At 39.0% G+C, this 53,250-nt stretch overlaps 6 protein-coding genes across 17 annotated transcripts; 3 read left to right on the top strand and 3 right to left on the bottom strand.

The window, feature by feature from the left end:
• Positions 1-687: 687 nt before the first annotated feature.
• On the bottom strand, positions 688-7,499 carry LOC128744575 (repressor of RNA polymerase III transcription MAF1 homolog). Its single transcript, XM_053841689.1, has 3 exons — positions 6,184-7,499; positions 4,230-4,507; positions 688-3,871 (listed from the first exon to the last, which is right to left on the bottom strand). The coding sequence occupies exons 1-3, from the start codon at positions 6,526-6,528 to the stop codon at positions 3,808-3,810; spliced, it is 687 nt and encodes a 228-aa protein (XP_053697664.1). The 5' UTR covers positions 6,529-7,499; the 3' UTR covers positions 688-3,807.
• A 9,836-nt stretch (positions 7,500-17,335) lies between these two features.
• On the top strand, positions 17,336-35,410 carry LOC128742408 (uncharacterized). Of its 7 annotated transcripts, none has more exons than XM_053838763.1 (8): positions 17,336-17,477; positions 28,128-28,286; positions 28,339-31,805; positions 32,196-32,605; positions 32,666-33,555; positions 33,675-33,872; positions 34,979-35,122; positions 35,194-35,410. In XM_053838763.1, the coding sequence occupies exons 2-8, from the start codon at positions 28,212-28,214 to the stop codon at positions 35,371-35,373; spliced, it is 5,364 nt and encodes a 1,787-aa protein (XP_053694738.1). In that variant the 5' UTR covers positions 17,336-17,477; positions 28,128-28,211; the 3' UTR covers positions 35,374-35,410. The 7 variants fall into 7 exon arrangements, with proteins under 7 accessions (XP_053694738.1, XP_053694737.1, XP_053694736.1 ...); XM_053838762.1 differs by having other exon boundaries at positions 28,122-28,286; XM_053838761.1 differs by lacking the exon at positions 17,336-17,477 and adding an exon at positions 19,148-19,483 and having other exon boundaries at positions 28,122-28,286.
• A 2,840-nt stretch (positions 35,411-38,250) lies between these two features.
• LOC128740760 (ranBP-type and C3HC4-type zinc finger-containing protein 1-like) lies at positions 38,251-39,481 on the top strand. The gene is made up of 3 exons (XM_053836325.1): positions 38,251-38,259; positions 38,316-39,092; positions 39,179-39,481. Exons 1-3 carry the CDS (start codon positions 38,251-38,253, stop codon positions 39,479-39,481), a joined length of 1,089 nt encoding a protein of 362 aa, XP_053692300.1.
• Positions 39,482-39,568: 87 nt separating this feature from the next.
• Positions 39,569-43,934, bottom strand: LOC128741182 (apoptotic chromatin condensation inducer in the nucleus). 4 transcript variants are annotated; one of them, XR_008412199.1, is made up of 8 exons: positions 43,783-43,934; positions 42,172-43,626; positions 41,847-42,054; positions 41,506-41,770; positions 41,326-41,438; positions 41,031-41,265; positions 40,010-40,959; positions 39,569-39,922 (listed from the first exon to the last, which is right to left on the bottom strand). XR_008412199.1 is itself a non-coding variant. In XM_053836800.1 (7 exons), the coding sequence occupies exons 2-6, from the start codon at positions 43,623-43,625 to the stop codon at positions 41,065-41,067; spliced, it is 2,241 nt and encodes a 746-aa protein (XP_053692775.1). In that variant the 5' UTR covers position 43,626; positions 43,783-43,934; the 3' UTR covers positions 39,569-40,959; positions 41,031-41,064. The 4 variants fall into 4 exon arrangements, 1 of the variants encoding a protein (XP_053692775.1); XR_008412200.1 differs by having other exon boundaries at positions 39,569-39,914; XR_008412198.1 differs by having other exon boundaries at positions 39,569-40,220; positions 40,819-40,959.
• A 1,417-nt stretch (positions 43,935-45,351) lies between these two features.
• LOC128741183 (FAD-dependent oxidoreductase domain-containing protein 1) lies at positions 45,352-47,582 on the top strand. 2 transcript variants are annotated; one of them, XM_053836802.1, is made up of 4 exons: positions 45,352-45,497; positions 45,633-47,078; positions 47,135-47,299; positions 47,361-47,582. In XM_053836802.1, the coding sequence occupies exons 2-3, from the start codon at positions 45,692-45,694 to the stop codon at positions 47,272-47,274; spliced, it is 1,527 nt and encodes a 508-aa protein (XP_053692777.1). In that variant the 5' UTR covers positions 45,352-45,497; positions 45,633-45,691; the 3' UTR covers positions 47,275-47,299; positions 47,361-47,582. The 2 variants fall into 2 exon arrangements, with proteins under 2 accessions (XP_053692777.1, XP_053692776.1); XM_053836801.1 differs by having other exon boundaries at positions 47,135-47,319; positions 47,414-47,581.
• Positions 47,332-48,493, bottom strand: LOC128741184 (calcium load-activated calcium channel). 2 transcript variants are annotated; one of them, XR_008412201.1, is made up of 5 exons: positions 48,314-48,493; positions 48,177-48,254; positions 47,941-48,115; positions 47,546-47,881; positions 47,332-47,484 (listed from the first exon to the last, which is right to left on the bottom strand). XR_008412201.1 is itself a non-coding variant. In XM_053836803.1 (4 exons), the coding sequence occupies exons 1-4, from the start codon at positions 48,372-48,374 to the stop codon at positions 47,644-47,646; spliced, it is 552 nt and encodes a 183-aa protein (XP_053692778.1). In that variant the 5' UTR covers positions 48,375-48,493; the 3' UTR covers positions 47,332-47,643. The 2 variants fall into 2 exon arrangements, 1 of the variants encoding a protein (XP_053692778.1); XM_053836803.1 differs by having other exon boundaries at positions 47,332-47,881.
• Between the last annotated feature and the right edge of the window lie 4,757 nt (positions 48,494-53,250).

The raw sequence follows: 53,250 nt of genomic DNA, 5'->3' as shown, positions 1-53,250 counted from the left end.
AGCAGCGATACTTACCATTAACATCGTCAAAACGAAGTACATCGTTCTAGCAGGGAACTTGGGAGTCCAAATGCTATTGCCTATGGGTGGTTGGTTGCTATTGGTGGAGCTGGCAGCCAGTCCCGTAGTGTGGCAAATTCGTACAAAACTGCCACTCTACAGAGCACTAACTCTATCAGTGGCCAATTATGGACGCAAATCGATGAGTGCTTGAGGTTTCTGAGCGTAAAATTCTGCGATCATACTTTTTGGCGAAATGGAAAATAAAGTGTGGTGCAGACACATAAACGACGAGCTGTATCAATATACAATGAGTTGATACAGTGAAGGCAGTACGTTCAATGTGACAGGCTGCGGTGGGCTGGGCATGTGACCAGAATGCCCGATAAAAAGTACCCAGAACTATTTTCTTTTTTAAACTATCGGAAACGTTCAGCTGGTTTTCGGGACCGACAGTACTGGAAGACTAAAATTCGTTAGGCGCTGGAACAATAGCAGACCGTCGCCACTAAACTGAGTAAGTAAACGAAAAATTTAATAAATATTAATTAACAATTTTCACCAAATTTTTGGGTCGATTATTCGATTCACTGGTTGCATTATGATTCGGTATATTTTACTATATATGATTAGTGATATGTGTAGTTGAATAAATACATCGCTGATTTTTCAAGTTTAATTTCTCTTACAATTGAGTTAAAATGATGTTATTGTATTAGTAAAGATACTATGATAGTTGAATATTTCTATTATTTTGTTCATTTGTCAAACTTATTGCTAATACCAAACACTTTATTTAAGTTCTTATTTTTTGCAAGTGATCAAAGGTCTAAATTTACCCACCACGCGAATATTGATGTGCTTGAATCAAACAAGATTGAATAGGACAAAAATACCTTTCAAAGAAATACAAACAGGATTATTACTAACAAAGTTAAATAAACACAAAATATCAACGGGCCATAAGGGCTTTAGCTTAAGTATCCAGATCTATTATTTATGTATGCTAGAGCAAGGGTGTTTTTGTCAGCTTGTTATCACGATGCGCAGGGCACATATTGTGATGAATGTAAGATCTTTCTACTGAATACTAAGTAATTACAGGATCTGATAGGAAGTTTAGTTAATTTATGCATAAATTTTAAAAATATGAGATCTGAGTAGCATTCGACAGTTTTCAAAGTGGTCTCTAGTAAGTGCATTGAACTTAGGTACTTTAAATCGCCAATCACAGCATAAAAATTATCGAAACGAGTCTATATTACTGAGTCTATAAATCAAGCCTAACTCGATATTTGTTTCACAGCCTTGCGAGGATTGCTGTTTATGTATCTTAAGGTAAGATAACAATCAGTACTTCGAATTGGAAAGTCGTTTCGAGTGTCGCTTTCATAAGATGAAAATTACAAAAAAAGAAGCTTTAGGTAGGTACCCATTCTAGTCAGTAGTCACAAAATGCTCGGAACTCGGATTTCGTTTTTATTATTAGCAGATATGCAAAATAATGTTAGGAAGCTCGACATTATGCCTTTTTCAGCTACACTTGATAGAATATTCTTTTCACAGGAAAAATTTTGAATTTGTCAGTCAGTCAGGTACCTGGCTCGCTCTTGACATAAAATTGGCTTTTGTGTGACATGACTTAATAAGTGCTTTTTTTTACTAAAAAATAGGAGTTAAGGAAGGAAAGTATTTGGGGCAAGTCTATCTATTGGCGACCAACCAACATGTTGCAACACGACTACTGGTGGACCGTAGCACAATCAGCATTCAAGGCTGTAAGCGGGCCAGAATTCCCGGATATTTCTAATGATAAATTACAGTTAACCAGTAAATAATTAATGCAAACGGGTACCCTCGCATTAGGCCGTATGAATAAAACAGTTTGGTTTGCTTGTCTCGTGTAAATCTTGTGGGAGCGTTTGCTCTAGCTCTTTTATTCATACGGCCTATTATTAGTACAAATAAAGATTGAAAACAAGTATCGGTTTGGCATTGAATTATAACGATATTTTTGAAAAGGTACACCAGAAAATCAAACGATTATTCAAAACAGACTGTAGTATAGAATATGAGGCTTCAATAAAAATGTTGAGCAAATCGTACCTGTTTAATTGCAATTATGGTTCGCATATATGCTGGTGTTGAGGCGAATGAATCTCTTTGGTTTGAAGCCCCTTCCGATTAAAACCCCTTCAAAATATGCTAGTGCCTTATCGCGGAATCAGAGGTTTAAACTCAGACTTCAGTTTAACTTAAAAGGTTGTAACTGTAATTGACGACACTTGCAAGTCTTAGACTTGCAATAACAAGCACGACATTCAACCCACATTACTTCACTTAAAGCATACGTGATGAAGAAACTATGCTCGAATGCTAGATTTTTTGTCTCAAATTTATATCATGCGTTGCGTTTGGAAAATGTATCTAAATACGCGCTTCCAAATTTTGTTTGTTCTTTCTAACGATCTTCAGATTTTATTTAAAAAAAAACTAATAGGCATTGAAATACAAAAGGAAAGTTTTTTACTGAAAATTGAACTGAGCTGAAATAATCTGTTGATTCCTGTTTATTGCTACGTTCAACGTTTTTTTAATAATAGTTTTGTTTTGAATATGTATGAATAATATATAAAAAAATTCACATCGATTTTAAGGGAAACTTTCTAATATTTTAAGAGGTTCTGATATCTTTAATGGATCTACAACTTCTACAAGCTAATATCACAAGGTACAGTCAATGAAATAGTTCTCACATGCGGCTCCATTACGTTAGCTAAACTGAATTGTAATGAATGAAACTCTAACCGCCCTATCCCACGGAGTGTACTAAATTACTGTTAATGTTTGCCAATAAATATCCACACCAAGAAATGTAAATAGGTTTCCAGAACCTTTTATCACATCTGGCTTGAAGCTTTTCTGCTTTCTTTATAATAACTTTTTATCTGATTACTTTCACTTTTATGTTTGTATTGTGATAAGCCAAGAAAAGCAACTCGTTAGCAAACAAAAACAGGGGCAATCTCACCAACTGGCGACTACAAACTGAAGCGAAATTATTCGTGTATCCAGCCAAAGCACGTTAATTATAATTCCTTTTCTTTATCCTCCGATCAATTCAGCAACTGTGTATATCATGCGTATTGTTTTCGACCGATATACGCATAATTTTCGATTCAGTGCAGTCTCAAACGTGTTTTGCATACTTGCTTATAATGTTAAATGTTCTCTTTTTACTATAACAACACCCATCGGTTTATAAATGATAATAATAGTTGTCTGGATGTACATAGATATATGTTTCATATATTAAGAGTTCGAAGAAAGCGTCGTTTGTTGATCCAGTTGGTTACACATTGCCGGCATCGCGCACTCACGGTTACGTAAATTCTCACACCGCAGCTCTCACCTGCCTTCACGTAACGGTGCTGTGCTATGTGGAGTGTTACAAAAATTGTTCAAAATTCGGTTTGTTTGAAATAGTTACAACGCTTGGTTGTGTATCCGCTAAATATTATGAGCTAGATAGATTTAACTGTTACTAATTATTATGTCATTATTGTTTAACAAACGCAATTATAGGTTGAATTGATATTGAGTCAGAATATTTTTTTTTTCAATATATGCTGTTTGAGTTTTAACTAAAGGTTAAGTTAACAATCTGGATGGAGTTTTGCTTTTGTTATTTCATGCCATTTAAAATTGGTTATGGTTATGTCCTTTTAAGTGTGAGTTTTGGCTATGACTTTGTTCAATAAATGTTTATTTGCGGCAAGCAATCAGGGAAAACCGTTATGTTATAGTTTAGTAGCATTCTTCATCTTCCATTGGGAAATCACTACTAAAGCCAGAGTCTGCGTAAACGGAACTGTAATACAAGAAAAAAAATACGATTTACTGATATTTCTATTCCAAACAAGTTTGTGAACTCTACAAAAAATAAAAATTTAACTTTAAAAAAATTATAAGTCACGTTAAATTTTAAAAATCGTGATTTTAAATTTTCTATCTCTCCCATAAGCCATCATTCATTTCAAAATTTTATTTTGTATTTTGTAAAATTCCATATTATACTATATTCTATGAAATATTTTGACTGGTGTAAAAAAAATACGCCGGAGATAGTAGACCAACCGAATAAAATAGTTTGTTTGATTTTTTTTCGCGTAAACCGTAACCCAACCCATTTGTAGTTTAATAAATTTAGTAACTTTACTTGTACTTACTTAATAGCCCTGCAAGTGAAGAAAACGATGCGCTTCATCTTTTTGTTGTAGAAAAAATAGTTGAATGACCATAAACAGCCGGGTTCCCCGAAGGGGTCCGAGTTCAAATCCGGATTATAACTGTAAATATCGCAATTGTTCAACGAGATTTCCTCCTCTATAGTAGACCAAAGAGCGGTGCGTATCTTATGGTACTGTTCGCCTGCCACCGCAGAAAGATTTCCTTCGATCGAATTGACAACCCACTGGAGGGAAGGTTCTTTGCTGAACTCATGACTCTATAAATAAGAATAAAAAACTATTATATTTCAGTGCTGTTCAAAGATAAATGGATCAAGATACGACAATGCTAAGATGCTTATATCCTCTTAGCCGCCGATTTTTTAAGCAAGTTATAAGTTATATAGACTTTCCGTTTATGTTGATACTAAGTTATAATACTCCGTTGCATCCTCGATGGATATGAGATGCCAGTTCGATAATCATCTACATACATAAGAGCCTTGTCTGTAGCCAAAACGAGGGGCGCAATATGTATTTTCGCGATAATAATCACCCACATTAAGCAAAGACTCTAACTAATCATTCCAGATTGGATTCAAAACGAGCAAAAGTAACGTAGTTGCACCTCATAGAGTTACATAGCGTTAGCAATTAGACGCGAGGCGATGCGCGCTGGTTACAGCTAGTCATAATCATAATATAAGAGGCTTATGTCTGTCGCCAAAACGATGGGCGCGACATGTATTTTCGTGGTAATAATCGCCCACATTAAGCAAAGACTCAAACCAATCATACCAGATTACATTCAAGACGAGCAAAAGTAATGTAGTTGCACTTCATAGAGTTACATAGCGTAGAAATTATTTGACGAATTGGTAAAATTGATGTTCTCAATTTTACCAATTCGTCAAATAATTTCTTTTAAGTCCAAAAATATGTAAAAAGGCTTTGGATTCATCAACTGGCGAAATATGGCTCCTGGAGAAATATGGATCTTGTACCCTATTCATCGCGAAGCGATCTTGTATTGTATCGATTGCCTCCCATTTGGCCTTCAGGTACAATATTAGTATTACGCACTAGTCGTAATTCTGCTTAATTTTCAACAGAGAGTAAGTGTCAATTAGAGCCGTAGCACCTAGCCTCGCAATTGTCTTATACATCAACAGTTGCCTGTAAAGTCTGCAAATAAAAGCAACCTATGTTCTGTTTATACATCGTCGGACATCGTTAGTACATCGTTGTTCGTAAAGTGACAATTCGTTGATCGTAATTTTTTGTTACGCATCAAAATGTCGAGACGAGGCAACTAACAAACATATCGGCACGTATTTTCAAATATTGCTTTTGAAGCTCCCAGTAGGCTCCGAGGTATGACGCTGGCCTAATAAGCCTGATCGTAGCAACTGGCCCTGCAATTGTCCTGTACTCTAACAGCTGGCTGCGAAGTCTGTCGCACCACGTAGGCCTTTTTGCTTTTGAATAAATTCCAACTAATTTTTTTAGTATTTTTAGTGTACTACGATAAGTCAACAATTTTTAAACACAGCCATTTAAGCCAGTATGTATTTTATTAGACATACATTTCCTAAAAGTCCAAGTTCACATATTAGAGATAATGTAGTTAGAATACGAAAATTCCATATTACTCAAACGGTTGTTACTTAAGCTCAATCAAGGTTAACATAGGAGATACAACGGTAGAACAAATTTAAAAACATTGTTGCTTGTATACAAAGCTGGTTTGAAAAATTTTGAGCTAAAAATACACAGCAACCGTTTTCATTCTTCGGCTCGTATTTGTATCGTTTTATGTCAACAAGATGGACAGCGATTCAAAGACAAATCGCAGTATTGTTGTGGCGTGAGATTAACGCCATCGAAATAACCGCGAAATTACATAACATATTAATCTTGTTTTGCGTAAATATTCTACTGTTTGAAAACTTACCTTTGCATCACTAAAATCATAATCCGGTTCAAAAGCAGAGTTCAGCGTTGCTATCAAATAGAACAGCGTTTTGCGCGATATGGTATCGCACAGGGTAACTCCTTCGTCCCCAGAAAGTGAATTGCGTAGAAACTGTGGCGACAGATCCTGTAGGGTTTGTGGCGGAGATAGGGCTTCTAGATCGGTCGGTGCCTGCTCGGAGGTGAATCGCTTGTACAAGGCCTTGTCATTGCCGGCCATCTTACAGGAGTAGCTTGCGATTCGACCATGAATAGTACTATCTCCAGTTTGAATATGCAAGGCATTATTAATTGCCTCAAAACTTGTGCTCTCGAGTAATTTCATGTTGTTTAATTTATCAAATGTGTAATGTATAATATTGGTTTGATATTAAATTTGACTGTACTTTAAGCTTATGCAAAGTATAAAATAGCTTTCTTGAACAATTTTTAACACCCACGAACGATGCTTTTTTAGCTTACAAAGCTAATTTGTTGTTTTGCAACAGCAAATGCTCCACACAGCGGAGATGTAATAAATTAACAAAAATGCGCACTCAAGGCTTCGAATAGATGTGGAAATGAGTACTTGACCATTTTGGGCGATCTTTCTCTTATCAAGCTATTATTCACACGGGCGATTCTGAACATGGTCGTTGGGTGTACACAGAGTCTCTTCTTCAAAATTTTAGTGCTGGTAATTCTGCGATTTCTGCAATGTTGCGTTCGCTGTGGGCACATTTAATACACCTCGATACAGGCGATAACTTTATAAGATTATCGCTTTAGTAGCCAACAAATTTGGTTAAACTGGTAGATTATGGTAGACAAGTTCACCTACACTTCAAGGTTTATGTTATTGTTCACTTTATGAAACTTCGAACGTTTCGTTCACTTCCTCAATGCACAAGAGGTCTTTTTTTTATTATTCACTTTCGTCGCCTCCACACTCAAGCTTCGGCTTGCGTCTGATCTTTTGCTATCGTTCAGTCATAATAAACATATACCATCAAAGCATATTTTGGTCACACACGTAATCCAATGTTTGCGTCGAAAATGCACGCACACAACTGTCTTCAATTTTCGATCCACTACAGCTACATATAGTTGCACAAAGAGGACTTAAATTTTTCCATCATATTTGCTTGAAGCTTAATACAGGTAATTGAAAAGTGCCGTTTTCGTGTTTAAACACCGTCTCGAACTTTGAAATTTCACAAGCACAAAATTTAAAAGACTCAGATGTTCACTTTACTTCTTATTTGATATCGATCAAAATGCCTGATTACACCGTTTGAGAGCTATTTTTGTTTTGAAGACGATCCGCAAACCAACCGCTAGTGAAACGCTTTTCTGAATATAAAAAGACTAAAAAGATGATCGAAATCGAACGAAGTAAAATAGAGACAGCATGCTGTTTTCGCGCTAGGGAAACAGAGAAAGAAACAGCCTTTGTGCTAGAGCTAGAGCCCGGTCCAAAAAGCCGTATCTAAAAATCACGACCCAAACTTGCACACGCTCAACTATTATAATATTGCGACATTTACACCTATTTAAACTAATAACCCGATTTGCATGATTTTACAGTCGAATCTCGCACATCATGATTTCGCTTAAGAAAAATGAACTGAAAAAGAAGGGCAAGGAGGGAAAAGAAGTCAATCCATAAGTTGATTAAACTAAATACCACTCCACTAGCGTCAGATTAACAGTGCGAAATATGGTATGTTTCGTATAATGATTATTACAGTAATCGGAATAATCATGAAGAGGGCAAATTAGTATGTCGGCAGCAAAAAATTGGGGTTCGGAAGAAGCGACAGACTATTTTTTTCCGTACCGTAAATGACACCTACTGGTTGACCTGATAAACTGGAATCGGGAAGAGGGAGGGACCATCAGGGCACTTGTTTGAAGCGGTGTGCCTAGGGAGAGTGAAACAGTCAACTTTCTAGGGCTAATCTTGGTCCGATTAACCCATTAAGCCTCACACTTTTCCCAGCCGGGATAGAACGTTTAAACTTTCAGGAAAATTCTCTTTTAGGTCAACTAAGAAAAAGCCGCTGCAATGTATTTTTACTTTTGACCCTGTGTCCCGCAACGCTACGTTGCGAAAACGCAACGCTGGGCGTTAAGAGTATACCGTTTTTGCATACCTTCATTATTGTGCATATAAATAGTTTATTATTTTTTACCGTTAAATCAAACTTGGGATTTTTTTTGGATTTTGAGTATTAATTGTTGATATACGATAAGCTGTGCTTTAGAGTGTAACAACGGTGTACTTTAATCTATTATTATATTTCTCTGCTTTAGCGTGTAACGCTTGACATTTAACTCTGCTATTGTTGATATTGATTATATATGTATCCCCTTCTCGAATAAACGTTAAACTGTACGGACGTACTTTCAATCACTGCGCGCGTTTTCTCTGTAAACCTCTTTCAGGTTATGTGCCCAGAGATAAAAATTAGTTTTTTCGTCATAAAAACGTAATTTTTTTTTTCGATACGCGAGTGACAAAATGCTTCGAGGTGAAAACTCTTCATCAGTAGGAGGTACCAGCGCGGTAGTCCATAATATTTCCAGTCTTCCGGCGATTGAAAGGCTCACTGGTCGCGACAACTGGCCCACTTGGAAGTTTGCGGTGCAAACGTATCTGGAGCTAGAGGACCTTTGGAATGCTGTTAAACCGGAGAGGAATGCGGACGGAACCGAGAAAGCTGTTGACACCGTTTCGAATCGCCGAGCGAGAGCAAAAATAATTTTGCTTCTTGATCCCGTAAACTACGTTCATGTGAAGGAGGCAACATTGGCAAAAGATGTTTGGGCGAATTTGGAAAGTGCATTCGAGGATAGAGGTTTGACCAGAAGGGTCGGATTACTGCATAAGCTGATAAAAACTGAACTGATTGCCTGTTCGTCGATGGATGATTACGTCAACCGAATCATCACTGCCGCACACCAGCTAAACGGAATAAACTTTCCGATTTCTGAAGAATGGGTAGGAACGTTGCTACTGGCCGGTCTTCCTGACGATTATCGCCCGATGATAATGGCCCTAGAGAATTCGGGAACACCGATTACCGGGGATGCAATAAAGACGAAACTGCTGCAGGAGGTAATTTTGTCGGTAGAGGATGCTGCACTACTTGCAAGTCGCCGGACGACACCAATAGGACGCAGTTCCGAAGAAAGTTTCAGGGCAAGAAACGTACCAAGGAGTAATCCCCCGAAAGGACCAAAGTGTCGAAAGTGCCATAAGTTCGGACACATCGCTCGTGAATGCAGGAGTAAAGGAAAAGAAAATGCTTTTTGTGCCGTGTTATCCACCTTTTCATCCACTAAGACATCTGACTGGCTCATCGATTCGGGTGCAAGCATGCATATGACGAACAACCCGGACAATCTAGTGAATCTACAACCGGTGATTGGATCTGTTCTTGCTGCGAATGGCAACGGGATGAAGGTAACGGCAACTGGTTTGGCAACATTGAACCCGGTATGTCAGCAAAATAGCATACCCGTTCACGATGTTCAACTGATTCCGGATCTTTCGGTGAATCTACTTTCCGTCAACCAGATCGTCAAAAAAGGATACACTGTCGTGTTTACGAATGCTGGATGTAAAATATTGAACAGCAACGGTAAAACAGTAGCAACAGGTAGGCATGACAACGAGCTGTTTTCTTTCGAACAACGACCAGAAAGTGTGCAAAATGGTTTGGCTTGCTCAACCTCAACCAGCGCAAAGGTTTGGCACCAACGTTTAGGACATCTGAATCCGAAGAGTGTCCGTAAATTAGCTGAAGGATTAGCGGATGGAATCGCAATCAACAACGTTGATACCGGAGACTGTAAGGTGTGTTCAATGGGGAAACATTGTCGGCACCCCTTTAGTAAGGAAGGTTCTCGTGCAGCGGATATACTCGATGTGGTGCATACCGACATTTGCGGGCCTATGGAGGCAAAATCTATCGGAGGAAGCCGATATTATATTGTGTTCGTAGATGATAAGTCTCGCAAAATGTGGACTTACTTTCTAAAAACCAAGTCGGAAGCTGAAGTACTGAAAACGTTCCGTGAATTTCATGTGATGGTCGAACGACAATCCGAACGGAAGATTAAGGTACTGCGCAGCGATAATGGAAAGGAATATGTGAACAGCGGATTCGAAAGCTACTTAAAACGGCACGGCATCCAACATCAGAAGACTACAGCGTATACTCCGGAGCAAAACGGGATGGCAGAGCGCGCAAACCGTTCCATAGTTGAACGCGCTCGATGCTTACTGTTTGAAGCAGGACTACCGAAGAGATTCTGGGCTGAGGCCGTGCACACATCCGTTTATTTGCTTAACCGATCACCAACACAAGGTCATGATTCTACTCCTGAGGAAGTTTGGTCCAGAAAGAAACCTAACCTTTCGCATCTACGAATCTTCGGCACCAAGGCTATGGTGCAAATCCCCAAACAGCGCCGTCGGAAATGGGACCCCAAATCCCATGAATGTATTTTTGTTGGCTACGATAGCTATACGAAAGGATATCGGCTCTACGATCCGCAGTCGTGTAAGGTGTTTACCAGTCGTGAGGTCTGTTTCATCGACGAAGGAACTTCAAGCCCACCAGTCGACAAACGAAATAAAGTCTTGGTCCCGCTCGACTTTGAATTCGTTTCCGTTCCAACTACAAGTACATCGGACAACCGTTTGGTCGCAACGTCCAACAACGACGAAGATATCTTCACAGATTGCGACAGTGGAGATGAGGAAGAGCTCGACAGTTTCGACGTGACTTCCGTGCTCCCTCCGCGCAAAACTTCAAATCCACCTCAGTCACAGGTGTTGAGGCGTAGCGGTCGGGAGCACAAAATTCCAGGCAAGTACAACGATTTCGAAATTTCGCACAAAGGTCTGCCGCATTCTAAACCGTTACAGGTAGCTGATACGAATGAGCTGGATACTCCGGTGCAGCTCACGTCCCAGGAGCAATTTAGTGGAATCGCAACCGCGATCGACATGGATTTTGCTAGGGATCCACTGGCAAATGGTGACCCGGTTACACATCAGGAGGCGCTTTCGCGGGAAGACGCAACACTCTGGGAGCATGCGATGCGTGAGGAGTATGAAGCGCTGATGGCAAATAACACCTGGACCTTGACCGAACTACCTGGAGGCAGGAAGCCGATTAAATGCAAATGGGTCTTCAAAACCAAACACGACGCAAACGGCAACGTTGATAGACACAAAGCGCGTCTAGTCGTAAAAGGCTTCTCGCAGCGAGAGGGGGTGGACTATGATGAAACCTATTCACCTGTGGTGCGTCATAGCTCCCTGCGGTACCTTTTCGCCTTGTCTGCCCGGCATGGCCTGTCCATTGAGCAGATGGATGCAACAACGGCTTTTCTCCAAGGAGAATTATCGGAGGAGATCTATATGGAACAGCCACCGTGTTTCCAAAGATCGGATAAACCAAAAATGGTCTGCCGTTTAAATAAGGCTCTCTACGGACTCAAGCAGTCCAGTCGCGTATGGAACGCTAAACTCGATGCGGCTCTACGCAGATTTGGGATGACCCCATCGAAGTTTGATCCATGCCTCTACTATCGCATTGAAGGCCATCGAATGATATTCGTTGCAATCTACGTTGATGACGTCATGATCTTTGCCAATGATGAAAGATTGACCAACGATATCAAGATTAAGCTGAGCAACGCTTTTCGTATGAAGGACTTAGGACCTGCTAGTTCGTGCCTCGGAATGAGAATCACTAAGAACACTGATAGTGTAGCACTCGACCAAGAGGCGTACATCGAGTCGATGCTTTCCCGATTCAACATGCAACATGCAAAGGCAGTGTCGACCCCGATGAATACCAGTTTGAAATTGACTAAGGAAATGGCCCCGCAAACCGCGGACGAAATTGCGAAGCTGAAAGGGATTCCGTACCAGGAAGCTGTAGGCAGTATAATGTATCTAGCGCAGTGCACTAGACCCGACGTTCTCTTCGCAGTCAACCAACTAAGTCGCTTCAACACAAATCCCGGACCCAAGCATTGGGAAGCAGTGAAACATCTATTTCGATACCTGCGAGGTACATCGAAACTGAAGCTGCGGTACACCAAGGGAAGTGATACCAATTTGACTGGATACTCGGACGCTAACTGGGCGTCTGACCTGGACGATCGGAAATCGATCAGCGGCTACATCTTCATGCTGCAAGGTGGTGCAGTCTCATGGTGTTGCAAGAGACAACCTACCGTCGCATTATCGACATGCGAGGCCGAGTACATGGCCCTATCTGCCGCTGTACAGGAAGCCATGTGGTGGCGTGGTTTGATAAAACAACTTGGACAAGAACAGACTATCCAACTTTGCTGTGACAACCAAAGCACTATATGCATTGCCAAAAATGGAGGCTATACGCCACGGACAAAGCATATAGATATACGTCATCACTTTATCCGCGATGCCCTTGACCAGAACATCGTAAGGCTGAGCTACGTAGACACCAATCAACAGATTGCTGATGGCCTGACGAAGACTCTTGAACGGATCAAGCTAGAACGCAACCGTGCTGCTATGGGAGTTGACGCATCAGCTTAAGTGGGGGTGTTGATATACGATAAGCTGTGCTTTAGAGTGTAACAACGGTGTACTTTAATCTATTATTATATTTCTCTGCTTTAGCGTGTAACGCTTGACTTTTAACTCTGCTATTGTTGATATTGATTATATATGTATCCTCTTCTCGAATAAACGTTAAACTGTACGGACGTACTTTCAATCACTGCGCGCGTTTTCTCTGTAAACCTCTTTCATTAATAAAGATTAAATGAACGGGTAAGATAGTATTACATGTTATGTTTTGTGATAGATATCGAAGCATTTGGGTTGGAGACCATCTCATGTCATCGCAGATGATTAAATGCCTACCAACACGTTCCGGAAAGGTTGTAACATTAAATTTGGGTACATGAAACTGTCGATGCTGTCACTCAATTCCTCCAGATATTCCGTAAGCAAAGTTACTTTAACGATGCCATCAGTGTTTGAAGCTGCGAATTCTAGGTTATGTAAACTTTTATAATGTTTCCGGGATATTTTGAATAAGCGAAATATAAGATTTACATTCATTTGTTTACTAAAAAGCAACGACATCAAATTAAAGACCGCATGCGAACGAACGAAAACAAACGTTCCCGTTACAAATTTTGAATATCGTTTCTTCCTAGCTTAAAACTTATCTTAAAATTACAAATATAATCAAAATTATAAAACAAAGTTTTTTTGGCAAGCAACTGATTCTTACTAACACTGATTAATAGGTCAGGCGTTAATAGAGATAAAATCGGGTTTTATGAGCATTTTTCCTTAACTGCCTGAAAAATAGCAAAACCTGTTGTTTTGTCACGGCTGTAATTATGTTACATGTAACATCTGAGCTTTGAGCAAAAACAGGTCAATTAGATTTTTTTCCAATCTTTCTTTGTTTCTCAGGGTCCAAGTTCATATCTTAAACCGGGCTATCTCTAGAATCAAGTGAAAGTGCGTTCTGTGAGGAAATGGGTTAACAACACATCTTGGATAATGAGCGGGCTCTTCTCTCCATCTACTGGAGTCATTCTGCATTAAGACGTTTTATTCAACGATTGACTCAGGCGACTTAGCGACTTAGCCCTAGATTCTCTAAATCCCTGGTAGGTGTAAGTATTGTTGCTTACCGACTAATTCCCTTTTGGCCCTTCATACAACAGTTGGGAAGCATGACCAATCGTTGAATATGTACAACTCTTTTTGACACGATAGGCTCATTGCTATGAACGGATGTTCAGCTAAGACAGGTGGTAGTACTATATATTATTTCATTCATTCAGTATTGCTATTGGGTACAACTCAACTCAAAGCCGTGAAATAACCATTAAGTTTAAAGCTTAAACTTAAGTTTATTCATAAAGATGGACGCGTGACATATAATCAAGCAAAATTTTTTAGACCAATCAGTCTAAAGTCTTTCTTACTTAAATCACTTGAGCGGATTGTTGACCACCACATTCGCGAAACAGGTTTAGTAGCAGGTTCTCTTCATTCAGCAGAACATGCATATCAAAGTGGCAAATCTACAACCACTTTATTCAATGATTTGGTGAATAAAATTGAGATTACTTTTTCACGAAAGAAATCTTGCTTAGAAACTTTTTTAGATATTATTGAAGACGCGTTTGATAACGTATCTTTCTCGCGTTGTGGAAATGTGGTGCCGAGAATCTGGACTTCTGGTAAATCCGAGCAAAACGTCTATTCTAAAAACGTAGAAATACCAATGGAGCTCGCTCTCTGCGCTTTTATGATTCGGATGTTGATGTTGTGGAATGTGGACGAGGTAAAGTACGTGAGATTGATTCTCAATTCCAAGCTTGACTGTTCCCAAAATTTAATATTGGTTTCCGAATTAAGTAAGTGGCTGGCAAAGGGTGAACATGTGCATTCCATAACTTATGTTCATTAATTCCTTTTCCTCCACGAGGTGCCGTCTGGGGTACGCAACTTCGGTTGTCGTATGCTAACAGGAAAGGGGCACAGTGTCTTCCACCCACATTAAGATGGCGCCCTATCAGCGGGATAAGGACCTTAGGTTAACAGCCTACTGTACCGGAACACAAAAAAGTTACCGAAAATGAAAAAAGAAATCTCTCTGGATTATTGGCAACGACCTTTAGCATGAAAACACGGACACGAATCGGAACATGGAATATACTGACCCTTGCCCAGCAGGGCAAGCTGGCTCAACTTGCAAGGGAAGCTAGCTGCCTGAAGCTTGTAATCCTGGGGCTAAGCGAGGTCCGCTGGCCGGGTACTGACGAACACAGGACATCATCCGGGCAAGTATTGTTCTACTCTGGCATACGAGGTGAAAATGTTACTCGAGAAAGAGGAGTTGGATTCCTACTGAGCCCAGGGGCCCTGATGAAGTGGGAACCGATAAATGAGCGAATAATCGTTGCCATATTCAGAACACGGGTTAGGAACCTTACAGCAATCCAGTGCTATGCGTCAACAGATGCAGCCGACCTGCAGGAGAAAGAGAGTTTTTACAGCCAGCTGAACAGCGTGGTTGAGAAAATCCCGAAGGGGGATATCCAAATCCACATGGACGACTTCAACGCGAACCTTGAACGCGTCATGGGACGCCATGGCCTATGAGAGATGAGTGAAAACGTGGAGCTGTTTACAGAATTCTGTGGTAATAACAACATGGTCATTGGTGGATCGCTCTTCCCCCATAGACCAGTACATAAAGTCACGTGGGTTTCCTGCGACGACCGAACAGAAACCCAAATCGACCACATCTGCATCAGCCGGAAATGACGAAGCTGGAAATTCCGTGCTGGCCGATCATGTGTAGACAATATCACAACGCTCCGCATTATATTGGAGCAGATCAACGAATTCCAGGACTCTCTTCTGCTGGTGTTCGTTGACTTCGAAAAGGCGTTCGACCGACTCAACCACGAAAACATCTGGGACGCACTTAGGCGTAGAGGAGTTCCAATTAAGCTAGTCCATCCCACAGGGCTGCATATCATCACCGCTTGGATCGTTATGGATGATATATTAGTTGGAGCAAGTTAGATGACCTCTCCGAGAGTTCCCAGGCAACAGGTCTCACAGTCAATGTAGCGAAAACTAAGTCTATGGTAGTGAACACTGAGAATTAATTCAAAAGTTAAATCCGTACTGCTGCATGCCTGCGAAACGTGCACAAACTGCAGGTATTCATTACCCGGTGCCTGCGATACATCATTCGTGCCTGGTGGCCTGATAACTGGATATCCAATGAAGAACTCCATCGTCGGTGTCATCAACGGCCGATAGCCACTGAAATTCGTGAACGTAGGTGGAAGTGGATCGGACACACCTTGAGGAAAGGAGCGAACGAGGTTTGCAGAGAAGCACTCGACTGGAATCCACAAGGACAGCGTAGAAGAAGTAAGTAAGTAAATTAAGTAAGTATGCATGGCCTTCGGGAAATGCAGATGCAGAAAAATTTTCTACTATGTGGTCTGTTATACCGATGGTTCCTTGTACGAAGGTCCCAGATAACACAAGATCGTAATAGAAAGTCCACATTAAATCGTACGCACGTCAATTTTACATTGGAATTGCATGATAATTAGAGTATGTCAAACCAAAGTATACAATAAATTGTTTTGCAGTCGTGCGAGGCCTCACATATAACTTATGGCTGTGGATTAGAATTGAGTTGCGTTTTCCAAAACCTGTTGTATGGAGAGCAAGGCAGAATTACAAATAATTGTCAAACTTTTGCACGTATATTGCCTCCACTTTAGTACTTATATGTTCTTATGTGGCGTGAAATATAACTTATAACTTATAAGCGAATATGATTTCGTATCTCTCAGTCGCAACCGAGATATACAAAACAAATTGTTTGCTTGGATGTAGGATGAAACAAAAGACACGATGTCGGTTTTCACCTGAATATGAAACGTGGTCACTGCAAACTTAACCACCAAGGCTTCGACTCAGCTTGCTGAATCATTTTAGTGTGATTTATGTGTATCCGACCAGGGCACATCGTATCACATAATTTGCAACTGTTTGTGTGTTGTGCAGTAGCATAATTGCATAATTCGACACAAATCTGTACAATAATCTACAAAAACGGGCCTTATTCTTTTATATCAAAATTCCTAGCAATATTACGCAGTTTAACAAATTCATGCAATTTAACGGTAATGTTGACCGCACATGTAAATTTGGAGAAAGCATTTTCACTTCGAGTATTTTAATTTTTCTTTGCTGATCCACGTTTTGCATTTTAAGGAATTGGTACGACGATGTACCGTATGTTAGTGCTGATCGAGAATATCGTTAAGCTGGTCGAGAGTCTAATTCCAACTGCAAAATGTCTTGCGTAACAAAGTTGCGAATCTGCATGATACCTGAAATAATAGAATTAAATTCGGTATACTCATGCGCGATAGTGGTAGCGAATCTCGATCACAGCGCATTTTAGTTACTCGAGAGCGTTCTTGATGTCAAGATCGCAGTGTTCAATTTTCGATTTTGTGAGCGTGTAGTATATAGGTATAGAAGAAGTGTTCGGCACCATCGCCCGCTGTCACTAGCCGCATCCGGATCGGTCATGCGTAGCAGAATCAATTTTTCAGCAGATGAAATTAGAACAATCGATTTTCATGCAGCACTTATGAATGACCTAAACTGAATGGAACTAACCGATGGAATTAAATGATAATATGCTGTAATAGGTAATCTGAAAGCTTTTTGCGTTAATGGCAGAATGTTCTATTTATCGGTACCCGGTGATTCAACGAGCACAAATTGAAAAAGAATAGTGTTATAGTTATAGATATCAATTACACGTCTTTGTTCCCAATGCAATGATTAAGATGAGACGTAGAAATAACAATTCGCAGTAGTGACAATTGACATTACTAATGGTTCTACATGTGTGAGACAATTTGCTTTTATTGTCCAATTTCATTTATTCGTGATGATCGTCGTGTTGCACAGAAAAAACGACACGGCTTAAGCGTAAGATGCTTTCTTCACTATGGGCAAACCTGTGACTATGTTTTGTATTAATTAAAATTTCATTGAATAGAATTGAAATGTGGTTTTCACAGCTAAAGTATAAAATTATGTCTGTTGGACCATACCATACAATTTATGCTCAACCTCAGAGATGCTATTTTCTGTGCGATTTGTGTAACTGAAAGAAAAATCTTTTTTATGGTTTGTTGACTTTTTGTTTTTTTTTGTACCGATCTCCCATGAGTCACTTTCGCAACATGAACAGTGTGTGTAACATTTTCGCTTTGATCATCTTAACAAACTAGAGTACGAAAAATTTTCATTCGTCTCAAGCGCTGCTCTGGGAGATTTACTCTCTCATAATTAACTGAGTAAAATAAGTTTTTTTGTATTTGTTGTAAGATTGTGCATCAAAACGTAAAGTTATAATATAAACTATGCAACCCACTTTTATGAAAGTGTTTCTTAAGAACATACCTACGTCGTAAGGTGCCAAGAGCTGGAGATAGCGCCATCACACTCCCTAGTCTGTCCGATTGCTAGTAAAATTATACGAGCACATTCGGTGGGAATGTGTTTCTCGTTGTCTCCAACACCCACAAGGAATTCAAATCTGCGAGTAGTTATTCGCTACTCAATTCACATCCATCGTGATCACCCCTCAGGAAAACCAAAATTGATTAATTGGAACAACACATTATAGCGCGTGAATGGGTTAATGATCTCATATTCTTTTACTGCCATTTTTAACAACTTTTTTTACTATTGATTACAATGCAGGTTTGCTATATTTATAATATGAAAATGATGATGGAGTAATTAGTAAATTCAAAACAATTTCTCGAAATCAGGATTGTTTCGAGTCAAAATTTCATATTTTAGGTACTCTGAAATTTGTCATTATGGTTTTAAAATTAGTGTATGTTTGTCTAGTTAAAAAATAGTAATGTAACTGGCTTTATCCCTTCACAGATCGTTTTCAAATATTCATCTCCGTAATATACCAATTTCTACTAGCTTGTACAATACAGAATCTTGGAACTGGAAAGATCGTCTCCATACCAAAAATAGGATGTAGATTCTTTCCAATCGTGCTCCACAATATGTAGTAAGCCAGCTTCTGAAGTGCCCATGAAGGAAACATGTTTGTCGTCAACGTTTCCTCGTCACCGTTTTTTCGTGTTCGTCATTAAGTGACTCGCCCGTAGCAAAGAACACATAAGACGCACGAATACTTGCCTGAACTGTAGCCCCTATTTATAAAAATAATTTTCTAAAATCACAATATTTGCCTATGCTCCCAGAGTATGCAGTAGCGATCCATCCAGCCGAGTGAGCGGATTCAAAATTTAGCGGCGTAAAATGTTAAGTGTAGAGTGCATCGAATAACTGTCAAGAACTTTAAATCCGCTAAAATGCGTGATTTTTTTGATGTGCAGAAAGATGCAGTGAAAAATGATGCGTGAAAACTCATAAGCCTGTATTCCAGTGGATATTTGTGAGAGTACGAAAGCAAGAGAAATTTTCATGTGTAGCAACCAACTACGTCATGCGGTGCTGAAAAGAAAACGTTCTGTTCGAGTTGTGTTGTATGATATTAAGTATTAATAAGAAGTACATTATTTGCTTACGAATCTTTGCACAATCGCTGAGTGCAGAAATTTGCGCACAGCTGCGAAAAGTTGTCACAGTATATGATTGCTTCGCAGTGAAATGGAGTGTGAGTAAAATCATCGTGAGAGTGGAATATAATGTGTTGAAGACTAGAATGAACCGGCTTTAAAAAATGTGATTTGTGAAATGTAGTAAAACTTATTTTACGTTGATTACAATTTAAAACTTATGCATCAGTGATGTTTAAATGGAATAACTTTCTCCATGAAGGTTGAAGTTTTAATCTTTGCCAAGCATCTTAACACCTCTGATGGGTCAGTCATATGCATACTGTCAACATGACCGTCAACATTTCTAAAACTGTAAAAGATGACCACATACCTATTTATTGAATTTCAAATTTGCTAAATGCACACACGTACTTATCCTTTCTGAGCGGTTTTGGGTTTGCACTATATAATATGCTAACAATTGCATTTCGAATGTATTAAATTTTCTGTCGACACTTTATTACTCCTATACGTCCCACTTATATACTTACTGTCTATCCTCCCCGGCTTTTTCACGTATTTTCTTTTTCTCTGTCTGCTGATGTTTTTACTACCTACCACAGCTTATAATCTCGCGGTCATCCACTATAGCAGCTTCCTGTCGTTACCTTCCGGTCGTCATTCTCGTCTGTCGGTTTTTTCTCGTTTACTTGATTAAGTTTTTAGATAACTTACTTATAATTACTTTTTTGTTAATCCACAATTAATTTTCTCTTTCGTAGTTCTGTCTGCTATTAACTTTGTAATCTTTTACCAGTTGGTCGGGTAATAAAATCGTTTTCAACTTGACCATAAACTTCCGGAGCTCCCTATCAGTTTTTTCCCAAAACTTTTTTGGAACCTTCGTCAGCATTTTCTATACGCGATGATTTCAACATATTCAATTTTTCTACATTGAGAGTAGCCGGAAGTCCCTCAGTACCGGCCACCTAAGAATTTTGATAAACGTCAAAATCAATACTTAGCATAACTTCAGTTTTTTTCTATTGTAGAAGTAATTTTGAGGACAATGATATAAATAAACTGCGCGCATGTCCAGACGTGAAAATATTTGACGTCGCGAATTTTGCGTTTTATTGAAACTTTCAACTTTTAACCAAGGTTAATCTTGATACATTTTAGAGAATCGCCTGCGGCGAATTTTGCTGATTTAGAATTTATTTTGTATATACATATATTTGTTATATAGTATTATACATAGTAAATGTTACCGTGTACCCTCGCTGGAATGACCTGAATATCTGAGCATATCATATCTGAACGAAAAACTACAAGGTATACAGCTCTAAGGGTTGTACGAAAGGGTGACGTAGGACTATATCAGATCATCAGATCAATGACTAATGTAAGCTGCATTTCTGGCATATGTATGTTCATAAGAATCTGTGAGTGCAATTGTTTAAGTGAATGTTTAAAAGAGAAGAGCGAAATATTCAGCTTCAATTCTTCATTTAATGCATGGCTTTGAAAATACGTAGCCGGGACTTCATAAGTACAAAGCTAGCAACCTTTGAGACATAGAAATTTCTTTTAAAAATTACTTGTATGCATCATAAAGGTTGAAATGGTAATGAATGACCAATTTCTGTTTTATTTGGAGAGAAACCTATCACAGGGGTGAGGGGTCTCAAACCATCATAAAATAAATAAATTCAAAATAAATTCATGCCTCCAAAAGCAGTTACATGCCAAATTTGGTGCCATTTGCTTGATTAGTTCTCGAGAAGAAATTTGTATTTCATTTGTATAGGATCTCCCCTTCTTCAAGAGAGCAAAGGTTCTAATCCACCATACAAAAAATTGCCCCCCTGTTAAAAGACGGATGGGTCTCATTATACCATAGTAAAAATTCCTGCCTGCTAAAACTCCCACATGCCAAATTTAGTTCCACTTCCTTTGATTAGTTCTAGAGTTATCATTGTATTTCCTTTGTATGGCAGCCCCCCCCCCCCCCGCCGCTTAGAATAAGAAGGGGTCTCAGTACACCATAGAAAAAAATCTTACCTCCAAAAACCCCCGCATGCCAATTTTGGTTCCTTTTGCTTGATTAGTTCTCGAGTCTTGAGGAAATTTGTTTTTCATTTGTATAGGAGCCTCCCCCTCTTATGCCCCCCTTAAAATTGCTCTCTTAACCCCCTATAAAATTGCTGGTCATTTTATCTATCCACCGACATATAAATTGTTCAGTTTCGTTCAGTAGTTTAGTAGTTATTAGCATTTGAAATCTTCCATTCAAACGTTACACTTCTATTTTCGTTTTCACAAAGTGCTACCCTGCCCCAGTATAGTAAACAAAGACGTAGTCCTACGTCAAAAGTTATATTGCACATCACATAAGAACATATAAGTTACTAAAGTGGAGGCAATATACGTGAGAAAATTTGGACAACCATTTGTAATTCTATCTTTCGTGGTTTTTAGAACAGGCAACTTAATACTCCTGAATATATGATTAAAATATAACTTAATATTGCAATCATCATTACTGCTTTATAATTCACAGTCATGAGTTGTATATGAGGACACGCACGACTACAAAACAACTTCTCGTTCACTTTGTTTTGACATATTTCTATCATTATACAATTCCAATGTAAAATTAACATGCATACGATTCAAAATGAATTTTCTATCACGATCTTGTGTTATCTGGGCTGGTGATATGAATGCGTTTTCATTGAAAACTGATCAAGCGTCATACATAATTGACGGTTGGGTTGACTGGGAAAATTAAAAAAATCAGAGGGGTTGTGTATTGCGCCATTTGCCCCTATTTAGACTACCCCGATTTACACGATTATCACAGTCGAATCTCGCACACGATTTCGCTCAAAGAAAATGAAGTGAAAAAGAAGGGGAAGAAGGAAAAAGAAGCCAAACTTATTAGTAGATTAAACTAAAAGCCACTCTAGTGTTAGATTAACAGTGCAAAATGTGGTACGTTGCATTAAATGATTATCACACTAGTCTAAATAGTCATAAAAGGGGCAATACAAGACAGGACCGCATATGTAGGTGACGCAGGACTACGTAAAATTCTCTTTGTAGTGATAGTAGCATGTATCCATGCATATGCATGTAATCATTCGATTTTCATGTATACATACCATATGCAGCATAAATACATGCTACAAGTGTTGTATGTTACATTTTTCAAAGTAGTAACATTGTATACGTCCAAGCCTCGATGTATATTTTAGAAATATTTCTGTGTGCATTTGAAAACAATTTAACAAAATCAAGAAGACATACTATTGCTTTCCTGTTAACCTGTTACCTTTCAGAAATTAAAGATATTATTACCAATCGTTTCACCACGTTGCACATAAGAAGGACTCCATATAAAGTAGCGGCCAAAATTGCCGAATGTAAAATTTCACATTTCAGCACATGCTTAAATGCGGTTTTGTAGTAAATTGTCTATATTTTTATGATTCGCGAATAAAATTTTGATAGAAAAAAAATATCATGTAGAAATAAGCCGTCAAAGTTGCCAATTTCAAAAGTTTGAAAAATAAGTCATTTTAAAAAAGTCAAAAAATTAAATAGTTATCGCGGATGTAAATATTATTGTTATATATCATTTTAAAACTGATATCTTAGCCTATTTAAAATGAAATGAAAACAAATTTAAACTCAATGAGGTGCACTATAGGCTACTTATAATAAAAATGAAATTCTCATAAACTTTAATCAAAAAAACAACTCTTGTCGCCGCAGTTTCTTACAGTGCGAATCAATTTGAAACTAAAAAATAATTTTGGCCAAAAATCGCAATTTTCCGACTATTGTGCGTTGAAGGGACTTTAGCAATTCAATCCCATTTTATCAACAGCTTTTCACTACACTTCTAATGAAAAACGTCAAACATACGCATCCATACAGAATTAAATTATAACCGAACACTACAGCTGTAACGCACTTTTCCAACACAGATACCAAATTTGCCTAGGTTTAATCGTCTCGCCGTAAAAAAATTGCAATCTGTTGAGACAATGGATTTTAGTCATTTTTTCAGGCACACTTCCCTAACACAGTCATTAAATTGGATAATAATCGCGTTCGAAAGAAATTTGTTGGCACGAGGGGGCTTTGTCACTCTTTCTGGCGTACTTCCCAAGCAAGGACATCAAAGTGGTATAGGTTTAATCGCGGTGTTAGTTAAGAAATCTTGTTGAGATGAGGAAACATTGTCACTTGTTTTAGCTTACTTCCCAAGCACAGATATCAAATTGGTATAGCTTTAGATCATCGTAAAGAGTCTTCCAACCAATCACGAAGCGAAGATTTCCAGTTAGACAATGTTTCATTATTTTCAATTTTTCAATAGTACGTACTTTGAAATTAATAGGTTTCATTATTGGTGTGGATGCGTAGAAGATTTTCCGATCGATTAGCGTTAAAATATTTAAAATCGATCTGGTAACCGCTAAGCTATTATCGCTCAAAATCTTTCATTTTTCATGAAAGACGTAGTACTACGTCCAAAAAGCTAAAAAACCTCTTGCTCAACAGCTTTGGCAATACAGCCTCCTGTGCAACTTACCTTTCTCCAGCACCCCAAACAAACCGTTGTAGTCGAAACTGCCGAGCAAATTTCCTCTTCTACAGTCCGAACGTTCAGTATTCGCGCATATTTGAAATGTTCAAAACGTTTGTTTTCGTCAAATCAAAACAACAAATTCATAGGGCGGGTCCACTCTTCTGTATTCTTCGATGAGTTCTACTAATTGTTTTGTTTTTTCTTATTTCTCCTCAAAAAAATAAGACCACATATAAGTAGTTGATTTGAACGCTACATGCAGTTTACCTAAGAAATAACTGAAATTTCTTATGCCTGAGTAATAATTAGAAATGTTACTTACTTATCCTGGTGCGATATCCCTCAGGATTTGACCTGCATAATAATGATAATTACAATAGACCGTCATATTTTTTAATAAAATAGCGCTTCGAAGATCTATGTCTCCATCCTTGGAACAAAACGTTTACAAAATTGTTTTCTTAGTCAAGTTTTGGGATGTAAACATTACTTACTTAATTGTCCTAACGTCTTATGACAAGGTCTGCGCAGTATAATTTCTCCATATGTTTCGATCCATGGCAGCTGGTCTCTAGTGCAACGGGCACCCAGTGCTCGCCACCTGATCTTGCCACCTCATTCGCTGTGCTCCTCTTCGTCTTGTTCCTGCCTGATTCAATGCGAAAACCATTTTTGCAGGATAGTTGACCCGCATTCTAGCAACATGTCTTGCCCAACGTATGCGTGCAGCTTTGCCCATTTTCTGAATACTGGGTTCGCCGTAGAGACGCGCGAGCTCGTGTTTCATTCTTCGTCTCCATACGCCGTTCTCTTGCACTCCGCCAAAGACGGTTCCTAGCACCCGTCGTTTGAAAACTCCGAGTGCTCGTAGGTTCTTTTCTAACAGTGTCCACGTTTTGTGCCCGTAGAGGACCATAGGTCTAATTAGCGTTTTGAACAGTATGCACTTTGTACGAGATTGTTCGACCGCAAGTGTTTGTGGAGTCCGTATTAGGCCCGATTTCCGCTTATAATATGCCTTTTAATCTCATGGCTGGCATTATTGTTCGCTGTTGCTAGTGAGCCAAGGCATACGAACTCATCGACTACCTCAAACTCAACCCCGTCGATTACGACGGTACTGCCCAAGCGGGCCCTGTCACGCTCGGTACCGCCCGCCAGCATATACTTCCTTGTAGACGTACTTATCTCCAACCCAATCTTCTCTGCTTTGCGTTTTAGTTCTGCCGACAGCATCCACGTCGGCAGCAAAGCAGAAAAATTGACTGGATTTATTGAAAATCGTGCCCCGCATTTCGAGCGTCGCTCCTCCTTGTCAAAGTCTCCTGCGAAAATCGAATGGGTCCGAAAGTCCACCAGAGATTCTCACACAGCACTGGATCCTATCCATCGTAGCGTAGTTTTGTAAGCTAGTAGAAAGCCGTTTTCGTTCAAAATTTTACATAGCTCTTGTCGGTTTACACTCACATGTGATGTGAACATTAGAATGGTTATTTTGTTAAACCCTTCATAACTTCAACCTGCCACGCACATCATAACTAAAAAGTTGCATGCATTTTCATATAAAAATGGTAGAGTTTTGCGAAGGGCAAAGTAGCCCCGATTTCCTGCCGCTGCTGAGTCTACTGACTTGCGGCATCAGCGGCCTCAAATACACGAACTAGCACTTCCAATTCATCGCACATCAACGATTACTGTCCATGGAAGGCACGCGTTGGTCTTCTTTAATGTGTTCGGTTTCCGACGCATTTCTTTTTAGCCCAATCCTCAGAACACTTCCTTCTAATCCTCAAGTCTGCCTTCGCAAAGGCACTAACGCAGTGCGTCCATGATGCTGTGATTGAAGAGACAGTCTTTTGTTCTCACCAGACACTTTCTTTCGTTAAACGTCTCTGATAGATCGTACCAACCTACCTTCTGCTCAATATGATAAATATATTAACAGTACAGACAAACAGACGGGACACTCGCGTTAATTCCATCGTCCAATCAAAAACTACTCATTTTTCAAAAAAGCATGTCTCGCAACATGGCCACACCGCGGCGCGCGAGTGTTGTATCGAGTTTTCAGTATAAAACCATACAAATGTAAAAACCCTACACAGTAAATATTTTTCGCCGATTATCAGCAAAATTTTGCTGATTTTTGACAAGCTGAATTTTCAGTTTTGAATTCAGTAAAATCTTTTTTGCTGAAATGATCAGCAACTTGAAACGTCAAAACTTTGCTGAATATTCAGCTCAAGTCATTCGTTTGCTGATTATCTAGCAATTTAATTTTGACAGCAGTTTGCTGACTGAATTCAGCAAAATTATCAGTTTTTTGAGGTTTTCTTCGTTTATAAACCAAAGCTTGTTTTTTTTGCAAAATATTTTGTATTTATTGACGTAACACACATAACAGATCATCAACAAATCTGCATTCTACCAATTGATGGCAGGAAAATGTCTATTAAGCCATTTTTCGGACCTCTGCAAGATATAGAAATGTGCAATTTATGAAACCAATATTTTACAATTAAAATTGAACTTACCTAACATCTCCTCCACATTGAACCTCTTGTCTTCTTTCGTCAAAAGGGTTTCTATAAGTTTTTTATGCCAATTTTCAATTTTAAACAATGTTTTGCTCGTAAAAGTGAATCGTGCATCCGAGCTTAATGCAAGAGAATTTAATATGGCGGTAATTTTGACAATTCGGCAATAGCAATTACTGAACGTTCAGCATTCGGTGACAGTTTGATATACTTTTCAGTAAACAGAAACCAAATTGCTGAAATTCAGCAAGGAATTTATTTACTGACTTCCTTTCAGTAAACCATATTGCTGAAAACCAATTTCAAATTTTGGTGTGTACAGCATGAAACCCTGCACATGCAAGCTACTCCGCAACATGCATAACCAGGGCTGTCATTCGCTCACACTATGCGCCTAGAGTGACTATATACAGAGTGGCGACAAGTCATCCCAAATGTATGCAATGCGGTTTTTCCAAGGTTTTTCTTTCTCTTTCCTGCTTACGCGTTGGATAGGTCGTCTGCTCGATTGGAATGACACTGACAGATAATTATCATTCCAATTTTGACATTGTCGCCACTCTATATATAGTCACTCTATATGCGCCCAATGTTCCAATATTATGCCTTGTCGCACAGAGCGATTCGGCAACACACCTCTACAGCTAATATGCACACAGCGTACGAGCGAACGCGGAGTGGGAGCGAACGACAGCACTCGGTGAAAATCGCCCAGTGAGTGACAAACAGCACTTGGTGCTGCCCTTTGCCACACTCCGTGCGGAATTGCGCAAAAAAATTGTTTTGTATTTACAAATTTTCTGCCCTTTTAAAAGTGAAAATACACGCTGCACTGAACAACTAATATGGTCTATGTTAAGTTAGTACGGATCAGGCACCGCAACAGTAAAAATGTTGTTTTCAATCACACCACTTCAACTGACCCAGCGCAGGGTGTACAATCCAGCCGCGCAGAGTGCGGCTCTTGGTGTGGTAAAGCACGCAGCAAATTTATCACTCTGCGTTTGCGACTGCCTTTTGTTGGTGCGCGTAAAACACGAAAGAGCGTGTTTAGCAAAAGAGACACTGAAGGGAATTTGTGGGCGAACACACACCGCATGGCGAGTGTTGTATTGTTTAAGAATGTGTGTCTTTTGGTCTGCGCTGCGGTTTATGCCACCTCTGTGCATAACAGAGGGTGCTAGTGTGCAGGCCAAATGTGTAGGACGATGGTTTTTAAAGGATTTTCTTCTATGTGTCATGTCAGTTCGTCAGTGTTAACAGTTTCAACAATTACAGTCCTTGAAAAACAATAGGGATATTCACGTAGCGCTTGCTTTGTTGCGTATAAGATCTATTCCGTGTATATACTGGCGCTATTCGCATAACAGTCCCAGTTTCTATGGGGATAGAGCTATTATGTGAGTAGCGGCAGTATAAATACACAATACATCATATACGCAACATAGCAAGCGCTACGTGAATACCCCTAAAGAAATTTACGAATGTGTTATAAATGCCAGAAAAGTTTAAAAAATATTTCAGTATGTTTGCTTACTGCTAGACGTGCTGTGTTGTTATACTACCGAAATCGTCTAATATGCTTTTACTTTCTTATAAAATATTTTTGGTTAGTTTCAGTGTCACTTAAAAATGAAAAAAACCAGATATAGCCTATTATCGAGTAAGTGATGTCACTTTTATTAGAATCTGTAGAAGCGTAACATGAACAAATCCGATGGCGATAAATCACTGAACAACGAAGGAAAGGGAAGTGTGGTTAGAAAAAATACATCTGAGGTAGGTTTTGAATAAAACATGATATAGTCAAAATTACATTACATATTTTTAGCGTAAACATGTTCCTGACTCACGTTCATCATCTGCCGGTGGTAGTGGGATACAATCATTTTTCAGATGGTTTCGCAAAGACGATGTGCGATTTCATAAGAATACCGTTCTACAGAAACAGGATGGTCAAGTTCGAGTTTCTGAATGTAACATATCTGCTGATGCTGTGATCAAGCCGCAAGAAGAAACTTCATTCGATACTGTTAGTCAAAGTCACAGCAATGAAACACACAGTTCTTCGCCTAGTCCTAGTCCTATAATCGAGAATCCTAATTTATCAAAAAGTTCAAGCTGTGATAGTATCCTCAGCACAGCTACTAACGGGTTTGCGTTTGTGCCTCCAAAATGCTATGAAGCAATCGGTGGCCTATCGCATCCCGAACGTGTAATTAATCCAGGTCCTTACACTGACAGTTATAAACGTCGAGTAGCTCAACGCGATCGTACACGTGAATTAGATGCGAAATATGACCTAACATTACGTAAAAAGTATAACTTGTTCTCCAACTTTCGCAGCGATGCTTTAATAAACGAAAAAGATAGTACACTTACCAGGGATAACCAAAAGCTATTATACACTGATCTCAGCTTACCGACGACGTCAAAACCTGCTCCAGGTGAATTTGGAACTATCGGTAACAGCGACATAGCTGATAGCGCAATTAAGAAACATAGAAGAACGGTTAGTGACAGCTCGAAAGATAAAAAAGCAGGAGCTTATATCCACGTTAAAGGAAAGAGAAAAGCTCCTCAACCGCCCACATTTAATCAGGGAAACAAGGAAACAATACTTAACGATCACACAGCCGGCGGAACACTACCTAATTCGAAGTATGGCACTCTTTCTCCTGGCTCTACGCTAACGCGAAAGAAACGACCTGCTCCATTGCCTCCACTGTCGCCGACTGCTCTGACATTGAGTGAAGCAACTTCGAATACAAGTTTTCTTGAGGATAAAGAAATTAAAGCCATATTAGAAGGAAAACCTGTTCCTAAAGCTTCAGACATGATAATGCCGGTTAAGTCAAATCCACTTCCAGAAATATCGGAAGAAAGAACACCCGGAGGACTGACAGAAGAACAGAAGCAACAGCTAATTGATAATATTCGGAAAGTACAAGCTCCAGCAGAAGTTGAGCGCTGTGAAGAAGTCAGGACAAATTCTCCATTTATGCTTACTAATAATGACGTTATGAAATTGGAAGAAATGTTTATTAACACCAACGGAACGAGATCACCGATTCATGATTATTTATATACGGAAGCTATTGGAAATGCTGGCAAAACTGCGAATCCTACTTCCCCTATATCGCCAAGACCCTGGTACAAGCGACAGATTTCAGGCGTGAAGCATCAGGAAACATCGTTGCCTTTTAGAAAGGATATTATTTTGAAAACCATCGATAAACGAAAATGCAAAAATAAGGATAAGCCGGATCTACCGGAAGTGGGATTTTGTCGTAATTCGTTGATAGAGAACACTAATGCTTCTACTGGCAATGCAACCAAGTTCAATTTGTTTTCGAAAATTGCTGAGAAACCTGAAGGCATAAAAAGTCGAGATAAAGATGGTGAAAAACGCAAATCCGGAATAAGTATACCCAGCATAAGTGAATTAGATCGCGAAGCAGCAGAAATAATAAGTAAGGAAAATGCATTGAAGCATATAGAGCGAGCAAATGAGAATGAAATGTACTTTTCCGCTCCAGAGCAGTTAGTAAAGCGAAATTTATTGATAGCCAAACATCCTGAACATGATATGGATTACTTTGCTGGTGAACCAAAATCAACGAAAGAATTAATATCGAAATTTGAAGCGTCCTGTTCCAATAAAAACAAGGTATCTTTAAACACTTCGTTTGTTCCTAAAAAGGATTACTTTGGAGTTGATCAAAATAGTGCTTCTACGCCACCATCGTCTGACAGACATCTATCTCAGGATGAAAAAAATCCTGCGACAAGCGATAAGAATCTTCTCGGCTTGTGGTCGTGTCCGTATTGTACGTTGGAAAATCCAAATTGGAGAATAATTTGTGAGGCATGTGAAAGAATTAAACCGTATGATAAGCTGAGTATTTTAGAAGAACCACCATTGAGGCCGAATTTTCCACTTAAAAAAACTGTTCCCGAAACGAAAATTGCTCAACAATTTTCTACAGAAGAATGGGACAAAAAGACTGAAAAAGTGTTGAAATATTTTATGCCTAAACCAAATCCAGCGGTATGCAATGGTTATCCCAATCTTTTGGAACAACCCAAAAAATCATTTGGGCATGCAAAGATGCTTGCCTCACCGAAAATGGGAGTAAAAAGTCTAATGAATCGAGTACCGCCAGAACAGTTAATTGGATTCTCACATCATATCGATACTACTATAGGCAACCCTTCAAATAAATTTGATGACCAAAAAATAAATGAAAATAATAATCTCATATCCATTGCAATGGAGCCAAAATTTCCATCTGCTAAATCAGATCCTAATCCAAAAGCAACACATTCTCTAGAATCAAATTCGAAGTCTGTCAATATAGACGAAGTTAGAAGTGCAAGAATAGCTAAATTTAGCTCACATCAAGATGGTCTGAAAAATGAAAACATTGTTCCATTATCTGATGCATTTAATCGAAAACCAATAGAAGATATGGACGATGAGTCTTTAGAAAAGGAAAAGGAAAGATTACGCGAAATGATACGTGCAATGAACTCAAAGGCATTGGCAGACAAGTATCCAGTTCTGCTAAAACCGCCGACCAATAGTAGTAGCTCGACGAAAAGCGATTCACCTATGGTGCAACGAAAGAATGGTTTCATTTCATCTATTCCAATCAGTACGAAAAGCCCTAAGCCATTGCGAAAAACAAGCCCGACAATGACTCGAAAAGATCCAACCCCTTCCGAGGAGCACCCACCAGTTGTAGCTGAACCGTACAGATTGGGTGCAGTAAGAAAGACATTCATTAAAAAATCTGCTGAATTGAAAATGAGTAATAAATTGAATGAACGCAAGATAATTAATCGGGAAAAGAACTCAACTGATCAAGTTTCTGCAATTCCTGCGACAGTAACCGAGTTAAATCAAACAAAACTGACCGGAAGCAACGATGAGCAGGTCGTTCGCTATGAAGCTATGAACGAGCAGCAATTTGAAGCTAAACACACTACTGACAGAGATGGAACTGATAAACAATACGATAAAATACGTCAAATCTCCAATCAACTGCGTTCCGTTCAAGGGGTTGAGAACTTTAGAAATACCCTGAAAACTACTGGTTCAGCGCTCGATAAAACTAATACCATAACAATCAGTAAGTTACTGAGGAGTTTAGAACTTGCCATCGGAGAAGGAGCTCACGACCGAGCCGCGGAATTAGCAATGGATCTGGCAAAGATGAAAGTGTCCTTGTCAGTAACGCGCCAAAGTCCAACGAGGTCTCCTGCTGATTCAGCAAGCGATTCAACGGAAATAAGGTAAATTAAATGTCGTATAAAGGCGCATTATTAACCGGTTCAATCTCGCGGATCTTCTAGCTTGGCAAGATCCAACGAATTAAGAACTTAATAAATTTGCTTCATATCTTTTATTTGATCTTTCCACTTTTACTTCTTTAACTATACTATTTACACCTATAGTTTCATTTCTTTCTACTACCATTTCCTTCAAATATTGTAAAATAATCATCGTTATACAAAAACGTATGTAACATTTTGTGTTGCAGCAGCTTAATCTTAATAATTAAAAAAATCCGATGGTGCATGATGCCTTAATGTCTTTTTTCTCTTATTTTTGTCAAAACGGTCATTTTGATTATACGGAAATGTTGATTGCTGACACATTGAGACTAACGAACAACTTTTCAGCCTCCATATTTTCATTATTGACAAAACCACTCGCAAAGGACCGTTGCAAGTCAATGTTGCACCATCTAGTACGTTGACTCAATTGAAAGAGCAAATTAAGCAGGACTTCGGAATTGCTGATACCATTCAAAGGTGGATATTCGATGATCGGCAGCTGTCTGTCGAGCAAAAATCTTTATCAGAGTACGGCATCGGTGATGGTAGTATTTTATATCTTTACATTGTGTCCAAGGAAGCAAAGATAAATATTCTACCGGACACTGCAATTTCTATCAATAAAGTGCAAGTCGTACAAAAAAATACGCCAACGGTAATGACTGTAAGACCGCTGTTGAAACAGACAGAAACGGAAATTGTAGCTGCATCTGACATGCAGGATGACCTGCAACTAGATGACGGATCCAATCTAGGTCTATATCATTTTAAACTTAACAATGAACTTTCTTCTTTAATTCATTTTTAAATTCTAGGGGCTATGGCGTTGCCAACCATATCGGAAGATTCAACACGACCTTCGACCGACACCAAAAGGGGATGGGAATGTCCTCTATGTACGCTAGTCAATCCGCCGGATCGTCCAGGATGTAGTGTGTGCTCCGAAGCTAGACCGTTATCCTATGTAGTAGCAACTTATACACCAGAAGAATTGAAACGATTTTCCTCACAGAATTGTCCAAAATCGATGAGTGTTCAAATGAGAAATCCTCAGAAAGAGTTGCGAAATGATCTTAATCGCGTTTCAAGTAATCGGAAGTCGTCCGATATTTTCAATATACTTCTAGATGAAACCAAAGCTCTCGAATCACAAAATAAATCTAGTCCAAGCCAAACGAAGCCAAGTACCGCAGATCTGTTAACAACACGACATATGCAAATTCCCGAACAAAAGAATATAATTATGACAGCTTTTACCAGTCCCAACATTACACGAAACAAGTATCGTGGAGTAGACAACTTTAACCCGAACTCATACAATATTGGATCATCTGCGGTGGTACAGAAGTTAGACAGTCCTATCATTTCTACCGCTAGCCCTATAGTGAGAGCAGTTTTGCTCAAAAATGATAAAACAGTGAAATTCGGAAGAAATGGTTTGGTTATACCTGAGAACGATAATAACTTCACAAATCATTATATGGAACTTGTAAATCTGGATTCGGCTGATTTGATAGCAAATGTAGAACCTTTTGAGTGTCCCATCTGCTTCGACAGTTTTAAGGAGTTCGAGGGAATTGTACTGCGTGATTGTCTTCACTCATTCTGTAAGCAATGCTTAGCGAATACAATAAACTACAGTGAGGAAGCGGAAATTAGATGCCCATTCATGAACACAGCTTACAGTTGTGAAAGTGTTATACAGGTAGTTAGGTTATTTTGTAACTTTGAAACATAATAATCATTTTTAATATTAGGATAACAATACGTCTAATGGTATAAATAATAAATAAATAAATATTCAAAATAGAATCCATCTTGCAGCAAAGAGAAATAAAGGCACTGGTTTCGAAGGATATGTACGAAGCACATCTAGCTAGATCAATTCGTCAAGCGGAGAGCGTGTTGGAAAATACCTTCCACTGTAAGACGCCTAATTGTCGAGGATGGTGCATATACGAGGATAATGTGAACCAGTTCAAATGCCCGGTTTGCACAATTGTGAATTGCCTGACGTGCAGGGTAAGAAACTTGCATTATTTGCAGTTGTAGTTTTTCAGTACAAAATATTACCTATCCTTTTGTTCTTACAATCAGCGAAATTAAGGGGGGAGCCAACTCTGGAAGACCGAAAAATAATAGATTTCCGTAAAAAAATTTCAGATGCTAGAATTATAGTCAAGTGTTGGGGTATTTTGGTTATTGGTTAAGGTATATTTGAAGATGTATTTTGAATTTTTTGGATACCAGAATAGTGATTATTATGCTGGTGGCAGGTGGATGCGTGAATGTCCTCTAGAAAATAGTTCCTTGCTGGCGGTATATGCCGGGAACCAACGGAGTATCGTAGAACGGATTTCAAGGATGATTTTGAAGCTTTAGGTAAATACCTAAACTGTTACGTAGCGGTTTTTGAAAATTCGAAAAAATACCAAAATGGCGGTAATTTTTCCAAAAGAAATGTGTTTTTTATCAAAAATCGCCAATTAAGGCTCATAAAAAATTGAAAAATTGAGATATCAAAAAACGGCTATGTAACAATTTAGATAATTCGTTTTTACATGCTGAAAAAACGTTTCAACCAAATCGGTCCACTAGGTTCTGAGATACACATACCGCCAGCTAAAGAAAAATGGTTTCGGGGAAAACACGTTCAAAGTTTCGTATAGCAATGGACTTCTCTTGAGGAGACTCCACAATATTTGCCGTAAGTTTTCAACGAGATCAGATATCAAAAAATTCTTTTGGCACGACATTTCTGAAGGTATAAATGTCTCGAAAATGCAAAAAATAAAATTCGATTTTTCCGACTTTCCAGAGTAGGGTCCCCCTAAAGTTCGATATTGCGCTACCTTTTGGTAAACTTCGCTGAGATGTAAATGGAAAACTCGACCAACAAGATAGCAAACGAGGCTTGTGGGTTCAGCCAATTATTTTTCACAGTCTGTGATGTCATTTTTCTGGTTCTTGCTATTTTTCGTTCTTTACAAAAACATTTACCCCTCCTATAGGAAATTGAAGATAGCTTGATTTGCGAGTTAATAAAAATAAAATACTAAATCAATAGATACTTCTTTTAGATGATCTCGTGTACTTGCTTAAAATATAATTTTGTTCGAACGCTTTAGGCAATTCATGACGGGCTTGACTGTAAGCAATATCAAGATCGAATGAATAGCGACTGTGATACAAGCATCGATTCAAAGCAGACGAAGGCTATGCTACAGGAAATGGTTGACAAGGGTAACGCCTTAATGTGTCCCACTTGCCAGGTATATACGCGTAGAAATAGTAGAAATTTACGAAATGTAGTAATATTGCATGTTCCAAATTTTTTACGCAGGTTGTAATGATGAAAAAATGGGGATGTGATTGGTTGAAATGCAGCATGTGTAAAACAGAAATATGTTGGGTAACACGCGGGCCACGCTGGGGTCCAGGTGGTAAAGGTGATACTAGCGGTGGATGCCGCTGTGGAGTTGACGGCAAGAAGTGCCATCCGGAATGCAACTACTGCCATTAAAATAGTATAGATAGGATTGGTCCAGTTTCCGAAAAATAAATGTGCCAAATTCTCCAAATTGTGTCTTTACAGCCAACCGAAAATATGCCGAAAGATCTGGTCCTCAATATCCTAGATGCCGGAATATCATTGTCCAATTTACCACGTGTTGTATCCATCTTTTCGCGCGCGTAATGGCGGCTACTTAGTGAGTACACTTTTCGAAAACGTTTATCTGCTTTTGGCAATTTCGCTTACGTACGCTTCATAGTTCTATACAACAATAATCAAGGGTGGAAATACTGGAAATGTTAACTTGACGTGAATAAAGTTGCCAAAGGCTTGCTAACATTTTCCGAAGGTCGTACTCACTAGCCGCCATTACGCATGCGAAAAGCTGGATACTTCAGGTCAGTACGGAAGCATATCCACCCTTTCGCGTGCGTAATGGTGTCTAGTGGGTAAAATTTTCGAAAAATATTAGCATGCCTTTGGCAACTTTATTCAGGTCAAATTGATACTTACACCCTTGATTGTTGTTACAGAAATATCAAGCGTACGTCAGTGAAGTTGCCAAAAGTAAATAAACATTTTTGAAAATTGTACCCACTAACCGCCATTAGGTGCGCGGAAAAGGTGGACAGTCAGCAAATGGGAACAAGCGTTCTGCTCATATTGCTGTTAATATTCCTATTTATGTGAAATAGCAACATTGGAAAGGAACTCAGAAAGGAACCTCCCAAAGGAAAAACAAGATCAAATGAGATTCGGCTAGGCATCGCTTTTTGATCGTTGCGTTGTTCGGACTTCCACTTTTGTTCTGTGATTATATTTCAGCACCACGTTCAGCACCGAGGTTCGGACGGATGAATTGACAAGTGGATTCGAAACACACAGAGAGCTTCGTCAAGGTGATGGTCTCTTATGCCTGCTGTTCAACATAACGCTACAAAGTGTTATGAACCGAGCGGATAATCTTCAACAAATATAGTCAACTAGCTGACCCAACCAACTTCGTATTGCCACAAATTAAACTTTGTTGTACATAAATTCTGAATCTCGGATGGCCTTTATCACAATCTCGAGTTTTGCAAGTTTCTGAGGAGTTCATGGGTGTTTTAATATACAAATTTTTCTCACAGTAAAATAGAAACAACTTCCTCCATTGCTTAGCCTGATAAAATATTGCCCGTTTCTTTGGTAACAAAACGCGCTGCTCACTTTTTTGATAGCTTGGAATCGTCGCAGAAAGAATCTGCCTGGCTGTATGTAAGTTATAAGTATATGTTATGCTTGTCTAGCACGTAAGCTATTTATTTACTTGACAAAATAAACGATATTTGCCCCCGCGACGAATCTGGCGACGGTTTCGCCCGCGACGGTTATAATTCACCGCGTACGAAAGGGTGGGAAATTGATAATAAATCTGATAGCATTTAAACATTCGTACCATTTCACGGAAAATCTTTTCGTAGAAAGTAGCATTTTGCTGGGGTGACCCAACTGAAGAAAAGTAATAGAGGTCAGTAGATCTAGAAAAATAAATAAAGCTAGATAGAGGTGATCTCTACGGGGGCTGCCCCTCCCCCGCAGTGGCCGGCGCTTCCGACGGCAGGTCGCCGGCAACACTCCCGGACTGTGTCCGTCTCGCCCTGAATCATCTAATGTTACTATTGCTAGTTTCTGGTGGACTTGTTATTGACTAATGTTTTATGAAAGAGTCCAAAATTTCTCTACTTCGATTAGTTACGTAAAATTTTCTGTTTTATTTGTATGAGAGTCCTTATCCCTCTACCACAGGGGTGAGGGCTCTAAAACCATCATAAAAAAATTCCTTCCTCCAAAACCCCCCACATAGCAAATTTGGTTCCATCTGCTTGATTAGTTCTCTAGTTATGAGGATATTTGTATTTCATTTGTATGGAAGCCCCTTCTCCTAAAGGGGAGAGGAGTTATAATTCCCCCGAAGATTCTACAAAAATAATTCACTTGTCGTCCTTTTGGCATTGAATAGCAATGAATTTTGTGGAGTCAATGGCACTGATGAAGTATTAAAACTCTTAATCCACTTTTAAAACTTTGTACCGTTAAGGAAACTGTAATATTCAAGATAAATGATCGATATTTAGTTAACTAACTTTTTTATTGATTTTATTCTAATTTCTGCAATTTTATAAAAGAAATTACATAACTAGAGACCATCCAACGGAAACGGTTTTAAAAAAATCAAGTGGCGAAATTTGGATCCATGACTAAAAATGGATACCATATTTTACCACTTTAATTTTGATGAATTTTTTCCAAATTATCCAAAGTTTAAAGTGAAATCAGTATAAAATTAGTTGAAATATTGTACATAGAATCATATTAGTCAAGAATAATTGAATAATGAAACAGTTTGAGTACATTTTTCCCCAATAGTATTTTCGCCTCTCGTTTTGATTTTGTAAAAAAATATACACTTAGTATGAGATGGTATTTTCAAATTGTAAATAATACATGATAAATTAATAAAGCCAAAGGTATTAACTATTTTTGGTAGTACATGCCCTTAATTTTACCATTCGTCAAATAATTTCTTTAGTCGACCAAAAATATGCAAAAAAGCTTTGGATTCATCAAACTGGCGAAATATGAATCCTCTACCCTACAGCAATAAGCAATAAAATATATTATGTAATCTCTGATTACTAAGCACTTGTATGTCTGACTAGAAACCCTTTGGTCGAGTACTAATTCCTTTAATTTTTCAACAACAATCTGGCAGCTCTGATTATGATTCCACTAGTAAGCCATGTTAATTTTTAGGGTTTTCACGTTTTTCGTTTTACGTTTTTCAAATGTAAAATAAAATCTGTCTAAACCGTGAAGTTTTATGCATATAATAGATATAATAACATGGAAAAGGTAAAGATATACGCACCTGTAAATCGTTATTTTAATTTGAAAGTTTGATTTTTCAGTTTGACAAAAACCAGTATCAAGAGTTATTGGAACTAGAGAAACACGAAGGCGTGTTTCTGAATATAACGGAAGATGAATGTTTTATTTGCAATAACATGACCCCTCCAGGCGAGGGCGTTATGTTAAAGAACTGCTTGCATGGTTTTTGCAGAGCATGTATCAAGCAATCGTTGTTCCAAACAGCCACCATGTCCTGTCCGTATCCCAACGGTCAATTTGAATGCGAAGGCAATTTGTTGGAATGCGAAGTGCAAGCTATTCTTACAGTTGGTGAATACCAGGATTTTTTGAACCGTCTTTTTGCCTCCGTTGATTCGGATGTGCAACCGGCTAACATCGAAGACGATGCGAACTTGGTCGTTGCTTTAACGGACGCATCGGTACTACCGTATCATGCAGCGTTTGAATGTCCCGTTTGTTTCGCCGAAATCGGTGCCTATAAGGGCTTAATTGTACGGGATTGTTTTCACACATTTTGCCGTGAATGCTTAGCTGGTTCAGTAAAACATTCAAACGATGCAGTTGTACGATGCCCGTTTCAAGAAAATGGAAAGGCTTGTGAAACTATAATTGAGGATCCAGAAATTAAGCAGCTGGTTGACGAAACAGATTATGACGTTTACCTAAAGCGGTCACTGAAAAAAGCCGAAAGTGCGGCAGAAAATGCTTTCCACTGTAAAACACCCAACTGCGATGGGTGGTGTATAGTAGTGGATGAATCAGCCACTATTTTTCAGTGTCCAGTTTGTGTAGCTGATAATTGCTTGCGTTGCAAGGTAAGTAAAAGTTGAATTATTTAAACAAGATAAGTACTGATAAGCTGATTTGAAAAATATAGTTGATCGACTTTTATTCCATTCAGGCTATTCATAATAATATGACCTGTGAGGAATACGGCGATGGAAGCTATGAAAACCAACTATCCGAGATTGCAAAAAAAAACTTGGTTGCTGCCAGAGTAGCAATGCCTTGTCCAAAGTGCCATATATTGATCGTAAAAAATCAGGGATGCGATGGTTTAAACTGCACAATATGCAAGACACAAATCTGCTGGGTTACTAGAGGACCACGCTGGGGTCCAGGTGGTGCGGGCGACATTTCTGGTGGTTGTCGGTGCAATGTTAATGGCCAGAAGTGTCACCCAAATTGTGCAAATTGCCATTAATTTTACGATAGAGAAGGGAGTTTGTTAATAAAAGGATTGTTCTATTATAATTAAACTGAAAATAAAAACGTGATGATTTTGGTTTTTAATTTATTTTTTTTCTGCTTCCAGATTAAAAATCATCCCACATGTTTTTATTACTGACAATTTGAATTGAAAATCATGTAATTCATTACCATCAAGCTCAAACTTATTATTTCTCCGCTGTTTTTGTTTTGTAACTATCAAGTGTTCTGCTAAACAACTCCGTTTTACGACGCTTTACTCCAATCAGCTAAATATTCACAATGCCTGCTTACGATGATACAGTAGTTGATTCCGTTTATTGTTGGATTTGACAGCAATCTGATCTGAGTGCCAAACCGATGGTTGTACAACGGAAATCACGTGGAATATTGTGAATATTTGTAGACGAGCACTGTCGGTCAGTCAGCTAAATTGCTAAATCAAGGTTCCAGGGAGACAGCATGTAATTTACGTTGCATCTGTTCGTATCTAGCTGAATTGATGATAGGAGACGTGCCATACCTTACGAGCTGAACTTCATGCCGATTATTATCCTGTTTTTAGCAGCTATGTGTATGCGAATTGGTAGATAGTGCTTTGCCTGCTCAGTTGCTCAGTCTGTTGCATGCAGGAATTCCAGATGATCCTCATAGGTTTAGCATTTCGCTCAGTCGCAGTTGCCCCATGGTTGCAGTACCAAATTGCAACGTGCATATGCGTGCGTGCTCAGCTTCTGATGGAAATACACAATACATAGAAGAGAAGGTTTCTTATTGACCTGTGAGGATAACATTTGTCACTGAGTGTAGTAATTGGATTTAACTGTTTCTTCATGGAACTGCAGTTTTCTCCCGCTAAAACTCGAATTTCTGGCAAGCTACGATCAACTGCTAGACTAATTAATTATATTGTTATTATTATTGCGCAAGCTGTGTGTGTATCGAATATTATTTCTATCAAGTCATAGATGAGTAAAGTTTTCAATTATTTTGTAAACTTGAGTTTACAGAAAGGGTTAAGAATAGAAACATATTTTGAATGGCAAATTAGAGCAATGCCTGTTTTGTTACTAAAAACGGAACGATGCTCTGCCCATAAAGGTAAATAATGATATCACCAATTTATTTTACAATTTTAAAAAGTTGGCGGTTAAAGTGTGCTCAAACTTAGAAGCGTCGAACACAAAACGCACAGAAAATGCTGCAAATAACTAAAACAGTATTGTCACTGTTAAATGAATAAATAAAAAAAAAAAATGAAACAAACCGAAGGTAAACTAAAATCTGAATGAAAGGTAATGATAAAAAAAAACAATAATATTGCGCACAGACCCTATTGGGATTCGTCGCCGAGAGTACCCGGTTCAACGCGAGCGGGTAACCCTGGAAAGTAGTATCTCTTTGTCTTGCACTATTTTACTTAAAACTCCACGCTACGCCTGTCCATGATGTCCGTCCATTAGATCGCAATCTCTGCCGAGTTAATATATTATTAAATTTGTCGTTCCTTGCTTATCCATTATGTTCTAGTTGTTAGCTCTTACTCTGTTGTTTCGTTTATTTAGATTCATGGAGCATTTAACGGTGACGTCGTCGACCGTCGTCACGTGAACGAGAACGACGACGGCGATCTCGCGAATTGGAACGAACCCGTTCGCGACGCTCGCGGTCGCGGCGGTCTCGTTCTTTACGACGTTCTTCTTCATGTTTCCGTGCCTCCTCTTGGCGACGCTGGGTCTCAACTAAATTCTTGCGACGTTGTTCTTCCTTTTCTATGATCTAAAGAGATACATTGATTAAAAGAAAGCTTAATGTTTTAATCAATGTTTTGCCACTCACTTGTTCAGCTGTTAACGGCAGCCAATAGATACATGGTGTAGTCTTGGTTTTCCTAAAAAGATCGTCCAACAATCTGATGGGAGGCTCGTTTTCCTTCTTTTTGAATTTGCGCGCTGCATCGGAAAAAAGATGTATAAGTTAAATTATTGCTTTTTTTATTGACTAGTATGAGGAGACAACCTGGAGATAAGCTAGTACTGGTACGCCTCCGATCTCGATCCCTGCCGTATTCCCGATCCATCGAACGCCTGCGGCTTCGATCAGCTCTTCCCTCGTCGTTGCGACTGCTACGGTCCCGTTCTCTGTCCCTGTCGCGTTCCTTGTCGCGCTCTCGATCCCTGTCGCGGCCACTGCGATCTCCCTCACGTTCACGTTCCCGGTCATGTTCGAAGGCATCCTTTTTCCCCAGGTCCCATTCACGAACAGGTCGTGAGACGTGCATGTCCTTAAATAAACGATCATACAAACAGATATTTCGTGTGATAGGTGGATTATAAACAATTTCTGACAAACAATAATACCTCATGCTTCACCGCATCACGGCTCCAGCCGAAATCTTTTGCTTCCTTTGGATTATCAATTGTTATACGCGTAGTACCGGTGTCATCTAATGTAGAAATTATGGCCTTTTCCATAGCGGCTTCGGTTCCAAAATCAACATTTAGACATTTGGGATTTGATGTCGGCCATCGGACGCCGTGCAGTGCGTGACGAGTTTCAACCGCTTCGCTAAATTGGGCAAAGTAAGTAGAAATCATATATTAAACGTTTGAAGATACCTACATCTTCTCTGAAAATGCGACTTTTTGGCCATCACAGATGTAATTTAACAATAATCATACTTACTCTTCCGTTTCATATTTAACGTAGCACTTTGATTTTATCTTATCAATCCAGAATCCGTTCTCGATTATTTTCCCGGTTCGTGCCAACAGTCCTTTTAGTTGTAGCACTGTAAAAGGCCGCACCAAATTTGTGATGTACAAAATGTTGCTGGAATGGTGTCGAGCCGGACTTGGTGGTCTTGCCGCCAAACTAGTGCCGTTGTCACTAACAATACTGATCTTCCGGGTCACTACGATCTTTTCCGATGATTTTGGTTTAGACGCATCGCCCTGAGCATCCTGATCGACATTCTCTTTCTCGGATGACTTTGATGCCGGTTTGTCTCTTGACCTTCTTCGCTCATCTGATGGCTGCTCTTCATTGCTATCTACTATCTCTTCAGGCTCTGGAGACGATTCTAGTTTTACATCCGACAAAGGTACCGGTTGCACTGGTTCAGAAATAATGTTTTTCAAAGAGTCGGTGGAAATAGTTATAACTGTTGATTTGGTATCGATTTTTGACGATAGCCAACGTCGTTTTCGTTGAAGAGGTTTGCGTGCTACCTTTTCCTCGACTGTCTTTTTATCTGGACTTTGTTTGAGTATCGGTTCATCTTTGATTTCTCCAGCTTCTAATTCTTCATCATTTTTATCATCGACGGGTTTAGCAGGTTCTTCAGTGTTGGCGTTCTCCGCTGGGATAGGAGAACGGGAACGAGATCTGAAGCGCGACTTGCGCGCCGTTTTAGGTGTTTGTACTAATGGCTGCACCGGTAACGATGAAGATGTATCTTTTGCACAAACCAATGTATCAGCAGCTTTTTGTAATACACTTGCCGATTGACTTTCGTCATCCTGCACACTTTCTGAATCAACTTCTCCTGATTCTCGAGACTGTTCACCTAAATCAGTTGCAACTTTTTCTACTGATATTGCCGTTTCTTCTCCGTTAACAACATCTAAACTTACCAACTCCTTTTTTTGCTTGTCGCTATCTTCTTGTGTCTGATCCACAAGCGTTTCGCTCTGTACATGAACTTCTGCTTCATCTAATGTTGTTGTTGTATTATGAACCTCTTCTGATTTTTCTTCCAGAATTGTTTCCATAACATTTGTATCCCTTTCAGCTGTTTGTTCACCATTTTCTTCTTTCTCGCTTTCTTCCTTGTCTGAAGGATCTACAGATTGCGATTTACGACGGACACTTCTTCTTGGTTTAGCTGTCCTCTCTTCGGATGCCCTAGATTTAACATTACGGCGACCCTTACTTTTCTTTCGGGAATCCGGTTCTTCTCGTTCCGAGTCACTGTTGTCAGATTTATGCTCTTCTAAAGTCTCTTCCGTACCTTCACATTGTTCCTCTTTGTCGGCTGCATCTCTCTCAGGGCTAACTGTCGGAGACTTGCGACCTCTTCTAGACGAACGTCGGGAAGATTTTTCCGGAGAGCCCTTTGAAACAGCTTTACGTCGCATGCTGCAAATTAAAACGGTAAATTATAAACAAAATAAAAAAATTTCAAGCGATGCACAAAAAATAGATTATTTTCAAAGCCGGCTTCCTCCAGTGGCTTTTTCCATTTTTTTTTTTTCACTTTCTCACTGCAAGCACACTTTATAGGTAGCAAATTACCTGCACAGATTCACGAACTAACGTTTGGTATTCGCCCCTGCAAATATGATGTTTCTCATGCACAACTTGTAAGCATGAAAATATGCACAGGACTGTTGAGTTTTCACACTATTTAGTTCTTATAAAATCCAATTATTAAAGCATCAAACGCGCAACAGAACACCACCATCAGAAATTTACCTATAATTCTTGCAGATGAACATGAAATGTATTCTGCACGAAAATTCGTTGTTCTCTTTTATTTCACGCAAAGTTGCCAAATATTTTTTGGCACTTTTCTTTCAGACAGTATTACGTATATATAATTAATATTATAACCCCTACTGTGTTACCTGACCAATTAACAATTTCAGGCTGATCAAACGCTTTTATAGCTGTTTTTATTCAGCCTGTGGCTGAACTATGGTTTAGGTTTAGAAGTAAAAACCCTGTTTTTAGCTCTTAAACATGTAAATCTGGTGATTTTATCAAGCTTCGAGCTTGTTAATAGCTGCTTTTAAGGCTGCAATGAAGCTTAATAGAGGATTTTGCGCACTTTTAAACAGCCAGTTTGCACCATGCTGTCAATTTTATTTTTAGAACGAGAAATAGTTATGCAATATGCTTTTCCAGTCGCTTAATCAACGTCTCATCAGCCTTTATGCAGCCAAAAAAATCTATTTTAAATTTAAAACAATGGAACGCGATATTTTGATTTTCCCTTAACATTGTCGAACGCGATATTTTTAATTTCGGATAACTTTAATTCGTATAAGTAAGCTAATTAAAAATGCATGTATTTTTTCGGGAATTGAACCCGCCACCTTCTGGTCCATAACCACTCACCGTATACCGACTAACATTTGATGCTGCTGCAGCATAAAATAACTTTCACTCGTTCTGTTTGACAGTTGGCTTATCCGCCCTTTTCAAATGTTGGTCGACATTTATTAAGGTTGAAAAAATATTTCCATAGGGAAAAGTAATATTGCTGATTGCAAGAAAAATTTTACCATCCAATGAGCGCAATCGCTCTTAAAAATGGTATTTTATAGATTGAATCGTTTAGGTGTCTTCGGCACATTTATTGCTTGGAATATGACGAAAAAGTGCGCTGAAGTTACCGAAACGATTCAAACTAGTAGCGAATTTGTTTATTCAAACCGGGTTGGAACCGGATGATTTTTTTTGTGTTCATTTGCTCCTATCTGACAGATAAAATTCATCCAGTTCCAACCCGGATTGAATATACAAATCTAGATAGAATTAACAAAAGGGCGAATGTCGCAAATGTAAACAAAACGAGTGAGAGTTACTTTTCGCTGGACCAGCATAGGAAAATCAACCCTCACTCGGTTTGTTTACGCTTGCGACATTCGCCCTTTTGTTAATTCTATCTTCAAATGGGCTATTAGTTTCATTTCGCAATTTGCATTGTTATTTTCGGTGTAAAATTTTCGTGCAGTTTTATTCCTTTTTTCGTGTAGTCAGAGATATATTAAGAAAAACTTGGCATCCCTGATAGCCTCTCTGTGCTGTACCGTTTTTTAGGTTTTACCCTCTTGCACTTTACCTAAGGCTAAGATGAGGTATAGAGGATAGAACATAGAATTAGAAGCTCGTGATAATAAAATTGTGGTGTACAAAGTGTATAAATAACAAGGATTCTGATGTGAAATATTGGAGCATGCATCAAAAACACTTTAGGGAAACATTACACTTATCTAATTTCTGAGGTAATTGTCTTCAAGTATAGAAAATATTGTTTCGGAAATGTGTAATTAGTAATTCTGCAATATCATAGTTTAAACTTACAACAATCTCAAAACAAACAACATGATAAGATAACGATCGTTTTTTCATTCAAACAGATACAACTTATTATCATATAAGTATTTCACAAGTCGGTAGTTTGCAGTGGTAGCACAATATGTTTCGGATAGGTAAGTCCTCCCTTCAGCGGAAAGTACCTCGTATTTGCAGATTTGCATCCGACGTATCAAATAAAAATGATGGCAGTCGACGTGTTGGCGTGGCACGTGTTGAGGCAAGTGCAGAAAATCCGGTTTCGAGAACTCTTAAATTGTTGGGCAATGATATGAAGAGAGTTAAAAATTTTATTTTACCGAAAAAAACGGCCAATGAAGAAACGGTGGATGATTATCTTTCACGTTACCGAAAGGAGGATTTCCAAACCCATTGTGATGTGCTGGTCATAGGTGGTGGTGGAGTAGGATCTTCAATTGCCTATTGGCTTAAAAAACGTGCCCGTGAAGGACTCAACGTGGTAGTAGTAGAGAAGGATTCAACATACCAAAAAGCATCTACATGTCTATCTGTCGGAGGATTAAGGCAACAGTTTTCGATCGTAGAGAACATCCAGATGAGTTTGTATGGCGCGGAGTTCTTGCGTGACGTGAAGAAGCTGCTAGGAAGCGAGGTCGATGTGAATTTTACACCTTTTGGTTACCTAATGCTGGCTTCAGAACAGGGGGCAGAGCAATTACAGCAAAATTCAAAACTGCAAAATGTGCTTGGAGCAAAAAATGAAATTCTTACTGCTAGCCGTTTAAAAGAGCGCTTTCCTTGGATGAATACGGACGGAATAGCAATTGGTTGTCATGGTTTGGAGAAAGAAGGTTGGTTTGACCCTTGGGCGCTCTTGTATGGCTTTAAAAAACGCGCCATTGAATATGGTGCGCATTATGTTGAAGGTGAAGTAGTGGGGTTCGAATGTCGCGAGCTGCCAGATGTTTTGACCACGCACTCATCGTCTACCGAGGTCCTGGAGGGCTTGGATAAAGTTTCCATCCGAATGAAAGACGGTGAATTAAGAAATGTGAAATTTTCTATCGCCATTATCGCTGCTGGCGCGCAATCAGGGAATGTGGCGAAAATGGCACGTATTGGCACTGGCAAGAATATGCTAAGTGTACCACTTCCCGTTGAGCCACGAAAACGTTACGTTTATGTTTTCCAGTGTCAAAACGACAGTGGGCCTGGAATTAACACGCCATTGACAATCGACCCAACAGGAACGTATTTTCGTCGAGACGGGTTGGGTGGAAATTACCTCGCTGGAAAAAGTCCCCTCCCTGAGGAGGAACCGGCTGCTGATAATTTGGAGGTAGATTATTCCTACTTTGACAGCAGCGTATGGCCAAATCTTGCTCATTTAGTACCCACATTCGAAGCCATAAAAATGAAGAGTGCGTGGGCTGGTTACTACGAATATAACACATTTGACGAAAATGGCATTGTTGGCCCGCATCCGTACTACAATAATTTATACATTGCGACAGGTTTCAGTGGCCATGGTAATTATTTCATATATTAAAGTGATTTGAAATTTTAAGTTTATTCACATTGACAGGAATACAACAAACGCCAGCCGTCGGCAGGGCTATAGCTGAAATGATTATTGATGGTGAATTCCGTACTATTGATCTAACTCGATTTGGATTTGATAGGATCCTCGTTGACCAACCACTATATGAAGCTAATATTGTATGATAATGGCGCATGTTCAAGGATAGCTGTGCATAAATTAAACGCAAGGTACGTTTCGTTTTGTACTTACATATATTTCAAAATTTTAGACTATTTCTAATTCTTGGCATTCTTCACGCATTGCGGCCTTACCGTACTACAGACGGAAAGCAGTGAATTAACCATAAGATGAATGATTGTTAGTTGATGATTAACCTGGAACGATGAACGATGCTACGCAAGCGACGTAAAATTTAAATCTAGTCTAATAAATAAGGAATCTAATTTGGCTCACCTTAGATTCATAAATGTATAACTATTCAACTGCATATTTATTTTTCTCCTCGTTTTGTTGACTGTTAATCTTTGTCTCGTTAACTGATAGTTGACGTTTTATTTGAACTGTCCTGGGGTGGGCCCGAATAATCCACCAGCTTGCTTGCTAGCTGCACGCGACGGCGCAAATCCTAGTAGTTTCTGTATATTCTGTCGAATCGACATTGTGCATAGTATATACAGAAAAATAAACGAACACTCAGTGTAGTCATCTCCTGGCAGGTTACGATGGCTTAATCCTTGAATCCATGATAAAGGGGTGAAAGGCAGGCGTGCCACAATGCGCCCGTCAAAACTGTAAAAACGATACAGGTTTTACCAAGTGCCTTGTTTAAGTAGCATTAAGTATAATACATGCTGTTGAACATGCTTAGTAAAGCCGTGAAAGCAAAACCGGTAGCAAACATTGATTTCATTTTTACTAAAGACAAGTCACGATTATTATTTTTTAGTTTTTCCTCATCTCGCTCGATTTTCTTTTTATGGGATTTATCTAACGAATCCCCATGGATTTCCTTTCGTTTTTCCACTGTAATAGAATAAGTTGATATAAATATTAATTGACAACATGTTTGCGACTAGGCTGATACATTTTTTGCTTTGTTTTTCAACTTCGGTTTTGAGTTTTTGATATTTTTCTGTGCGATACACCATCAACCAAGTCAAACCTAAAAATAACTTTGTAATGTTGTAAACTCATTTCACTAATATGCCTAATTCGTCTTACCCTCTCCGAGAAATGCCGTGCACACCGAAATAAAAACAATGAGTAATGTATCTGACCACATGTTTAATATACTTGAAAAGAACTGCAGCCAAGAAGTATGTATTTCAGTAATTCGAAAGCTATGAATATGATATTTAAAAAATTAAGTAAAGGAAAACTCGGAAAACTAGAATCTCAAAGCCGTGTGGAAGCCTGACAATTTGACAGTTCGGTTTCACGTTGGGTCAGCTGCCTGAGATGCCAGATTTGCTGAAACAAAAATCATCAGATGTCAACAACTACTCGAAAACTGGAACCACAAACTGCCCGACATTTGTCGACCAACATTTGAAATGAGCGAATAAGCCAAATATTAAACAGAACGAGTGAGGCGCCGTTCAAATAATACATAACGCAGCAGAGGGTGGGGGTATGTTGAATTTGAGTTACAAATTGTTACGCATTTTCTGTGGGGAGGGGGCTTTGAGCGATAATGTTACGCGTAATTTAAAAAACAAAAGTCTCGAAAAAATAAACTGCTTAGAAAATGTATACAAAATTACACAAAAACTAATTTGCTCGATATTTGCCAGGTAAATTGCATTAAGTTACTGTATCGCGATCATCGGCAAAGCGATAGAGCATATACATACAGCTGCAAAAGTTACGCGTTACGGGTATGGGTGGGGGTGTAAGGAACAATTGTTACAACTTGTTACAAGGGAGTGGGGGGCTCGTAAAAATGGCGTTTTTGGCGTTACGTAATATTTGAACGGCTCCTGAGAGTAGTTCATTTTCCTATGCTGCTCCAGCAAAAAATAACTCTCACTAGGTCTGTTTGACGTTTGGCTTATCCAGCTTTCCACGAGCGATAATGGCGGTTGATGGGTACAACTTTCTGAAGGGCACCGTTCGGTTTTGACATTCACAGGAGCAGTCACTGCGGTTACTATGGAAGCCACTACGGTTGCACTATCGGAGACGGCTGACAGCTGTCGTGACAGGGATCTGAGAATTACTCGTAGATTACATAAAAATCTTTTACACACTTTTTGTCGATTACCTGGTAGTCTGTTCTCTGTGGTGCTAGTGTGAAAGCAAAATGTGTAGGACGATGGTTTTTAATGGATTTTCTTCTATGTGTCATGTCAGATCGTCAGTGCAGACCTTAAACTATTGGTTTACTATTAACATCTGGATCAGTTAAACTCAATATACCACATAATGCTTTAAATTCCAATTGGGTTGTTTAACGGTATATAGGTTTTGATGGCATATGATACAGATTGGCATAAAACATAAGAAAACATAAATAATTTGGATTATGTTATTGTATAAATGCCAAATTTTGAAATAAACGAAAAAAGTGCCGAATTAGGCAGTTTTTCTCTGCGTGTCTGTACTTTATCTACCGTCTGTAACCATACCATAAAACAATTGTTGTCCATCATAACTTTCATGGTTTTGAGAGATACTGACATAAAATGACGGGTTGTATATAAACAATAAAAAAATTTCATTCACAGTCCTGTCACAAACAGACATAGCACTCGTTTTCCATTCTTTGCACCGATTAAACCGTCTATTCAAATTTGGGCTTAGTTGGGAATGTCTCCGTTTTGGTCAAAGTGGCGCTTTTTAACAAAAGAAGGGGAATGCCCCATAAAAAATACTTGCTAGTTCGAGGGATACTCCTGTTGTTATTTGATATTTGGGAATGTCGATCATAAATGGTGCTAGTGTTCAGGCAAAATGTGTGGTACTATAGTTTTTGTTGATTTTTCTTCTAAATGTTTTGTCTTTTTGTCTGGTCCTGTTATGGTATTTTTTTAAACGAAAAAGCAATATAATTACAATTGTGATAAATTTGTAATCAAATATGGCCAATTCGATTGTATACCATTCCCCCGAAAACCATTCCCCAGAAACCCATTCCTCAGAATTCCAAACCCCAGAATGACCCTTTCCCCAGAAAACTATTTCCCAGAATGCACCATTCCCCAGAAAGCCGAGATCCCGAATGTACCTTTCTCCCGAAAGCCATCTTCCAGAATGGGTAGTTGCCCAGAAAAGCTACCTTCTTCATTCTAATCTATGTATACATAGTAAAAAAGTTGAGTTTTGTAAAATGGACAGAAAAAAACGTTTTTTGTTTGTTTATTAGTGTTTAATCTATATTTTTTAAGTACTAAGATTATTAATTTTAAAGTTATATTGTGAACTAGTATGTACAGTTTAAGAATTAATTATATAGCCTTATTTACCGTGTTGTGCTAACGCCAGCCCTTGGATATGGTCAAATAGAGTTACTTCCTTGGTTACTTCCCTATTTGATTCTGAACGTTCTTCTATTAGTCGCTTCAAACGTTCTTCCTTTTTCTTCAGTATTTTCGATCTACGGTCAGTCTGTAAATCGCCTTTAATGTATCGCATATACTCTGCCGTTGTTGAGATTTCTTCCTGTCGGAATGCTTTTATTACAGCATAAAATTTCATCTGGCTTCCACCTTTTAATAACGAATTGAACTTATTGTGGAAGCCTTCGATCGCGTTGGAAGTCCGAGGAATGTTTTTGATAACATTTTCTCTGACGTTCCAAATTTCTACAGGGAAGCGTGGCTTCGACCTCTTGGGGGAATCGGTTTTTCTTTCTTCTACCCATTACATAATAATCCGAAATATAATCTAAAAATGGTTCCATAACTTTTGGCGCTGATTCCTTAATGGCAGCAAGACCTTGAGGCACTTCTTGGATATCCAAGAAGGCCAAGGCTTGAGCTTGCCAAAACACCGATTGTAATTTGGTATTTTTAGCATACTGCCCGTTCAATCCCAGCTGTTGTATTTTTTATACCAGCTCTTAGTTAGATGAAAAAAGCAGCCAAACAGCGCTGAATCGGGAAACACAATTTTTACTGCGTTCATTTCCGCAATTTCAAAATCGGTTAGAATAACCGCCGGGTCTAACTCAATATTGTGGTCAGTACATCTTTTTTAACCAATTTTAAAGCTTTTTTATATGTACCCAACCCGTTGCCTATAGATCCGTGTATCGTGTAAATTTGGCGAAAGTCAGTCGGAGCCGATGAAAAGGTGCCATCTAGTATAATCACCTCCGACTGACTCAGCCTTGTTAGATTATCTACTGTACTAAAAATTAATAAGCGGCTATCGTTAACTTTACAGTTTGCTAACAAAAATTCTCGTCCGTCGCAAGTTTTTGTGAATTCGGCATCTATAACAGCGTAATCCTCCGGATCCTTAGGCAGTGACGCATTCGTTCGCTGGCGTTAGCACACTTTTCTTTGCGCTACCCGAGATATCGTTGTTTGAACCTGTAGACATTAGTAAAAACAGAACACATAAATGATTAATTATTATGTACTCTGATATTTTCTTTTAATAATCAGAGAATAACAAAATTACAAAACCGGTAAAGCAAATAACGAATTTCGCGATGAGGAACAAACATGATAGCACAACTTGATCCACCATATCCACTTTTTTGCGCGTCTAATGGCGGCTAGTGGGTACACTTTTCGAAAACGTTTATCTGCTTTTGGCAACTTTGCTCACGTGTGCTTCATAGTTCTGTTGTACCTTCCGAAGGTTGTACCAACTAGGCGCCATTACGCACGCGAAAACGTGGATACCGTTCAGTTTAGAAAGCATGTAATATCACCCATTAAAAAAGTAATAGCTATTAAAGATGAGACCTTTAGGCTCACTTGGTTAAAATGTGCATGATTTTAGTCACATGCGTGGAAGAATCAAGTTCGGATTTCGGTTACTTGCATGCAAGATTGCATCAAATATATAAAAATCACGTGGTTTTACCTCTACTGGAAACTGTGGCGCACAAAACCGCCTGATTTTTTCAGGATTTTCGGTACCTTTGTTGGCCTTACGCTTCAAAGAAGCTCGATATTTTGCGGAGTCAGCACTCAACGCATCGGGCAGGTGATTATGGCTCGTTGTAGCTAGTAGAAAATGCTGATCATTGTCGTGCTTATCAACCCGTTTCGTAGCCATTTTCGAAATATAATTTCACCCACGAGAAATACGTGCATTCAATGCAAACTTAGCCAACAGAATGAGAATCGTCTCCCTTTTTAAATGTTAGCAACCTTTAGCTGCTCTTCTAACTCAAAGCCGAATTGCTTCTCTTAATCACCCGTTCCCCGAACGCTCCGAAGAACCAACGATACCGACCGATTCTCTTCCGCTCATACAATTTCTCTCCCGCCAATAACATCGTTAGAGAATATTCAGTAATCGGACAAGCCATCTTTATTGATGGCAATACGTTACTGGCTTCCATCGATATTGTATGTGTGAAGTCGGGATCGGCTCCCGCCAAAGAGCGCTCGAGGCAAAACCAACTTGCGCAAGTCCTCAGTCACGCTCACACACGCGCAGCTCTATAAGTGGACAAGAGTTCGCTCAATACCGCCAATGCGAAAGCTACGACTCACGCAATTTATTCTCGCATATCATATTTGATCGGTTTCCACTCTTTCCTATCTGGAAAGGCTGCCGTCTGCCTGTGTGCGTATGTACGCTTGAGACCTGTGACTCGAAGTATATAGCGGGCATACATATTTTGCGGATGCCAACTTTTATTAATACCTCGCTTATCTACTACAATCATTTGTGTTTTTTTTCGGTCCTAGCTCGTCCTGGACATTTATTTTCCTTGGGTTGTTCTCTGCGTAGCTAGCACTGCCAGTAGAACTTGCGATCCACCTGAAAGGATCGTGATTAGCTTAGACAGCGTGCTATTCGACATATTAATATATCTTAATGTTAGTAGAATATAACTAACCTGCTTATCTTTATGATATATAAAGCCGTTATGTATTAATTTTAAGCCTTTTGGTCCACATTTAAGCACTTGTAGACCTGTCGAATTTTCACCAACATCTTCTTCGAAACCGTAAAAACGTTCACTCACGTGC

This window comes from Sabethes cyaneus, chromosome 3 (assembly GCF_943734655.1).
Source record: "Sabethes cyaneus chromosome 3, idSabCyanKW18_F2, whole genome shotgun sequence".
Classification (NCBI taxonomy): Eukaryota; Metazoa; Arthropoda; class Insecta; order Diptera; family Culicidae; genus Sabethes; species Sabethes cyaneus.
This window is presented reverse-complemented; position numbering and strand designations above follow the sequence as displayed.

Excerpts from the sequence above, each read along its gene's own strand:
- LOC128744575 (XM_053841689.1), bottom strand. The coding sequence starts at position 6,528 with ATGAAATTACTCGAGAGCACAAGTTTTGAGGCAATTAATAATGCCTTG. Across the intron at positions 4,508-6,183 it reads ATGATTTTAGTGATGCAAAG|AGTCATGAGTTCAGCAAAGA; the intron begins GTAAGTTTTCAA and ends TCTTATTTATAG. Across the intron at positions 3,872-4,229 it reads TTCACTTGCAGGGCTATTAA|TTCCGTTTACGCAGACTCTG; the intron begins GTAAGTACAAGT and ends CTTGTATTACAG.
- LOC128742408 (XM_053838763.1), top strand. The coding sequence starts at position 28,212 with ATGAACAAATCCGATGGCGATAAATCACTGAACAACGAAGGAAAGGGA. Across the intron at positions 33,556-33,674 it reads GTTGTGAAAGTGTTATACAG|CAAAGAGAAATAAAGGCACT; the intron begins GTAGTTAGGTTA and ends TCCATCTTGCAG. Across the intron at positions 35,123-35,193 it reads TAATGTGTCCCACTTGCCAG|GTTGTAATGATGAAAAAATG; the intron begins GTATATACGCGT and ends TTTTTTACGCAG.
- LOC128740760 (XM_053836325.1), top strand. Across the intron at positions 39,093-39,178 it reads ATAATTGCTTGCGTTGCAAG|GCTATTCATAATAATATGAC; the intron begins GTAAGTAAAAGT and ends TATTCCATTCAG.
- LOC128741182 (XM_053836800.1), bottom strand. The coding sequence starts at position 43,625 with ATGCGACGTAAAGCTGTTTCAAAGGGCTCTCCGGAAAAATCTTCCCGA. Across the intron at positions 42,055-42,171 it reads GTTAAATATGAAACGGAAGA|CGAAGCGGTTGAAACTCGTC; the intron begins GTAAGTATGATT and ends TGCCCAATTTAG. Across the intron at positions 41,771-41,846 it reads GTGATGCGGTGAAGCATGAG|GACATGCACGTCTCACGACC; the intron begins GTATTATTGTTT and ends CGTTTATTTAAG.
- LOC128741183 (XM_053836802.1), top strand. The coding sequence starts at position 45,692 with ATGTTTCGGATAGGTAAGTCCTCCCTTCAGCGGAAAGTACCTCGTATT. Across the intron at positions 47,079-47,134 it reads GACAGGTTTCAGTGGCCATG|GAATACAACAAACGCCAGCC; the intron begins GTAATTATTTCA and ends TCACATTGACAG.
- LOC128741184 (XM_053836803.1), bottom strand. The coding sequence starts at position 48,374 with ATGTGGTCAGATACATTACTCATTGTTTTTATTTCGGTGTGCACGGCA. Across the intron at positions 48,116-48,176 it reads TGAAAAACAAAGCAAAAAAT|TGGAAAAACGAAAGGAAATC; the intron begins GTATCAGCCTAG and ends ATTCTATTACAG. Across the intron at positions 47,882-47,940 it reads CTAAGCATGTTCAACAGCAT|TTTTGACGGGCGCATTGTGG; the intron begins GTATTATACTTA and ends TCGTTTTTACAG.